Source organism: Marmota monax, unplaced genomic scaffold, assembly GCF_021218885.2.
Source record: "Marmota monax isolate L192 unplaced genomic scaffold, Marmota_monax_Labrador192_F-V1.1 WCK01_AAM20220418_F8-fsc00015, whole genome shotgun sequence".
In the NCBI taxonomy this organism is placed as follows: Eukaryota; Metazoa; Chordata; class Mammalia; order Rodentia; family Sciuridae; genus Marmota; species Marmota monax.
Window position 1 is genome coordinate 3910508 of NW_026692194.1, and position 72089 is coordinate 3982596.

At 42.7% G+C, this 72089-nt stretch overlaps 1 protein-coding gene and 1 pseudogene across 1 annotated transcript; both read right to left on the reverse strand.

The window, feature by feature from the left end:
• Positions 1 to 952: 952 nt before the first annotated feature.
• On the reverse strand, positions 953 to 30433 carry Slc1a4 (solute carrier family 1 member 4). Its single transcript, XM_046422856.2, has 8 exons — positions 29608 to 30433; positions 17844 to 17886; positions 15733 to 15795; positions 11660 to 11826; positions 7675 to 7908; positions 7086 to 7280; positions 6131 to 6265; positions 953 to 3856 (listed from the first exon to the last, which is right to left on the reverse strand). Exons 1-8 carry the CDS (start codon positions 30132 to 30134, stop codon positions 3622 to 3624), a joined length of 1599 nt encoding a protein of 532 aa, XP_046278812.1. The 5' UTR covers positions 30135 to 30433; the 3' UTR covers positions 953 to 3621.
• A 16858-nt stretch (positions 30434 to 47291) lies between these two features.
• Positions 47292 to 47978, reverse strand: LOC124077676 (RNA-binding protein with multiple splicing 2-like; annotated as a pseudogene).
• Positions 47979 to 72089: the final 24111 nt, after the last annotated feature.

Consider the following 72089-nt stretch of genomic DNA (forward strand, 5'->3'; position numbering starts at 1 on the left):
AGGCCAGGGTAGGAATGCAAATTAATATTTGTCAAAGGCCACACTAGGCCTTTGATCTGTGCAAAGTCTCTCTCCTCATCCTTTGTGCCTTTCCCAGAAATTAAACTGGTTTCCATATTCTATGACAAGCTGGAAGTATCCAGGTTGGAACAGGCATCTGTTTCTTCAGAGCAGAGGAATGGAGGGCTTCCAGTATGAGCTTGCAGAATAATCCTTTTATTAGAGGCTTCTAGAATTCCTAATTGTGCTGGAATGTGGTGTCACTGAAAACAAGATACGTAAGAATGGGCTGGGTGTGGTGGGGACCATGGTAGAGGCATGGGCAACTAACTGCCCACCCTTAGGGACTGACTCAGTAGTTCTATGGCCTAGGGCATTTTTTTGTTGTTCCTGGCTTGGCACTTGGCTTATTGTAGATGCTCAGTTAAGGCCTGCAACCTAGTTGTTATGACAAGACTTAATTTTATGGAGGTATGCGGCAAACAACACATTTTTTTTTTTTTGGTACCCGGATTGAACTCAGGGGCACTTGACCACTGAGCCACATCCTCAGCCCTATTTTGTATTTTATTTAGAGGCAGGGTCTTACTGAGTTGCTTAATACCTTGTTTTTGCAAAGCTGGCTTTTGAACTGGTGATCCTCCTGCCTCAGCCTCCCAAGCTATTGGAATTATAGGTGTGAGCCACCACACCTGGCTAACAACATACTTTTTTTGCAAGAACCCTGATAGTGTAGATGGGAGGCCCCAGGCAGCTTGATGTTCACCCATGTAAGCTGGTGGCAACAGAAGGATCAGTGGCAACTGTCTCTGAAGCTTTGCCCAGCCGAGCCAGCCTATCCTGCTTCAGGGGCTCATGCTGGCTGAAAGGAGCAGGAAAAAAATTCCACTCAGTCCTCCCAAGCCACCCCTAGAACAAATGCCTTTTCAAATACAAGACAGGAACAAAGGACTCGCAGACACCAGTAGAAATGCTGTATTCATTTTTGAGGACTGTGCTACTTTTAAGGCAAGTGTCACACATACAAAACAGAGATGAACAGTTTTTATGACATGTTAGAAAGAGAATGGTGGGGGAGACATTTCAGACAGGGTGCAGTGGGATTTTCCCTGGTCGGTGACCCCTGCTCCACTGGCGCCTCTGCAGACTGAGAAACAGGAGACATGGCCCCTTCTTTGTTCTCTTCCAGTCTCCAAGGGGAGGGTCGTCTGCCCATCACATGGAAGCAGGCTTCTCCAGGTGGCAGCAGCAGAACTGTCCTTATGGCAGGGCTACGTTGGGACATGAGTGTTCAACCAATGGGCCTCACCGTAACCTGTGCACTTTGTAAGATTCATCTTTAGAAATGGAAAAGCAGGAAGCCAAAGACATATACTTTTAAGTTAGTTCTCTATCCAAATTCAAACTACCTTGGATTGGAGCTAAAACTAACACACAGGTACACATGCATACACAAATGTGCACACACACACACACAGTATATATACATACTAGTATATATACCTGCACACATTTGTACACGGAAGTCTGAAAAGTGGTGGATATTCATTTACAGTATGGAATCCCACAATGCAATTGTTCCCCCCCACCCCCGCCCTTTGAAAACAGAAGGCATTGGCAACCAGCTCTAGCCACAGGCTAGAAGTTTCCAGGTACCTCGTCTCAGTTCCTGGTCACTCCTGGCTTCACAGGATACTGGAGTGGTTTAGCTGGTTTCGAGAGAGCAGGCTTTCCCACTGAGCAGGTCATCTCTGAGACCCATGGCTCCCCCCTACCCCATCCACTCAGGCACAGACCCCCTATTCTAAAATGGAGGGGTATTTGTCTGTCTGTTTTTCTCATGGTCATGGCATGCATCATAAAGATGTTTACCTGTAAGACCTGGTGACACAAACAGGGAAACCAAGAGTGAACGAGACTGAGCGTTTGGGGACGTTAATGGCCTGATGTGTGTGTTGGGGAGATGGCCCAAACAGTGGCTGGGCATGGGGGTCACACAGAAGTCAGGCACCCAGAAATGTGGTGGGAGGTGGGGAGTAAATTCATCACAGCCTAAAGGACCTCAGGAGAGGCTGCACGGGGTGTTACCAAATAACGACTCAGAGAACAGGTCAGAGGCAGGATAGAGGATCTCCTGCTCAGGAGAACTGACTCCACCAGAAGGTGGCCTCCACAGAAGGAAGCTGTCACTTAGGTAGATAAGAAGTACACATGGGTTGGCATTTGCTCTCCAAAAACCAAAAATGATGAAATGGTCATTTTCACGGATTTCATTCGCCTCACCAGATCCCTCTGAGGTAGGTAAGAGGCAGGTGACATTAGCCCCATTTTATAAATGGGGTAAAGTGAGGCCCAGGACTTGTCACACCAACAGCCATGGTAAAGGAGCAGACTTAGGTCTTCCCCGCTACCAGCAACACCCTCTCTTCTAAGAGAACCCTTCCCTGGACTAAAACTGGGGCACAGTATCTGGAGGAATGTGGACCATTTTGCTGGTAATTTTAAACTTTGATGCGCCAGCAGGAAAGGAGTCCTCATCTGTGGAAATCAGCCAAAGCTTGGGGACGGGGGAGTAGGGGCATCCCACCCCAATTAGAGCATGGATTTATTTGTGGGGGGCAGGTGGTTTCTGTAGTTTTGTTTTTTTCTGCCGTGTGGCATTTTAGGGTCTAGTTAAAAATTATAATTAGATTAATAAACCAACATGGATTGTGAATGTGATGACCACATCTCACCTTCCCAGAGAAAGAGGTCCCTCTGGCCCAATGTCAAATCAGAGTGGATGGAGATAAAGCTGAAGTATTGTCAGAGGCTCAGGCCTCAGAAGCAGAAAGGTACCTCAGGTCTGGGATGGGAACAGGGCAGATGTGTTTGCCCTGTCTTTAGCAGGGTCCCCACCCTCACCCCCAGGGTGTACTCCCTTGCCTTTCTTTGACCTCGGAAATTAGAGTTCCTTAGTGATACTGACCAGACACCCCAGCAGTGCTAACACCACCTAGAGTATTTTTCTTTTTTTGTGTGTGTGGTATTGGGAATTGAAATCAGGGTCTTGTGCATGCTACGCAAGCACTGTACCACTGAGCTACCTCCCCAGCCCTGACCTGGAGTATTTTTAACTTGACACTGGGCAGTACCTCGGGTCCCCTAGAAGCCACCCACACTTAGTTGGAGCATAAACTCTTGAAACACCTGAGTTGCAGCTCAGCAAATTCTAGCCAAGGTTAAGAATTTGGGAATTTTTCCAATTACTACTGTCCATAAGGCAATGTGACAGGTGACCACAAAGGCCCTTGGTTTGCCCAGAGAGCATCTGATGACCGCTGACCGGGGGCAATGAAGAATACATCCACATTTTTCCAGGCTTTACCCAGAGGCCCCCGAGAGCCCACGATTTTCCCAAGCCTGGCAGCTTGAGGGGGTGTTTCCAAACAGAGTCCTGGTGCCAAATGTCCGTGTCCTGGTCCTTGGGAACCCATTCTCGCTGGGGAGCCCAACGCCTGTGCTGAGGTAATTCCTCTAACTAGTGACTAGGCCAAAGCATTGCTTGGAAATTAAAAGTCCATGAGGGCCGTGACTGTGTCAAACAGGGTGGAAGCAGGGCGGGGTGCAGGCCCAGCCCCCTCACAGAACCGACTCCTTGGATTCCAGTTCTGGGGCGCTGGCTACAGGGCCTACAGGGTTCTGGTGTGTCACCAGAGGTGATGTCTCCTCCTCAGACTTGGAGTTGGGAACAGCTTCCACTTTCACCTCGCTCAGTTCCTGCTCCCCTTTCTTCATTGCCTTCTGATTCAGGTGGTGGAGGATGCCCGCACCCAGGGCATCCCCTTCCACGTTCACCACGGTGGTGGTCCGGTCCCTGGTAGGAAAAGCAAAGGGCAAGAGTCACATCCAGTACCACCACTGGGAGCTAGCATTACTTCCCCAGGCAGGCTGGACAGCCCTGGGGAAGTAATGAGGAGGGCTGCCTTGTTGTTTCCTGCAGGGCATGCTACTAAGGGTCTTGCTCGAAGTTGATTTTAACAAAATTAAAACAAAATCAACAGACCCTCACTGAAGAAAACCTGGAATAAAGAGAAGTAAGTCAGGCATGATGGCCTATGTCTATCAGCCCAGCAAATCAGGAGGCTAGGTAAGAGTATTGCAAATTTGAGGCCAGCCTCAGAAACTTAGTGAAACCCTGTCTCAAAATAAAAAATAAAAAGGATCAGAGGCTGGGAACGGTGTTGCATGCCTGTAACCCCAGCGACTCAGGAGGCTGAGGCAGGAGGATCGCAAACTCAAAGCCAACCTCAGCAACTAAGTGAGGCCCTAAGCAACCTACTGAGACCCTGTCTCAAAAAATAGAAAGGGCTGGGGCTGGGGCTGGAGCTCAGTAAAGTGCCCCTGGGTTCAATCCCCAGTACCAAAAAAAGAAAAAAGGAAAAGAAAAGAAAAAGAAGTTACCCATATTCCAAACTCTGAATCAGAGTCCAGAGTAACGCTGCGATCTAGCTCCTTCCAGACATCTTTCTATAAATGTCTTTTATATGTAATAGACACCATCGTATAAAATTGCATAAAGCTGGGAGAGTAGAGTAGATATGGCTTTGTGTTCAGCTCTTCGTCCCCTCAGTGTCACACTGAGCTGTTCTCATTTTGGCCCAGCTTCACTAATGGGACCTTCCTGTGCATTCCATGGCTGTTGGCAAACGCCCTCTCACAGAACGACTGCACTATCCTTTCTAGCTTATCTACCACAGGTGAGTCCAATATCTATCTTCGTTCAAAGAAGGAACTGTGTCCATATTGAAGAGAAGGGAGAAAATGTGATCATCTCAGAGGGCACGAGAGGACAAAAGCCACGGGTGCAGGATCATAGGGCTGGGTGGCTGGAGGGCTTGGTGGGTCAAGGGCATAGGCCCTATTTCTTCCCTGGCCAAGTACCTCTTGATGTCCTTTCTCCTTGCACCAGAGGCAGCTGCATGAGCTCTGATATGACTCTGGTTCTATCCAAATTGCCAGCTTGGGGATGGAGTTCCTTTTAATGGAGGATCTGGACAACAGGCTTCTACAGGACATTTTACCCTCATTTCGCTAAGGGTGTTAAGTTGGAAAAACCGATCTCGACCACCCAACCACCATGGGTAGATCTGAGAGCTCAGTGCCAGGTTCCTGTGTTCAGGTTCTCTCATGCCTGGCAGGAATGTCTTCACTGTATCTATCAAATGCTTTCCCATGTTCCCAGTGTTCTGTGTGCTTTGCATGTGTGGATTTATTTAACCCTCACTGCAGCTGCGGTGGAGCTTCTGTTATGACTCCCATTTTACAGATGAGCAGACCAAAGCACAGAGGAGCTCACGTTACTCAACAGCTACACGGTGAAGCCAGGACTTGAACCCAAGTGCCTGGGCTTCTGGATGCTACAAGCAAGTTCTCAGTGTTGGCATCTCATGGTCATTCATTGTTGTTCATGTGCATTTGACTCTAATATTGTTTCACTTTTCTAGTTCAGTTTCTTGCCCATGTGCTCTGCTCTCTCAACATCAGCACCTCAGCTGACCCTCCTTATACAGTGGGATATTATTTACAGCTGCAAAAGGTATCACAAGATTCAAGAAATCAACATCTAGAAACTGTCTTGGCTTTTACAGTAGCTCTGGCTCACCCCCTTTCCTAAGTCCCCCTCTGCTGAACGTGAGCCCCAGCTGCCTGAATTAACAGAGTTCACTTTCTTTCCTCCCACAGAAATTGCTCCTTAGACATTTCCAGCTGAAGGACAACCATTCCTTAAGGATCACTGCTCCGACTACTTATCTCTCATCTGCAGCCAACAACCTCCATGGCCCCTGTGACCCCTGGGCCTGTGCTGGGAGCCTTGGCCTTGAATCCTCACTGTATTGGATGCTACAAGCAAGTTCTCAGTACTGGCATCTCATGGTCGTTCATGATGATCAAGGGCATTGGGTCTCATATTGTTTAACTTTTCCTAGCTCTTAATCTGGACTTGCCAGCTTTACTGTAGGCTACTTCACAAGGCAGGGAGTGTGTTTTAGGTTTCTTTGCATGCCCCAGGCCTAGTGGAGAATCAAGCTCCCAGGGAACTACACAAAAGGCTTTTCTGGTTTTGGTGTCCTTAGGACTTGCTACTTACACGATCCAGTCCACAGCCAGGATCAGAGAGAGGTCATGGGTGGGCAGCCCAATGGCCTCCAGGATAATGGCGATGGTGAGGACCCCTCCAGCTGGCACGCCCGCTGCTCCAACACTGGACGCGGTGGCAGTCACTCTAGGGGATGGCAAAGCAGGGTCAGCCCTTAACACAGATATGCAGAATATGGCAGTCATAGTATAGAAACTGGAAACCACACCACGGTGGATTCTGGGGCCTGAAGAGAAGAGCCATTCTCTGCAAGTGCAGTCAGCTACCTTAGGCCCAGGTTCTGCATCCATGGAGTCAACCAACCACAGATCAAAATGTAAATTCTTAAAGATTCCTTCTTTACTGAACATGGAGACTTTTCCTTGTCATGATTCCCTAAACACTACAGTCTAACAACCAGTTACAGTATTTACATTGTATTAGGGATTGAGAGTATTCTAGATGATTTAAGATATATGGGAAGCTGGGCATGTTGCTGGACACCTGCAATCCCAACAACACAGGAGGCTGAGGCAGGAGGATCATAAATTTGAGACCAGCCTTGGCAACTTGGCAAGATCCTGTCTCAAAAAAAATAAAAATAAAAAGGGCTGTGGCTACTTAGTGGTAGAACACCCCTGAGTTCAACTGAGTACCATAAAAAAAAAAAAAAAAATTGGAAAATGTGCTTAGGTTAGGTGCAAATACTACACCATTTTATGTAAGAGGCTTGAGTTTGATGGAATTTGGTATCTGTGATTGGCAGGGGGTTGTGGGGATTATAGGGGAGTGGTCCTAGAACTAATGCCCCCCAAGATTACTACTGAAGGATGACTCTAATGAATCCAAACTGTCCACACTTCGCAAATGAGATGTTGAGTTGCAATAAACTTTTTTGAAGGAAATCACAAGAAAAACCTCAGGTTTTAATCCAGGCCCCAAATGAGGGAAAGAATACTGAGCTTACAGGATTGTGAAGATCTGTCCTGCATTCAGCTCCACGTTGTTGAGCTGGGCGATGAACACTGCGGCCACACACTGGAAGATGGCAGCTCCGTCCATGTTCACAGTGGCCCCGATGGGGAGAATAAACCTGCTTATCCTCTTGTCTACACCGTTATTTTCTTCGATGCACTTCATCATAGAAGGAAGGGTCGCTGAACTAGAAATGGAAAAACAACCCACGAACGATAAGAACAGTTCCTTCAGACCAGGCTAATACATCACTCATCTCAGATCCTGGAACACAGCAATGAGTACTATCTTAGTTTCTGACTTTCCTCCCTTGAAATAAGAAGAAAAACACAGAATTGTTTCCAAGTTTCTGGCATAACACAGGCTTTCTCACCTCCCGACTCCCAGTTACTTCCTGCATTTACCTGTGGTATTATTTTCTTGGATTCACCTGTTCCAAATTTTCTCAAGGATCACATACTGCCTTGTAGTACAAAATGTGCACAAGAAGAAAAAGAACTGTTTGTGCATCTGTCTCCCTGATCTCACCTGGTTTCATATTGATATGGCTGGAGCAGCCAAAGCCCTCCAAGCCCACTCACCTGGAGCAGGTAGCAAATGCTGTTGCGAAGGGTGTGAGAAGGCCCAGAAGGAATTTGAATGGGTTTTTTCGTGTGAGAACAAAATAAACAAGTGGCAGAACAATTCCTCCATGAATAAAATGGCCTAATATAGATGCGAAGATGTATTTCCCAAGGCTGGTCACCAGCACGATAATGTCCTTCATTTCCACAATCTTGCTTCCGACCAGGAACATGATGCCCAGAGGTACATACCTAGGGGATAAGCACAAGGTACTCATTAGGAAGGCGATAAGGAGGGGCTGAGAGATGACGGCCCTTCCTAATCCTAATACAGAATGCAGGAACTTTCAACCAGGACATCTTCATCTTGCTCTAGGATAACTCTGAGCACAGAAGAGCATGGGGGTAGATCATGATCATCTTACTGGTTGAGACTGAGTAAAACAAAGTTGATCACTTACCATAGGGATTGGAGTCAGCACCAGAGCCCAGACTTCTTTCTCTTGGAGACATATGGGGTGTGTGTGTGTGTGTGTGTGTGTGTGGTGCTGGGGATTGAACCCAGGGCCTTGTGTATATGAAAAGCACTCTACTAACTGAGCTATATCCCCAGGCCAAGACACGTGCTCTTAACAGATGGATACTACTAACCACAGGGGCTCCCAAGCAGAAAGCCAGGGACTCAAGATCAAAGCCCCTGGGACTGTGAGCTTGACTTTCAGCTTTTGTTCCGGCTCCTTCTGAGAACGTAGAAACACGGAAGGCTAACATTTATTTCACAGAATTGCTGTGATACAAAATCGAGCCAGATTTTCCCTTCTGTGAAATTTTACATTCTTTGTGGTTTGGCAAACATGATCCCGTGGGAAAAAGTCAGTAACAATGACACTCTGGGAACACTTCTAGAACGTGAAGATTTTTTTAAAGGCAAAAAGGGAAGGAATGAATTATGGGAGCTGCAAAGAACAAACGTCAGTTTTTAAAATTTTAATAGCAATTCAGGAAGAACTTAATTGTTTGTTTTCTTTTTATTATATATTCTTTTTAGTTATATATGTCAGTAAAATGCACTGTGACATACACACATGGAGTATTCATGGTAGGACTGTTGATTTTTTAAAAATTTTTTAATTATATATGTAATAATGTTTCAGAGTTCAAATTTCAAGGAGTACAAAAGGGTCAACAGTATGAAATCTCTTATTTCTATCCCTTAAGTACCCACTGGGGACAGTCAATGCCCAGATTTCTTTCTAGAGATATTCTAAGTAGTGATATTAATTTTAAATCCTCGTTGTAATACATGAACACATTTTCCCTTCAAAAAACTAAAACATTATAAATTAGACTAAAATCCTCTGTAGATAAAATTGCCAAGCCAGACTCCACCTCAGATAGTCATGCTAACTTCCTATGCATTAAGGTATATAGGAATGGATTTAAATCTGTACATTTATTGATTCTTCACCCTGCATTATGCCTTTGAGATCCTCTCATGTCAGGACTTAGACATCTACCTCATTTCTTTTTTTTTTAGTTCCCTAATTTCTTTTTTTTTTTTTTTAATATGTCTTTTAGTTGTTGATGGACCTTTATCTTATTCATTTATATGTGGTGCTGAGAATTGAACCCAGTGCCTCACATATGGTAGGCAAGTGCTCTACCACTGAGCCACAAACCCAGTCCTTAGTTCCCTGATTTCTAATGAGGTTGGGCCTCCCTTAAAATGTTTACTAGTGGGATGGGGTTGTAGCTTAGTGGTAAGAGCGCTCGCCTAGCATGTGTGAGTCACTGGGTTCGATCCTCAGCACTACATATAAATAAATAAAATAAAGGTATTGTGTTCATCTACAATTAAAACTATTTAAAAAAATGTTTACTGGTCATTCAGCTCTCCTCTGTGATAAACTGCCTGCTTAAATATTTTGTCCATTTTCTAATAGTGTCTTCAGTCTTTTTCTTTTTCAGTAACAGAACTCTTTATTTCTCTATACACGGTATGTAATATGTTATTATTATTTTTTTCCAATAAGTGTCTTGACTTTTAACTTTGTTCAAAGTATCTTTTGCATGCAAACTCTTTGGACTCTGACGTGTTCAAGTTTAGAAGCTTTTAAAAATGCTTTTGTTTTTTGTATGTTGCTTAGGTAGACTTTCCCTATCCATATATTTCCTTCAAATATTTTTAGAGGATTCTTCTTTTTCTTCTTCCTGATTAATTTTATCCAGGAGTTGGCAGCGTAAACGTTTGTAAATAAAGTTTTATTGAAACACATTCACAACCATTTATTATAAGTTACTTTTGGCTTCTTTCACTTTACAATGAAAGAGTTGGGTTATTGCAACAGAAACTGTATAGCTTGCAAAGGTTGCTGACTGTGTGTATGGTTGGTTCATCTAGAAGTTATTTCTGTGAATACATAGGGTGAGTAGGCAGCTGCTGTGGTTTTAGAGTGAGCTTCTACTGAAGATCCCTCTCATGTGTGGTTGAGATCCTTGACCATCTGAGGTCATATGACACTCCAGTGCTATGTGACTTGTGCTTCCTGGGCAGCTGATCTCCCTCTGCAGCTAGATACCCTGCAAGATCTGCCTCACCGAAAACCTACTTACATAACTGGCACATCAAACTGAAGGAATGACTCAATGAGTTTCCAGACTAAAAACAAATGTTCTAAACTGGGAATAATACTTTCTTGCATAGGGTTTTTTTAAGTCCAAACTTTGGAAGAATTTTAGAGTCAAAAAATAAGCCAAGAAAAGAACTTGACATCTGATAAAAGAAAAGTTTCCTTTCTGAAAATACCAGTGTCTCCCCGAGACAACTGCAGTCATAAGAAGTGGAGTGTTTGCAATGAACAGAGGCAGGCTCTGGGGTCCTTGGATGGAGCAAGAGAAACACCACTGTTGGTGTGGGGGAAGGGGGTGCTTTAGATTTGGCCTCTATGTTTCAAACATCTCTGAAAACCAGTCCAGTTATCACCCAGTCCCATTTGATTGAGAAAGAGTTCTGGGATTTTTTAAGGGTTTGACAATAAGGACATTGTGCAAGAAAGGATAAACTAGTTCTTAACAACTAATGGGTTAAAGCTAAAAGCCACAGAGGTCTGGCTTGGGGGAAATTCCAAGTAAAGCTTATGAGGTCTCTCTCTCTCTCATTATTTATTTATTTATTTTGGTACCAGAGCTTCATCCTCATTCCTTTTTATTTTTTATTTTGAGACAGGGTCTCACTTAGTTGCTTAGGGCCTTGTGAAGCTGTGAGGCTGAGGCTGGCCTCAATGGTGCGATCCTTTTGCCTCTGCCTCTGGAGCTGCTGAGATTGCAGGCACGTCCCACCATACCCAGCTAACTTATGAGGTCTGAGCATTGGAATTGACATGATTCCTGAGTTGTTTTGAGTGAGCTGGTCAAACTTTTTACTTTTTTAGCCAGGAATCAATCTATTGTTCTTTTTACTCAATAATCATTCTTCTTTTGATATTCTCACAAAAAGTAATCTATGAAATAAAAACTTATGAACAAAATACCATTCCAAGTTTTACATGTTTTTTCATGCCTGGGGTGAAGTTGGGCTGGTCCTCCATGTTGTGAAATACTATAGTGAAAGGTCTCTTGGAAATTAGAAGTCTATCATTTTGAGATAAATCAGGCTTATTTTATGTGACAGATGACAAATTCAAAGCTCTATAAGATGATATGGACAGAGCACATGGCATGGGTCAATGGTGGAAACTCCTAAATGGATCATAGTGACAAAGTCACCAAGGGTCAGTGGGGGCACTGCAGGGGTGACTGGTAACTATGGTGCACACCTAATTCCCTAGGTCTTGGATAAGAGGAGAAGCCATCTCTACCATGTACCAAGACTGGCCTGAGGTCCACCAACCACAAAAGATCTCTGGGCCAGGTGGCCCTACGGGAAAACTAGAATAGCAAAGTTGGATTCTTTCCTGGATGTCAGGGGAAACGAGATAAGAGGAAGTGGCAGGGTGACACTCACCACATAATCCATGACACCAGCACCATTGTCGCCTCATTGAAGGAATTGAAGAAGCGGATGAGCTCTTCTCCCTCGGAGCCTAGTTTCTTTAGGGCCACCCCTAACACCAGGGCAAAGAGAACCAATCCTAAAATGTTCATTCCTTCAATCTCAGTGGCATAGGGAATCTGCAGGATCAGAGGAGACAGAATGGTCTAAGTTCACATCACAACAGAAGAGAGAGAATTTAGGGCGTATTTGCTTGACATTTCCATCAGACTATCCCGAGTGATAAAAGGCTCATTATTTTCTTTAATGGTTTTTCTTTAGTGGTTTTATGAATAAAAAAACCTGAGGGGAGATAGTATTTGAGGATGCAGAAAATGAACAAGTAAAAATTTTACCTCTTTAACTCTGAAGAGTTCAAATACATATGGCACAGATTCAATTATAAAGTAGTGAGCTTCCTGTCACCGGATGTGTTCAAGGATGGTTGGACAACCACCTTGATGGGTTGCTTTTATTTATTCTCTTTTTCTCTCTTTCCTTTTTTGTGGAACTGGGAAGACAGAACCCAGGGCCTTGTGCATGCTGGGCACGTGCTCTACCACTGAGCTATATCCCCAGCCCTTTTTATTTTGAGGCAAGGTCTCACTAAGTTGCCTAGGCTGGCCTCAAACTTAACAGTCCTCCTGTTTCAGCCTGTCGAGTAGCTGGGATTGCAGGTGTGTGCTAATATGCCTGGCATTCTTCCAAATTTTCATCATAAAACATTTCAAAATTAATAGAAAAGTTGAAATACAGGATGATGATCACCATATCCAGTGCTTTTGTTTATACTGAAATATATCAGTGACATCTATATGACTTATAGAGTAACAGTAGAAATAATAATTACGGAGCATTGGCTTTGGAGCCTGACTTACATTACAATTGCTAGTTGTGAGTGTTAAGTAAGTTAACTCTCTCTGTGTCTCAGTGCCCCATCTATAAAACGGGGACAATCATAGTAGCTAGCATAGAAGGCTGAAGATTCAGTATATTAATAAATGTAAAGCACCTAGACTGTGTTTGGCAAATGAAAACTAACAAGAATTTGCCATTATTATTTTTTTAATGGGATATTTTGTTGGAGATCATTCTAGGTTCATTTTATCTAGACAGGGTTCTCCTTACAAATGGTGTAATGATACCAAAGACAATAAGAATATCTGAATATCTTCTGAATATCACTATTTTCTCCTGGGACTTGGTCTGTTAAAGTTACCAGGCTACAGGTTAAAGAGCTGGGGAGGAAGAAAGCTTGGGTTGTATTACATGCTCTACTGATAACTTGTGTGTGTGTGGGGGTGGGGGGGGCATCTCTAGAGAAGTGAACGCTTCCAGGATTTTATGAGCTGTAGGGCTAACACTTGGTAGTGACCTCGGGGCTATCAACCCACATTTTTTTATCCATGTCCCAAATCTTAACTGGAATCAAGGATCGAGAATCAATGCAACCAGAGAATTCATCTGCTAATCCAAAGTTGGTTTTAGTAGACCTGCCATTCCCAGGTATGGTGTTTGAGGTCAGGTAATTCCAGATAAGGAATTGGATTTCTGAACTTGAGGGCAATAACAACAATTTTTCCAAAGAAATGACTCCCATCTTTAAAGCAGGTGTTTTGCAGCAAGATGTTTGCACACACCTTGGCAAACAGCATTGGGTGGGGATAGGAGAGTAGACATAGGCAGAGATACAGCCAGAGTTGCACCCAGAGCTGTGCCTCTTGCTGGTATGCCTTTGCATATTCTGTTCCTATTGACTATATGACCCTTCCCACCAGCCTCCCTTTATCTCCTCCTTCTCATCAGGTCCCCCTGACCACTCTGGCTAAGATGGCATACCTCACCATCACCTGGTACACATAAACACACTTTCCCTGTATGTTTATGTGCCCTGCTTCATTTTCTAGTGGCCATATGTATTTTTTAAAAATATTTATTTATTTTTTAGTTATCGGCAGACACAACATCTTTGTTGGTATGTGGTGCTGAGGATCGAACCCAGGCCGCACGCATGCCAGACGAGCGCGCTACCACTTGAGCCACATCCCCAGCCCCCCATATGTATTTTTTATATGGTTTCCTCCACTAGAGTGTTAGCTGTGAAAGAGCCCGGCCTTTCCTATGTTGAGCAATGCCTGTGGTCTAGTGCCCACAAATGGCACAGAGTGGCTGCCAAGTAAATCACTGTTTAATGAATTAATGATTATTCAACAAAATCCTAGGAGGTATTTATAGAGAGTTGTTAATATGGGATCAAAGTAGGCAAGGAATATAGGGCATGGGTCAGGGCAGGAGACTTTCCACAAGACCTTGTGTTTCTGAGTCCCCGACTTCTCACTCTGTCACCAACATCTCATCCTTGGGGGACAAAGATGACTTAATCTTTATACAATCTTTAATCACAGGGTTCCTGAAAGCCTTGAACTAGCATGGACACACTGTTCCTGTCTCAAAGAATGACTCTTTTCATTACTGGATTAAATTTATAGTGAAAGTAAGGGTATGTCAGGTGGCAGGGGGTGCTTGAGAGTCACTAGCATTTCCAGGGGGAAATCTGAGCAGCCAGTGAATGCCTTCAAGGTTTGTCAAAATTCGAAGACACTGCAGAGACAATGTTCTGGGATTCACACAGTGCTCTTGTTTATGAATAGTCTTGATCAACCTTAGAAGACCATCCTTTCAAGAATTTATAGTGGGACTAATAAATCCTACCTCACCAGGTTGTCCTAAGACTCAAATGACATGTCAAAGGAGTTTATATACCATGAAGGTGGCATGCAGAGGTAAGCCCACCTAGACAGCCCATATCCTAATGAACCCGGCTGTGGCAATCAGGGATTGGCAGAGAGGTCCAACCACCCTCTCTGGCCTTTTAAATTAAGGACTGCTGATTAAATCAATATTAATGAACAGGGTAGTTTTATGGGGGGGGGGGGGTACTCTGATAGGCATTTGTGATGTCCTACTAGGAAATAGTAGACAAGGATATTAAGAATGATAAATGTCCTGAAAGGCCTTTACATATTTTAAAACAAAGTGCAGACTCTCATACACCCCACAGTTTTCTGAGCATCCCACCAGACATTCACACAGGGGGAGATGGGGAAATCCTATTTATGGATCTGAGCTCTAGCTAACTCCATTTTATACATAAATAGCTTATTTTTTTTTCTGCACAGTTTTAACATACATGGACTTCCAAAGAATATCAAGTTGATATAAACACAGGAAAACTGTTTTGTTGTAATGTTGTTTTTTATTTCAGAAAATTGTATCACCAGTGGTCAAAGTGCTTTTATCCAAGTCACTAGTACAACACAATGTCAATCTGATGTTGTTGCTGTCTATCTATATTCAGGTGAATTTCATACATGGCTACAAAAATTTTTAGCACTTATTTCAAACTGCAACAATGTTTAGTTGAGTTCTGTCTCACTGCTTTTATTTATTTATTTATTTATTTTTTAGAGATGGGATCTCAATATGTTGCCCAGGCTATCCTGGGCAACTTCTGGGCTCAAGAGATTCTCCTGCCTTACCCTCCTGAGTAGTTAGCTGGCACTATAGGAATCTGCTACCAGGCCCAGCTCCATCTCACATTTTAAAGCCAAATTTATTCATTTTGAGTAGATGCAAATATCTGAAAACTTCATTATGTCTTATAATTGTGCATTTACATGGTGAAATATAGATTGCTTTCTCACACATTTTTTAATTTCTTCCTTATATTATGTTATTTTTAAAAAGTTTTATGTGTAGGAATTGGTTGAATCAGCTTTTCATTGTATTTCAGAATAGCAGAGGGGGTGTTATAAAGTACCTCACAGATCCTCCGAGGATTTAGTACCACAGGTACCACAAGTGCAGTTGGCCATGTTCACAAATAACCAAAGAAGCAAACCTAACTTGTTAGCTTTAACTAGTCCATTCAAACCACAAAGTTTTCAACCCTATTGAGAAAAAGACACATCTCAACTGTTCCTTAATTAAGAAACATTATTTGCTTTATGAATATTCTACACAAGTGACTTTGTAGGGAGCTTTACCTTTTCACGGGTCACATTTCCAAAGCTGGTGTTGTGAGTCACCATTTTATAATCAGTCGCGTACTATAAAAAAAAAAAAAAAAGGAACAAAAACTCATGGTTAGTGCCCAGGCTGAGCCCCACCCAGAGGAACCCAGGGAGTGGCCAGGTCTCTCCCTCCTCCAGCATGACTTGCACTGAGCACCGGGGACTTGGTTGGCTTGATGAAAACGCACAGAATTTACATTAAGACCAAGGCAGCATGTCCTTCAAGAGGCCTCTGGGTTACTTAGGGACTCAAGGAAACAGGGAGAATTTCCTTCTGTTCCTTGGGCAATGGGTTGGAGAAGATGTGCTCAATTTCCTGCTGATAGTTTGATATTTCCAACAGCTGAGACTTCATGTTATTTAAAGAATCTTGGCACTAATTCCATAAGGTCAAATTTTACTTTTAAATGTGTCACTTTATTTTCACTAATTTATTTATGCCTCATTTTATTTCAGAACTTATTTGAGTGCGACTGCTCTTTAGCATCTGTTTCTAATCTAGCTTGAGCCTATGCTTTCTAAAGCAAGGGACTTTAGGCCAAATGATGTCTGCTGTTTTGAGTCTTTCAGGAGACTCACAATTTAGAAGTGAGATATCTCTGCAGGGTTGGTCCTATAGTTAGTTGACCTTGCACACCTCTGCATGGTGCCCACAGGAACCTCCCCATGGCAGTCCATACTGCTGAGTAGAATCTGTTAGAGCCTATGCCTTTCTGATCCCTACCAAGGGTTCTTGGCTTCAGAACTGTCTGGAGGAGCCCATTCAGAGGCAAAGACCTGGCAACCTCCGATGAGTTCTGGATTCACCAGCTTTGATTTAACAAGGGCTCAGAGAGGCAGAGGTGTTCAGTTGTCCCATGGTTAAAACTGACCCCACCTACTCTGTGACAGGCACTGAAAGCTCCATAAATTTATTTTTTTTCTGCTACCTCACATTATATATATAAGTTGCTTCTGTGCTTGTATGCAGATTAAAAAAACAACAAAAGAGAGAGGTTGTAAGTGGAAACAGAAAAGTCTTTGCTAAAAAAAGCAAAGGATTAGACCACCTAATCTAACCTTTATGGTCCTTTTCTGTCAAGAAAGGCCACAGGAGTGTATTTTGATGCTTTGCTAAAAACAGGGGAAAAAACGAGTCACAACCTGAATGTCTATCAGCAGGGGACACATGGAGGGAAACTGCACTAACTAACACAGCATATTCTATAGCCATTAGCATTATGCAGGGGGATATTTATCTATATGGGAAAATGCTGATCATGTATTATTTTAAAAAGAGCAAGTTTAAAAGAGCAGGGCTGGGAATGTAGCTCAGAGGTAGAGCGCTTGTCTAGGATGCATGAGGCACTGGGTTCCATCCCCAGCATTAAAAAAAAAGAACAAGTTATGAAGCAGTATGTATAGTATATACATCTACTAACAATAGGTACAGCATACTTAATTTTTTATAATACTCTTTCTGCCAATTTTTAATATATATTTTTAGCTATAGGTGGACATGTACCTTTATTTTATTTTTATGTGGTGCTGAGGATTGAACCCAGTGCCTCATGTGTGCTAGGCGAGGGCTTTACCACTGAGCCACAATCCCAGCCCCTATAGCATACTTATTTTTAAATGTGTACATGCATAGAAAAAACATATCTGAAGGACATATAACAAAATGTTAATAATGGATATTTCTAGTAGTAACTATGGGTGGTTTTTGTTTTCTTCCACATTTAAAAATTTTATTTATTTATTTTTGAAATGAGTACATATTACCTTTCCAATCAGAAAAATTTTTGTATTTTTAAAATTTTAAAATATTTAAGATCTCTCCAACATGTGATTTGGGTTATTTTTTAGCTATAAAATATGTGGGTGTTTTGGGGACATTATAGGGAAAGTTTTTGTTGTTATTATTCTTTATTTTTTTGTTTATTTTTTTATTTCAGGTGCTCATCTATAAACTTGGGTCAATGTTACCAAGATTTGTTAACAACACAATCCCGCCCTGCTCTTACTTTACCTAACTCTAGAGCAGCAATTTATATTTCTCCTCCATCAGAGTTTCATATATTTGGCAAAGGATCAAACCTTACCGTACGGAATGTTGCAACCACAAGATTGGAAGGAAACAGGTTTCTGTAAGAAAAAGAAAGCATTTTGTCAGTATTCTTAAAATTCAGTGTGAAAAGAAAAAGATTCAGTGTTTAAAGTGTCTGCTTTGAGATGGCCATTTCTTTCTTTTGGTACTAGGGATTAAACCCAGGGGTGCTTAACCACTGAGCCATATCCTCAGCCCTTTTTAATATTTTATTTAGAGACAGGGTTTCACTAAGTTACTTAGGGCCTCACTAAGTTGCTTAGGCTGGCTTTGAACTCGTGATCCTCCTGCCTCAGCCTCCCGAACTGCTGGGATTACAGGTGTGTGCCACCTCATCTAGCTTAAGATGGCCATTTCTAACAGCCTCACTTGGTGTTGTTTCTCCTTCCACCCTCAGTAAGTACTTTAGTTCTTTCTAGACCCAAACACTCCAACTATGCCTCAGCTGCTTGACCACAATACTCAAGTGCTCCACCTCTAGGCAAGTGCTCTACCACTGAGCAACATCCACAGCCTGAGTGCAACACTCCTTGATCTTTAGGTTTAACTGAGTCCAAACAAGTCTTGATAATTACATTACTTTGTAGTGGTTTACAATGGCAAGAGATCCTGCCTACTAGCAAAATCCTAGGGGTCTTTTGCTGTTGCAATAACGGACAGCCATTTCTGCAACTTGGGGGGAGGGTGTGTTTGGGGAAATGCCAGGTCCCAGGCATTTATCCTAGGTCCCAGGCATTTATCCTGATAAGTGCAGTGCAGTCCTGTACAATAATTGTCTCAAGGCCCTTATAGTTTTCAATGTCCTGCATGACATACCTGTAGATAAAAACCTTATATATAATTATGTGAGCCTGGACTAGCTCCACAAGAAGAGTTCATTTTTTGCGGGGTGGGGTGGGAGGTTTATTTTTGCACACCTTGAACATACACTGAATTTTCCAGGATTGCAATTTCTGTAGAAATTATGGGATGATTTTTTTTGTTGTTGTTGTTTTGTTCAGAAAGTTCCAAGAAATATCCGTCTTCCTAGAAAATTACACCACTAATGGTAAATTGTAGATCTGAGTCCCTAATACCATGCCCCAGTATTAAATATCCGCTTGCATTCACAACTAACTCATTAGCAGTGATTACTAATCCAGGAGCAATCATCTAGCCCCTTTGTTTTGGAGAATCTACATATTGAAACACATTGTTTTTTTTTTAATCACAATTATTTTTCTTTTATCTTTTATATTAGTTAAGTCATTCTGAAGTTTTGAAATTATTTGGGTAGGTAAATTCTATTTTTGGATTTCATTTTAGGGTTATTATAAAGTATTTGTTACAAAAGAAGATCAATAGAACTGACTGGGTCCAAAGTCTATTCATATAAACACATTTTATTGAGTGCCTCTGTTGGATTAGACTCAGTAAGTTACTGGTCTTGATATACAAGAAATTATATTCCAGCCGACAGTCTATTTGTTCTACCCACTTCCTGCAAGAATAATATGGGATTGTTGTTATTCTTTTTTTTGTTGTTGTTGTTTTTTTTTTTTTTTTAAATTTCTGGTGCTCATCTACAAAAACTTGGATCAATGTTACCAAGATTTGTTAACAACTCAATTCCTTCCTGCTCTTACTTTACCTAATTAAATCTGGACAAGAAGTCTAGAAGAGCAAAAGACTCAGACTTATCCTTTATAATTTGTGTCAGATTTATCCACTGATTCTTACTTCTGTCATTGGAGTGTTTGCTGGGGTGCACTGGGTCTCAGAGGTTGACAGGTTTGGCTGTTACCCAATGGCAGGAAGAATCTAAGCTGGCTTCCTGGTAGTCACACCTTTAAGTAATCCTCTCTCCTTGAGTGTGTAGTAGGGTTGGTGACCTGCTTCTAACCAACAGTATGCAGCCAAGGTGATGGAATGTTCATTCCATGATTTGATTACCTAAAATTTTAGCTTCCATCTTGCTATTGAGTCTCCTGATTGTCTTCTGGGATTGCATATTTCGAGAAAGCAAGCAGCTGTCAGAAAAGCCTACGTGACAAGAAACTGCTGATGGCCTCTAGCCAAAATCCAACTAGGAACCAAGGCAACCAGCCCAAACTTCAACTAACTGAATTCTGCCAACCAGCAGGTGACCTCTGAAATGAATCCTTCAGTTGAGCCTTTGGATGAGACACCAGCACTCGCCCAACCCTTGATTGTAGCCTTGTAAGAGACTGAAACAGAATGACAAGATTCCTGACCACAAATATTCTAGGATAATAAATGTGTGGGATTTTAAGCTGCTACATTTATGATAATTTGTTCTGCAGTAATAGATAACTAATACACCAGCCCACAAGATTAATGAGATGCAAAACTACTTCATTAGAATACTCAGGGCCCTCTTACAGGATGGCCAGCATTTAGAGGCTACAACATAGCATTTCCCAAACTTACCTATAAAACTTGAATTGCTTTTAACATACTTAGAGAAGACGAGCAAGTACATGCCTGCATTTAAGCTGAAAAAAGGTGATCTTTGGCTGAATTAACGGTTGCAAAATTGTGATCAGAAATTTGATTCTTATCATATGTATAAAAAAAGGTGTGTGGGGGGGAGACTAGCAACTTGCATTGGCTAGTCTTTGGTATATAGGTGAAGAGCAACATTTGCCTATTATTGCCATTATAAAACAACTCTCTAACCTATCTCAATCTTGTGGGCTAGGTTTGGTGTAACATTTTTGTTTGCTCCTCTATTCAGAAGCATAAAGTGCTCCATGCCAAAGTTTCCTTGTTCTACATCCAACTCTCAGTAGTTCCCAGACTGAGCTGGTGACAGGGTTCTCTCTCTATGAGGACAGGTAAATTAAGGAAACAGCTAAGTTCAAAAACATCTACCTTTCCAAGGAGAACACTTTCCCCTGCAAATTCCTCACGTCCTTCAGGGATTGAGATGTTTCCTCAATCCCTGTGAGAGGGCCCTGAGTATTCTAATGAAGTAGTTTTGCATCTCATTAACTGTGTGGGATAGTGTATTAGTTGTCTATTGTTACAAAACAAATTACCATTAGTAGCTTAAAATCCCACACATTTATTATCCTAGAGTACAGTCTTTCTCACAGCCTGGTAATGTACTCTTTTCCAAAAAGCACACTATTTGCTTAAATCCTTCTCTGTCCTGACTGGTCCTTTTATTGTGTACCCTAACCCTGAACTTGTTTTCAGACCAAGACAAGATCTAATGGAAACAGAGGGGTACAGGCAATACTTTAGGCAAAACAGCAGCTCGTGCCAAAAAAAATTAAATTCTTAAGAAGAATACAATGCATTTTGGCAGTTACTGATAAAGTTAAACATACGTTTACCATATGACCCAGTAATTCTACTCCTGGAATATTTACCCAAGAGAAATGAAAATAAATGTCTGCACAGAGAGTGCATACACATGATAGCATTATTCTTAAGAGCTCCAAATCCAAGTGTCCATCACAGATGACTGGATAAACAGACTAAGATAAATCCATACAATAGAATACCACTTGGCAATAAAAAGGAACCAACTATTGATATGCATGGTAACATGGATAACTGCAACAGCATTGTGCCAAAGAGAGGCGTCATACTGAATGATCCCACTGATATGAAACTCTAGAAAAAGAAAACCTAGGGGCTGGGGATGTGGCTCAAGCGGTAGCGCGCTCGCCTGGCATGCGTGCGGCCCGGGTTCGATCCTCAGCACCACATACAAACAAAGATGTTGTGTCCGCCGAGAAATAAAAACAAACAAACAAACAAACAAAAAAAAACCTAATTGACAGTGATAAAAAGCCCATTAGTAACTCCAGGCTAGGGAAAAATTGAACTCAGGGGTGCTGTACCATTGAGCTACATCACCAGTCTGGTTTTTTTTTTTTAAGTTCCCAGGCTGGCCTCAAACTTTTGATCCTCCTGTCTTAGCCTCCTATAGTGATAGGCATGGGCTACCGCTCCCAGCTCATTCAATATCTTGATTGTGGTATGGTTACGTGGGTTAACTATTTCTCAAAACCCACTGTACCTTGCATGGATGCCTTTTACAGTATACAAATCATACCTCAAAACTGCTTAAAAAGTGAAGAGAGTGAAAACTGAGGAGATTCCGCAACTTAAAAACACACTCCATGAGACAGCTGAACTGTTTTCAGATATCAATTTCTAGGAAGGACTTTCCTAGGGGCAGTGAGCCAAAGCCCAAACACCCACCAAAAAAGCATATTCCATTCACCTGACACCCGGGTTTATCAGGGATCAGGAGCAGCAGATAGGAGCCAGGGCGGCAGGAGGAAAGCACATCCTCTGATTTCTTCTTAGCCTCATCTTTCCAACACAGACGCGGCTGTGACCTCTGGCTCTTCCTTCCCTTGAACTCTCCTGTATGAAATGATTAGCTGCTCGCCAGCCAAGCGTTCTGTTCCCCAGCGCTCTGTCTCCAGGGACTCCTCCCAACTGCTCATATTCACACAGTAACTTTATGGACTTTCAAAATTAGAGATATGGAGCTAGAAACGATTCTGGAGGCGATCCCTCATTCAGCACATGGGGACCCCCAAGGTTGGAGTCATGAAGTTGATCCATCTCCCATGATGCTCCATATAGACCAGCATGGCCAATACAGATGTTTGTAGTTGTGCTCTACAAATGGCAACTGAGCACTTCGAATGGGGCTATTGAGGAACTGAATTATTTTTATTTACATTTGAATTAATTAAATGTAAATAGCTTTGTGTGGCTAGTGTCTGTCCTGTGGGATGGCACAGACGTGCAGGAGACCCAGAGCCTGGAAGGTAGGAACAAACTGTCTTCCTAAGTTCCACTTTGCACATGGCTCCCTCTTCCTGGGTGTTAGGGGATTTCTAACTCTGGATATCTTTGTCTTCAAGTTGGCAAATACTTCCTCTTTCTGTTGTTTGATCCTGAGGGATTTAATTGAATCATGTAATACTACATATGTGTTAGACCAAGGTTTCTCAAGCATGAGTAGATCACAAAATCAATCTATTGGCTTTAACAGGTATTTTATTTTGGTACTAGGATTGAACCCAGGGGTGCTTAACCACTGAGCCACATCCCCACACCTTTTTTTATATTTTATTTAGAGACAGGGTCTCACTGAGTTGTTTAGGGGCTCACTAAGCTGCTGACGCTGGCTTTGAATTGGTAATCCTCCTGCCTCAGCCTCCTGAGCTGCTGGGATTACAGGCGTGTGCCACTGTGCCCAGCTAACCAGTATTTTATATAAGATGAAACATGTTAGACAGGATGGAAGTTAGTGGCATGTATCACACTGAAAATGTTGTTTGGTGAACCTGTTTCAGCTGCTGTATGTCAGGGTGGGGAATGTTATTATGTACGTGGATACAATGTAAAATATACTTTTTAAAAAAAATGCATCTGTTCTTCTGTATTTTTTTCATAACTTTTTTATTCTATTTATTTATTTTTATGTGGTGCGAAGGATGGATCACAGTGCCTCATCACTGTGCCCCACCCCCTGCTCCTAAAATGTACTTTTTACTGTGGGTCAAAGTGAAAAAATGTGTATAAAGGCCAAGATGGTACTACTAAAGCCAGAGATCCAAGTCAGAATGAATGGACAACTTTCTAGTGCTATAAGAATCACGGGATACATTACTTAAAACAAATAGGAAAACAGGTGGGAGGCGGGGCTGAATTAGCAAATGCAGAGCTGCTATGGGGCTGCTGTACAGGCTCAGGCAGCTCAGCGTGAAAAACTTCAAAAATGTTCCTTCTTTATACATCTGGTGCCGTTTGTTCTTCTGGTCCTATTGTCAGGGGTGGTATGTGTTTTCCTGTTCTATATGAGAAGAATGTAAAATAGTTAACTTTTGCTTAGGTAAAAGTTTTTTGTTCCAGAAGTATTTCCTTTTATTTAAGTTCAAAAATTCTTTAAATCTATAAAAATTTCAAAGACTCCAGAACAGGATATGGCATGGTATGTATATTTGGTAAATATTTATTAGCCATAGTGTTTATTATTTCAGAACCAGTTAACAGGATTGTCCCCCTTCAGATCTTGGTACCCCCTACCAGTCTGGAAGCCAAGGGAAGGCTGGGAGAGTGGAATCACACTCTGATGGTGGCTGTATGTGTTTATGTGTGTGTCGATCTACCTTCTCTTTCAGGCCCACATACAGTTTTAGATACTAGCCAGAAAGGCTAGGGCTGGACTCCTGGGGAGACTTTTGGGAAATAAGGCTGAGAACAGCATTCACTCTCTGTATCAAATAGCCCTGTCCCCAGAGTCTGGGATACATTAGAATACTAGCAAGGCACTCAAGTATTAACTCGTAGAATCCTCCAAGTAATTCTGGGGAGGAGGGATTACTATTAGCCTCATTTTGCAGGGAAGGAAACTGAGTCACTGGAGGCTAAATGGCTTGTCTGGGATTTAAACCCAGGTGGCTGGCTTTAGTGCCAGCTCTTAATCACAACCCAGACCATCTCCCTGGGTGTATGTTATTTTCATTCTTATTCAAGTATTCTCCTGTGTTGATAGAAGAAATGGTCAAATTAAAACTTTTTTTTTCTTTTAAATTATGAGCTTCTAGTTTTATTTCCTCTCAGTATCTAGTTAGGCTGAGAAATCTGTTAATTTGGATCCTTGTTTCATTCTGTCTATAGGAAAAAAGTCAAAGGCATAGTTAAAGCAACCTGTGGGGTCAATACTTCAAAGAATTTATTCACAATTCACTCCCTTGTCTGTGTAATTCCATGTGTGCGTGTGTGTGTGTGTGTGTGTGTGTGTGTGTGTGTGTATTTTGGTATTGGAGATTGAACCCAGGGGCACTCAACCACTGAGCCACATCCCCAGCCCTTTTTTTGTATTTTATTTAGAGACAGGGTGTCACTGAGTTGCTCAGGGGCTCACTAAGCTGCTGAGGCTGGCTTTGAACTCGCAATCCTCCTGCATCAGCTTCCCCCATACACTGGGATTATGGGTGTGTGTCACTGTGTGCCCCGTTCCAACCTAATATTGAATCCCAATCTCCAATAGGTTTCTCTGCACCTACTCAAGAGATGTCTTCTTGGCAGCTTGAGAGGCATCATAAATATCTGTGCCAATCCTTGGGAAGGCAAGTAAGTCGATCCTGCCTATCTGTGAAGGGAAAGGCCTAAGCACTGTCCACTATTGGGAAAATGAGCACTAGGGGAAAAAAACTTAGAAAACCAGGTAACAGAAAAAATTCTTACTGACTACGAGGTACATGGCAGTATCCTTGCTGCCCAGGGCCTTTCTTCTGGCTACCAGTTCAGACAGAAGCCCTGGCTCAGTCCCTGTCACTACCTGCCTCCTTTGCAGTTTAACCTCTGGAACTCCTTTTAAAAATTATGAACTTTAGAGCCCAAAGGAATGTTTGAAGCCAGTTGCCTCAATCGCTTCAATTTATAGCTCAAGAAAACTAAGGCCAGACTGGGGATGTAGCTCAGTGGTAGAGCACCTCCCTGGCATGTGCAAAACATGCTGGAAAAAAAAAACAAAAACAAAACAAAACACTGAAAACCCAGGTTGATTTGGGAGAGCACACATGTAAGGCAGAGAAAAGAGAAACTGGAAGGTCAGTGAGGATCTGTGAGGATGTGCCCCATTTCAGAATGGAAGGCTCTTCTGTGTTTAGTTTTACTTTTCTCCATTTTCCAAATTTCCCATAGTTCTCCTCTAGATGCCACGTGGTTCCCAAAATGCCTAAGGACTCCTTAGCTTCAAGTCATCTGGAACTCCCCTAAAAAGTTCTTTTCTTCCCATTTATCTCAGGCTATGGAAAGAAGGCCAACACCATTAGCCCATGTCAACTGGAAACACCCAACTCTCTATTGTATTGATCCAGTTGTAGCAAGTGCAAGCAGCCTTGTTGTAAGAGCTGTACAAACATAACTCATTTAACTCTCAAAACAATCCTATGAGGTAGGTAGTATCATGATTCCTCTTATAAAGATGAGGAAACCAAGGAATGGAGGAGTTACGGACATGACCCACAACTAGTAACCACTGCAGGGGATCAAGAAGTTCTACAATAACTAGTCTCTTGGCGATCTGTTTGTCTTTGGTGCCTAAACCACGTTGTTTTGGATGAGAAGTCACAAGTCAATTACTCGGGTCACACACAATTTTGAAAGTCCTGTACTCCAGGCAGTGGAGCTCTGGGCTGTTCAGAAGGAAACTGTCATTCTCCCACCTGCCAGTAGTTAACTGCCATCACTTCTCTGCGCTTCTAGCACCAGACTCCTCACTCCAACTTCTCATTTTACTTTGTTATCTCAAATCCATTGCATTGGGAAAACCAAACCAGTTACTCAAGAATCACATTCTGAATTAAAATGTTAAATCCTGCCTTTTAATATGATTATAATGTACTGATTAAATAAATAAATAGAAGGGAGATCAGTAGAGTAGAGCAAGCTGATGAGGGAGAAAGGGCAGGGAAAGGAGGGTAATAGGAATGAGGTTGATCAGATTATACTATGTGCATGTATGACTATGGAATAATGAATCCCAACAGTAAGCAAAATAGGATGTACCCACAAAAAATATGTAGTAAGTATAACGATCATCCCTCAAAAGGGCTTAAGCATTTGGCGATGTGCTTACTGCACAAGATTGAAGCAAGATTCTCAACTAGGCCTGTCTGACTTCAAATCTTTTGTTCTCTGTACCACCTCCAAATGACCAGAAAAGTCCATTCTTATATCAATTCATTCATTAATGAAAAACGTAAGAGATTTGCACATTCAATTCATATTATATATCCAGCTCCTGGGTCTACATTATGTAAAAAACCAAACAGGAGTTTGCAGTTTTCCATAAAGCCTTATTTCTGAAGATGGAAAGCTTCCATTCATCTATTGATTCATGTACAGCCAGAGCAAACAAATATTGGGCCAGCCCTGTTCCAAGAGCTTTACAGACAACTCATTTAACTCTCAAAACAATCCTGTGAGGTAGGTACTCTCACGATTCCCCTTTGTTAAAAACTGTGTAGTCAGTCTCCTGGTCACTAGACAATGAAAACTGTTCTTTGCATGGTACAGTTCCTGATCCCACACCTGATGCTTCAGACTTGGTTGTCTGACTACAGTTTATGTGTGTGTGTGTGTGTGTGTCTGTATGATGTTATTGTTTGCTTAAATAAATCGATATCACTCAAAAAAAAAAAAAAAAAACCTCCAAACCCCTCAAAATTGTGTATTTTCTTAGTATATAGGATAACTATAGATAAGAAATATAAATCGTAATAAAATTAAATGAAAATATGGTGAAACACATACACACGCACGCATACGCACGCACGCTCACACATAAGAATACCTATTTGCTTCATCCCTGACTTGTAGATCCATCTTTAAAATATAAGTTAAGAAATCACGACAGACCCCTTAGGAGTTCTGGGCACTCCACCATCAGGACAGGCAATGAACTGGAGCACAAGACCTTGGTGGCAACTGTACCAACTCACCAGGGAATTTTCCTAGTCTTCCAGGTGTTTGAGTTCTGGACAGTTGCCAGGCAAGGGTATGCAGGATAACTGAGGTATTCCCTGGCAGTCTTGTTTCATTCACCTGCCCACAGGCAGAAAGGACTGGGTCCTGCCTCTCTCTGCCAAAGAATAAGCCCAGAGTCATATCAAATCGGCATCCATGTGGTTTGTGGAAGGAAGCAAATTTTAAAAATTGACCCAAGGAATCTCTAGGCCCAGGAAGCATTTCTAGGTGGCTCAGGCCTAGTGTCCTCCCCGGAGGCACTCAGCATGAAACCAAAACTGAGCATACCTTCCTTCAGTTTTTGCATATCTTCCTCCATTTAAGGGACTCATCCTTAACTCCTGGTTGGAGGAAGTGGGTATCTGACCTGGCCCACTCAGAACTGACCTGGTTCCTCTTTTGGTCCAAAGCAGATCTTTCTGGGACGGTGACATTAAACTACAAATGTGAAACATTACTATAACATGTTGACTTGGGGGAAGAGAGAGTATGATAAATACAGAGCCCTGCACTGTAGGACCGGAGACCCATAGGTTTCCTAATTCATCTTTTGATAAACCACTACATGACCTTGAACACAATTGCTTCATCTCTCTCTGTCTCAGGTTCCTCACCTGTAAAACAGGACCATACCATCTGCCCTTTCTTCATCCATGAGCTGCTGGATTAAATGAAATTGGCCTTTGGAAGTGCTATAAAACACTACCTATTCTAACAAGCCAGGACAAAGCCTCCCTTAGCCCTCCCAGGCAGGTGTGGCCCAAGTTGTTGAGAAGTTGAACCTATACTGATTGCTAAGCTATGACTCTGGGTTAATATTCACTTCAGAAGCACGAGCTAAAGGGGCTTAGATGGAAAACCATGACCAGGAAATAATAAGTCCTTTCTGAGGCTAGTAGGAATGAGGTACCCTCCTTTACCTTGGCTCTTGCCCCCATTTTATGACCACCATTTATATTTTGGAGTTAGAACACTATTGAGGCACCCTCTGAGTTACCACCAGCCCAGCAGAGCTGAACACCATACTTTCTCCCTGGGTCACAGACCTCTGCAACCAAGAATACCTGAACCCCTCCCTGCAAAAGCTGACTGATGGTCTTCCTCCTCATTTTTTTTTCTTTCCCCAGTAGAAATGTCCTGAATTTTGGGTTGTTTTTGATGTTTTAGATGAACATTTTCTTTCTTAAGTAGCAGACAGTGATCACATTTTCCAGACAGAAAAATAGAAAAGCAAGTCACTTTGCCCAGAGTTTGCTGCTTTTTAGTTTCAGCAATGAGGTTTGTCTCAATGACTCAAGACCAAACATACTTCCAACCCTCAGAATCTAGAATTAGCAGAAACTGGGAGGTCCCCAGCTGGATACCTCACTCAACCAAACCTGGTTAAATTAGTAAATGCTTGCCTGCTGCTGCTTCCCCATCTGTGAACTTTGGGTTATTGGAGAAACCAAAAGAAGTGAGGTTTTGGAAACTACATCATCTCAAGGGATGAAATATAACTTCTATGAGTCACCAAAAGGATGCAAAATTAAGTGAAGATGCATCTTTGTTCCAACCCATTAGAACACACACCTTCTCACAAATAAAGTCATTTGAAACTCACTATACTCTTCAGTTGTCCTGACTGGGTGGGCAGCAACTAGTCCCAACTTCCCAGGGAGGCATGCTTCTGGGCAAGGGCCCCACACAGCTCCAGTCCTGTTATCCTAGGGTCCACTGACAACTCTTCAGAAAACTGCCGGCTTCCTTCACAGCCCAAGGGCTTAATCAGAGAAGGCCCTAAAGAGCATGTAGGATGGCCCAACAGGCACTTTACCCATAGCTCCCAGAAGCTTTTGGGCACTTTGGGGACAATATGGGGTGAAGATATTTGTCGTGGTGGAAACACTTTTTAAACAGTGAGGGCAGTCTGAGTGTAAGGAGTGAAGTACAGATGAAATGGCATACTCTTCCCTAACACATACACTCATCTAATGGTGATACTGGCTCTTGATAAAAGATGTGTTCCTGCTCCTTGATATTGGCCGGTGTATTCCAGCTGTTTTGCACAGGTGTGGTGAGCATGCAAAGGCTCCTCACACTATTTTTATATATATATATATATATATATATATATATATATATATATATATATATATATATATAAGTTATAGGCCACCAACAGCCAATTAACTTAGAATATATGTGTACGTGTACCATCTGGATGGAGACACCCACTTCGCCTCTGGCTAAATGAGCAGTATTACCTGACCAGGTCAAGGAAAGAGTCCACCGTCTCTTTGGGGACCGGAGGAGGCCCAGCGTCTTCCAATCCCAGGTCACTGGACTGAAGGGTCTGCGCGCCGGATCCTGGCTTGATGATGAACGCCAAAGCGACAGCAAGCGCAGAGGCACTAAGCGTTGTGAGGCCAAAGTAGGCAACAGCTATGCCGCCCAGACGCCCCAGGGAGCTGGCGTCCAGAGAAGCAGCGCCGGACACCAGGCTGCAGACCACCAGCGGCAGGATGATCATGCGCAGCATGCGGAGCAGCATGTCTCCCGGGAAGGCCAGGTAGGTGATCTGTGTGCGGGTGAGATTTAACTCGCGTAGCGCAGCACCCAGGCCGGCGCCCGCCACCACCCCCGACACTGTCAGCAACACTTGCGCGTGGCGCCGCAGGAAGCCAGAGCAACGCCGCGAGCGTCCCACCGCGGTAACGGGTGCGCCAGGCCCCGCTGCAGGCCCTGTCTGGGCGCCGTCGAGGTAGCCGTTAGTCTCGCTGCTTTTCTCCATGGCGCGGCCGTGTGCTCCAAGCTGGAGGAGACAGGGAACTGGAGCTCTGTAAAGACGGGCTCCCAAATGAATGGATCGGGCGGAGCTAGCGGCGTCTGCCAGCTACACCGGGCAGAGTCAGGAAGGCAGCCCCAGGGTCTTCGGTCTCGGCGGAGTAGCAGGTGCGGGAAGGGCGAACAGAGGCGTGGGTTGCGGGTTGCAGTCCCGAACAGAGCGGACCGCACCGCGCCCAGCCTTTTCACAGCAGCCACGAGCTGGAGATGATGCAACGCTGGTGCTGAGCGGGAGGACGCAGAAGGAGGAGGGAGTGAGCGGGGAGTGGCCAGAGCCCGCCCCGCCCCGCCCTCTGCCCCGCCCTTCGCGGAGACGGCCAATCGGAACCCGGGCGCCACCGCCGCCGCCAGCTCTGGGCCACCTTAGGGTTGTCGGGCGCGGGGTTGAAGGATCGGCTGGGCCCCCGCGCGGGCCAATCCTGGATTCCGCCGCTGCCTCCCGGCCCAGCTAACGGAAGCTGGTCCCGGACAAGCGCGGGAGGCGCGGCCTGGGGGATGGCCCGGGCTCGTTGGCACCCGCCGGGCCGCTCCGGGCCAGCCGGGGTCTGGACCCTCGGGATCAGAGGGCCAGGAGAACATGGAACGTCGCAGCGTTCTTTAACCAGGGGATGGCGGTGGGGAAGGCTTCTTGTCAGGGTCGAGAGCGCTCGTCTGCGTCCTCCGAGCGGGGACGTGAGCGCAGAAGAGGATCCAGGGCGATCATTCCACTGCCTCCTCTTCTGGCGTAAAATCTTTTTTTTTTTTTCTTGAGTCTTGTGGGGTTTGGGGCTGTAAAGCACATTATGGTGCCCAGCACAGTCCCCCGCCCAGAGACTAAAGAGGGGTGGGTGGGTGGATGGGTGCGTGGATGGATGAAAGAAGCCTTACCACTTGCTCACTAAGGGCTCTAGCCAAGCTTTACCCATAAATGAAAGGGTACTTGCGGTGGCGCCAAATCGAGCGCCCGGGGCGCCTGGCTGTGTGACTTGGGACCGCCCGGAGGTCCCCTGAATTGCTCGGCCGTTTTCTGCGGTATGCGGGCTGAAGGCGTAAAATTCTTCTAGAAGAAAGAGCTCTCGCGCCACCACTTGTGCGTTTCTGCCACGTAACCGCAGCTGAAACACCAGCCCCGTTAACCTCTTCATCCCGGAGCCCGCCGTGGCGCCTAAGCATTGCAGACAGCAGTTTGGCCATCCTGAAATGTGGTTCCTTATTGCTCACGTCCAGTTGATTTCCTTTTTATTTGATCCTTTATTTAACATCTGCTCTGGCCACCGCAGATATAAGGGAAATTTCTGCAGAGTCTGTTTACTGTGCTACGTTTTTATTTATATTTTCTCATTCTACTTTTGAAAAGAGTTATTCTTTTATGATGTCTGTGAAAGTTTTAATATGTACCTCACTTGGGGAGGAAGGCTACTTACTCTCGATTTCTTGTGGAAAAGGAGTCATCTTAAAACATATCATGACATACTTGTGCAAATTAAGATGCCTTCATAAGGAACTTTTGGAGCTGTCCAAATTTTGGGACAGTTCCTGGTTCATTACTTGAAGCCGGTAAGCTGTTGGCTAGAACTAGTAGGGGGTTTTGGTGGAAGGGAAGGGATGCGTCTGGTAAAGAGCCTACATATTTTTCATCTGGTTTACCAGAACCAATTTATTTTTCTGTGCCCTGAAAAAAGAGTAATTTCTACAGACACCCGCTTTATTTTGCCCATCATCTTCTTCCTTTGACTACCCCCTTTATGCAAAAGTTCTCAAATTGTGCTCTAGAAATAACTTTCCAACTGCCTATTGTAACATCTCCACCTGGATAGCCTATGTATCTCAACTGAACACACTCAAAACCAAATTGATGGTTGCTTTCCTCAACCCTGCTTACTAATCTGATTTCCCTGTTTCGGTTACCAGTATCATTGATGACCCAGTCACCTGTGTGTGAAATTTCAAAGACCTTTGATTTTCCCCCTCTGGTGTCTTCTCTCCTCTGATCTGTTGCCAAGTCCCACAGACATTCCTTTCGCAATATTTATCACATTCCTCCCTCCCATCCATTCCCTTTACTATCATACTGGCTTAGTTCTTACTTCCTCACTTCTTATCTAGGCTATTGAGTTCTTCTAATCAGCCTTCCTTCCTCCAATGTTTCTCTTGTTTCAGCCATTCTGTAATTTGCCTTGCCCAAGGGTAATCTTCTAGGGAAAAAAAAAAATGGACCAATGAGGGCATTCATTCTCCCTTTAAGAACACCTGTAATCCCAGCTACTCAGGAGGCTGAGGCAGGAGGATTCCGAGTTCCAGGCCAGCCAGGGCAACTTATCGAGACACTGTCTCAAAATAAAAATAAATAAATAAAAGCAGGGTATGTAGCCCAGTGGCAGAGCACTTGCCTAGAACCTAGAATGTGTGAGGCCATGTGTTCTATTCCCCAAAAACCAAGGTAGTGGGGAGGCATGGTGACATGATACTTCCTAAAACTTGTACACATTATTTCTCTCATATTTCTTAATGAAAATTTAATAAAAATGACCATACCTAGCTGCAAGAGAAGATAGGAGATGTAATCATTATTTGCATAGGCTTGCACTCAGTTAAAAGATGGGCTGATGTTATTGAAGAAGCATAAAAGAATGCTACTGGAGGGCGGGGGCTGTAGCTCAGTGGCAGAGTGCTTGCCTAGCATGTGTGAGGCACTGGATTTGATCATCAGTACCACATAAAAATAAATAAAATAAGTGTATCCTGTCCATTTAAAACTACAAAAAAAAAAAAAAAAAGAACAATACTGGAGGACAACTCCTTCCTATCACTTTTTGTTCAAAAGCTTTTATTGGCTCCCAAATAATTAAGAATGTGTTCTGGGCACAGTGGATTACCTCTGTAATCTCAGTAATGCGGGAGGCTGAGACAGGAGGGTTCCAAGTTAAAAGCCAGCCTCAGCAACTTACTGAGAACTTGTCTCAATAAAAAAAAGAAAGAAAGAAATAAAGAAAAGAAAGAGGGGTGAGGATGTGGCTCTGTGATTAAGTGCCCCTGGTTCAATCCCTAGTACCAAAAAAAAAAAAATGAAGAAGAAGAAGAAGAATGTGTTCCTCACCCTGTCATTCAAGCATTCAAGGTCTGCCATGATCTGGCTTCAGCTTACTGTCTAGACCTGTGTCCTCTACTTGTGAAACAAAAATAGGATTGTGTGCTGCTCCCACATTTTGGGGGAGGGGCACTTTCTTACCAGTCCCAGTTCAAACACAATATCCTTCCCATAGACTTTCTGATTTCCCCTTTCTTCAGCTCTGCTTGCTGCCTATATATATATATATTGTACTTGGGATTGAACCCAAGGGCGCTTAACCACAGAACCACATCCCCAGCCCTTTTATATATATTATTAGAGACAGGTTCTCACTGAATTGTTTAATGCCTCACTAAATTGCTGAGGCTGGCTTTGGACTTGTGATCCTCCTGCCTCATCCTTCCTAGCCACTGTGATTACAGGCATGTGCTACCATGCTCAGCTCCATAACTTTGTGTGTGTCAGCATAAAACAACCACCATCCCTAAATAGAATGACATAAAATGACAATCCTTTTCTTATGCTCCTGACTTTGTAGGCCAGAAATTCAACAGGGCATGGCAGTGGATCTCATCTCTGCTCCCTGATGACTGAAACCTCAGCTGGGGTGCTTAATGGCTGGAGATAGCTGGGAACACATTAAGAATGTGTTCTGGGCACAGTGGATTACCTCTGTAATCTCAGTAATGCGGGAGGCTGAGACAGGAGGGTTCCAAGTTCTGGTTATCCACTAGGATCTTTGGTTCTTTCCCATTGTCACATCTACTGAAGCTGGAATCTTCAAGATGGCTCTTGCATTTACTCAAATGGCACCTGGGCTAGCTGTGGCTAGCTAGGCATTTTTCTCTGTCAGTGTGGCTAGCTTGGGCTTCCTTGTGGTCTGGTCATCTTAGACAGTCAAACCTGAGTAGTTGGCCTCTCTCAGAACGAGTAGTCTAAGAAACTAGGTAGAATCTGCAAGACTTTTGACCTAGCCGTAGAGTCCTAGAATATCATTTCTTTCCCATTCTGTTGTCAAGCAAGTCACTAAAGCCTCTAAGAAGAAGAATTAAACACCACTCTAGGGGCAGAGTAGCAAAACATTTTCAGCCATCTTTGATCCCCAGTAACATTCCTACTAAAGTGTTTATATTTTGTAGGCCAGAGTAACATATATAAATCAATATTTCCAAAAGTTTGTCAGCTCTGGAATCTCTTTGGACAAGACTATTGGAAAGTTCATTTGGCAGTCTTTTCAATTAATGATGCTGGGGAAATTACATATCCACTTGCAGAAGAATGAAATCACCCATGCCCCAGACCATATACAGAAATCTATTCAGCCTGTAATCCCAGCGGCTCAGGAACCTGAGGCAGGAGGATCGCAAGTTCAAAGCCAGCCTCAGCAACATCGAGGCGCTAAGCAATTCAGTGAGACCCTGTCTCTAAATAAAATACAAAATAGGGACAGGGATGTGGCTCAGTGGTTGAGTGCCCCTGAGTTCAATCCCCAGTACCCACAAAAGAAAACAGAAAGAAAGAAACTGCTCAAAATGGATTAATGATTTAAATGCAAAACCTGGAACCACAGAACTACTAGAAAAAAAAATGGGGGAGCCAGGCTCAATGATGCACACCTGTAATCCCAGTGACTTGCGAGACTGAGGCAGGAGGATCATGAGTTCAAAGCCAGCCTCAGCACTTTGGCAAGAAGGCTCTGAGCAACTCAGGGAGATGCTGTCTCTAATAAAATATAAAAAAGGGTTGGGGATGTGGTTCAGCTGTTAAGTGACCATGAGTTCAATCCCCAATGCAAAAGGAAAAAAAAAAAAGAAAATATGCTGGAAAGCTGAGTGACATTGGTCTGGGTAATGATTTTTGAATATGATTCCAAAAACACTGTCAACAAAAACAAATGAGATTTCTTTTAGACCAAAAAGCTTCTACATATCAAAGGAAACAATCAACTGAGTGAAGAAACTAACCTAGAGAATGGGAGGGTATATTTTCAAACTATAATACGATAAGAGGTTAATTTCCAAAATACATAAAAAATTTGAACAACTCAAGAGGAAGTCAAAAGCATAACTAAAAAATGGGCAAAGGGTGGGGGGGGGCTGGGGACATAGCTCCATTGGTAGAGTGCTTGCCTGGCATGCACAATGCCCTGAGTTTAATCCCCATCACTGCAAAAAAAGAAAAAAACAAAAAAGGCAAAGGGCTTGAATAGACATTTCTCAAAGACATACATGGCCAATGGGTATGGGAAAAATGCTCAAGATCACTAATAGTCTGGAAATGTGAATTAAAGCCACAATAAAATATAATCCCATGCCTGTCAGAATGACTACCATCAAAAAGAAGAAAAATAACAAGTATTGTGAGGAGGTGAAGAAAAAAGTACTTGTATATCATTGATGTGAAAATAAATTAGTACAGTCATTACAGAAAACAGTATGGAGGGTCCTCAAAAAATTAAAAATGGAACTACCATATGATCCAACAATCCTAAATACTGGGTATATATTCAAAGGAAATGAACTCAGTATATGTGTTCACGGAGAGAGAAGAGATATCTGCACTCTTGGGTTATTGCAGCACTATATATAATAGACAAAATATGGAATCAATCTAATTGTCCCTCAGTGGGTCAGTGAATAAGGAAAATGTGGTGTATATACATGATAGAATACTATTTAGTTTTTAAAAAGAAGGAAATCTTGTCATTTGCAACAACCTGGATGTACTTGGATGATATTATATTAAGTAAAACAGGCCAGACATAGAAAGACAAATGCTGCATGATTTCACCTGTATGTGCTCTGTAAAAAAGGTCTAACTCAGGTGCTGGGATTGTAGCTCAGTGGTAGAGTGCTTGCCTAGCATATGGGGGGCACTGGGTTTGAGTCTCAGCACCACAAATAAATAAAGTTCTATCAACAACTAAAAAAAAAAAAAAGAGGGGGTGGTGGTGGTGTGTGTGTGTGTGTGTCTAACTTATTGAAACAGAGTTGAATGGTAGCCAGACACAAGGAGTGATGGTGGGATTAGGGAGATGTTGATCCAAGGACACAAAAGTTTAGTTAGATAGGAGGACAAGTTCCAGAGATTTATTATACATCATGGCAACTAAAACTAAAAACAATATATTACTGCTAAGAGAGTAAATATAAATTGTTCTCACCATATGCAAAATGGATTTGAGGTAATGCATATATTAAATAGCTCCATCTAACCTTCCACAATATACACATATATTAAAATTTGTTGTATACCATAAATATACTTAATTTTTACTTGTCCATTAAAAATTTAAAAATAGGTCTCTTTGGCACATTTAGTCATGCACTTGAAACCATCACTACATCATCCATCATGAAAATCAATTTTCCCTAATTTAAGCAATGGTATAGGTTTTACTTGGTGTTATTCCTACCTTGTCAAAGTGACTGGTTGTCACTGTCAATTACTTATGTATCTGAGAATAGCTTGTGTGACACACCCACATGCTGGCTTCTGCTAGTAAGAGATTATCTCAGTTCTATTTTCATATGTGATAACCAGTTCAGTTATTTTTTTTGTTCAGTACTGGGGATCGAACCCAGGACCTTGTGCATGCTGGGCAAGTACTCTACCATTGAGCTGTGTACACGGCCTTTTTGTTTTTATTTTGAGACAGGGTCTTGCTAAGTTGCCCAGGCTGGCCTTAAACTTGTGATTCTCCTTCCTCTGTGTTCCAAGTAGCTGGGATTACAGATGTGCATCACCACACTGGCTTGTTGTGTTTTTCCTACATTATTCACTAGAGTCACTAGAGGAATCAGTGGCATCACATAGTAGGAATTATATTTTTTTGTCATTATAGAAAAAAAGAAAATTATATTCTGTATCTTGGGCAAATTTGGATTCTAGAGTACTTCTTTACTGAAAGACATCAGATAGTTTAACAATTAAATTTAAAAGTTAAATGTCAGTTTATGTTTTTGTATTTTTTCTATAAATATAGCTTTATAGAAATTACAATTCTATCTATATGTAATTTTTTATTTTGGTTTTGGGGATTGAACCTAAGGACATGTAACACTAAGCCACATTCCCAACCCTTTTTTGTATTTTATTGAGAGACAGTCTCACTGAGTTGCTTAGCACTTCCCTAAATTGCTGAGGCTGGCTTTGATCCTCCTGCCTCAGCCTCCCAAGCCTCTGGGATTACAGGCATGTACCACTATGCCTGGCAGAATATTTGTTTTCAAAATACATTAGATTACTTAGCATTCAGAGTAAGCAAAGAGAAAATCCAAAATAATAAATAAGTGAGTTTTTTTTTTTTCCCAGTAAGGACAACTTAGTATACATTGGCATCAAAGTACTGGTGACTGTGTAATCTGTAGTCCTTCCTTTAGGGTCCTTCAGTGTCATCTCTACCCCCAATTTTTTTTTTTTTAAAAAAAGGAAGAGAGAGAAAAGTGAGGGGGGTTGTAAAGATTCTCCTAGAACCAAAAGGTCAGGCTCAGACTCAGATAAATAATTTGAATCAACACTAAACAGGGAATTTTGTTCGAGTAGTAGCAAAAAGCAGGATGAACCAGAAGTAATGGTTTGTTCCTATGGTTTAGAGATTGGCTAAAATATGTCAACTAATGCTTTCTTCTTAGAGAAGCCAAGTGAAATAGGAATGCCCCAAAACACGACTTCAATATGGAAATATAAATTAGTTGGGCTAGCATTTTCTGAGTAGGGATTTAATTCAACAATACAACCAAATGTTCACAGAGTTGTTTACTAAGAAGACAAATCATTCTTCAAGGCTCACGGAGTTAATACAAAAAAAAAAAAGAGATAAGCATTACTTTGATAGGGGGTTAAAATGCATATTCCTGAGCTTAGAGCAGAGCTGTCCATAAAACCTAGACACAAACTAATTTATATTTCCATTATTGAAGGGGCATTGGGGCTAAGTATCATGGAGTCCGCATATGGCTCTCAAGAGGACTACAAAGGGGAATGTGTAAATATGAAGAGGGTGATGTTAGTAGCAGAGGCCAGATGTTAGTAGCTGGTGAAACTGGATGAGGAGTGTATGGTTGTTCACTGTTTTGCTCTGGAAACTTTTCGGTGGGTTAAAATTTTTTGAAATTATAAAACATTGTTTTTTGTTACAAGAACATATAAGTGGTGAGGAAAAGACTTTGTTTGATTTTGTGGCATGCACAGTTGAGTAACTTTGGCAAAGGTATAATTATAGAAGTTTGAAGCAGAGAGGTCACTACGGCCTCTGGCTTTGGTTCTCCACTTATTTTCACATGACAAATGATGCTTATACACAGTGCCCACAGCCACGGGCATTGGATATAATCTTGGCTAACCAGGATTAGATATAATTCTTAGCTACTGACCTAGAACACAACAGATTTTCCTCCTACTTAAGAAAGAATGTTGTCTTATGAGTAAGTGATGTTATCGAGGGACAACTTTGAATCTGATTGAACTTATATAAAAAAAATTAATGTCCTAACTTTCTGCACTTTTGTGTGGAAGAAGTTTCAAGATTCTGATCATTCTTTGCTATTTGTGACTGATCTAATCTTTGTCACAGGCAGTCACGCACTGGGTCATTGCATGGAGGAGAAATTGACTTTAACTCGCAAGTAACTACAACATAGTCTTTCCCAGTTTAAAGAATGAATACTCAGAATTTCAGACTACCTTTCTTATAAAAAAAAGTGATGGTATAATGATGTGATTGTAGAGAATTGTAAGGGGGGTTATAATGTTTGTAAAAATTGAAAAAGAATGGCCCTTTGGCGGGGGATACTGGGGATTCAACTCAGGGGCACTCAACCACTAAGCCATATCCCCAGCCCTATTTCGTATTTTATTTGGAGACAGGGTCTCGGTGAGTTTCTTAGTGCCTTATTAAGTTGCTGAGGCTGGCTTTGAACTTGTGATCCTCCTGCCTCAGCCTCCTGAGCAGCTGGGATTACAGGTGTGCGCCACCGTGCCCAGGCAAGAATGGTACTTTACTTAAAAAGAAAAGTGTACAGACATTGCGGGGATTACAAAAGAGTCCAGTTCTTCAATATGCCCTGCATCCTGACCTTCTGTCATGTATGTGTCGGGGATCTCCAGCTCCGAATCTGAGCTTAGCCATGTGATTTTTCTCTGTAACTGACCTGAGAGGAGTGGAGGTTTGACATGGGCTTATAGGGACATTAGGCTGCTCCCTTGTGCCTGTGCTGTCACCATGAGACCATGCCTGGCCCCACCTTCTGGAGCGTGAGGCACAGAGCACAGGTGCATCCCCAGTCATCACAGTGGAGGTTGTCCTAGTTCAAATACCAACCAGTCCACTCCCAGCACTGTCTAGTTTCCACTCCCTCACCTCCAAAACAGGACATAAACATAAACACTGCTGTATGCCTGGAAGATTTTGTGGTCCTTTGTTACTGTGTTGTTCGGTCTTCCAGGATGCCAAGATGGAATAAAATGTGTAAGGATTTTCCTGGGGCAGATGACTTACTCAAGAGAATGGGGAGGGAGCTGTGGGTTGGGAGAGCCATCAGAGGCAATGCCCCTGAAGGAAGTGTCCCTGAGTGAAGTTCCCCTATGGGAGTTCCCCCTGAGGGAAGGAAGTTTGGGAGCAAACATCCTGGGTATCTTGCAGTCAAAGGAAGATGCAGCCCAGCTGTTGAGGAACCTCTAGGCAAAGTCAGCTGCCCGCTGATAAGTCTGCAAGGTGCTTTCTTATGGCCCCTGAAATTCCACAGCATTTTTGTGGTTAAGACTTAACTGACAGAAACATGGAGACTACACCTGTAGAAGGGTCGTTCTTAATATAGGCAGTACTGCCTCCTAGGGGGCATTTTGGGAATGCCCAAGAGCATCTCTTGGCTGTCAATGATTGAAGAAGGCTACTGGCCTTTAGAGGGCATGAGTCAGGAACGCTAGAGATCCTGCAATGCCCAAGCCATCTTCCTGTGTCTTCCATGAGTTCCAATGCCATAGTTCCAAGGGGAATTATCTGTTTAAAGTTATCTGAGCCAAGAACCTAATTCTGCTTTACCCAGAAACTTTAAATATTTTTTCCCAATGTAAATGGGCATAAAATTTCTAAGATTGCAATTGTCATGGACATTGAAGAAAGACTGCTTTGCTTCAGACTTTATTAAGTGTTGGTTACCCATTTGGGAAGCTCATGCCACCAAGCATAGCTGCTTGTGGTATTTGAACAGTAATATAATACTTCTGAGATTGTTGACCTTTGTGGGCACGGTCACCATGGGCAATAGGCAAATATCTGGTTATTTTGTTATAATTCCCCTGTGTGATCATGCCCAGGCACTTACAATGAAACACATATCATTTGGTTACATTAATCTTCTTTAAATTATGTGGTGAGTAGGCAATATTACCTGTGAATTTTATTTTGGGATGAAAGAAGATGATAGGTCTGACATGACAAAGGATGTCACCTATAGAAGGAGGGACAAAAGTGATTATAAAAGAGAAGAAAATATATATACTCATTGGTCTTAGTCCATTTTGCTGCTATAACAAAATACTCAAGACCAGGTAATTTATAAAGAATAGAGCTTTATTTATCTCATGGTTCTGGAGGTTGGGAAGTCTAAGAGCTTGATGCCAGCATCAGGTTGGCCTTTATCCAGTATCACATCATGGCACAAAGCAACACATGGTGAGACAGAGAAAACATGTTAGCTCAGGTCACTCTTCCTTTACTTGTGAAGATACTAATGTCATTATGGGGACCCCACCTTCATGATCTCATGTAATCCTAATTACCTCCCAAAGGCCCATCGCCAAATAATATTAATATATACATTTGGGAAGTAAGTTTGCAACATGAACTTTTGGAGGAGACAGTCAATCCATAGCACCCATATTGATAGCAGCATTACTCCCAATAGCCAAAATGTAGAAGCAACTCAGGTGTTCATTTATGGATGGATTAAAGAAAATTTGGTGTATTCATACACCTTCCCAACAGTTCAAACTCACATCCAGCTCCACCCCCTCATCAGAGGGCAGAGCACCATCTGTGCAGGGAGATGTCTGAGCATCAGCCCTGCAGAACTCTGTCCTCTGAAGTCCTGGTTCTACTTATACTGCCTCCTCCCTTTTCCTCCCCAGTCCTGGATGTGGTAGCTGCTGTCCTCAGTAACCTCTGGCTGGCTGCAGCATTTCCTTTTTTTGTTTTTCCTCCCAGTTGCTTGACACCTTTGCAATCAATTACTTGTATTATATTTCTTCCATTGGAAATTCCTAGTGTGATTTCTATTTTCCCTGGCTAATGAAATCTCTGAAAAATATACATTTCTGCATGCTGGTAATCTTAGTTACATGAAAGGCAGGAAGAGCAAAAATATGAGAACAGCCTAGGCAACTTAGCAAGACCCTGTCTCAAAACACAAAAATAAAAAAGGCTGGGGATGTAGCTCAGTGGTAGAGTGCCCCTGGGTTCAATCCCCAGCACTACCACGAAAAAAAAAATGGGTTTGATATGGCAATTATTTCTCTTTAGTGCCCTCTGAAACTTCATTTCTAGATGTCTGAGTGGAGATGTTGAATCAGCATTTGTGATCTTTTTCTAGAGTTGAGAAGTCTGGGCAGATAAGTGTGATGTCCAAGGCTGCAGGAACAATTGCAAAATCTCATTGGATTAACACAAATGTTTGTCATATGTAGAATTCTGTTTCATGTTATTTTCCCTCTGGGTCGCTGAATAAGAGAAGCTCAAATATCTGGACTACTACTATGGCCAGAGGAAGAAAAAAATGGGAGTCTCATGCCAGCAATGAAATACATACATTCACTTTGAAATGACCCATTGCTTTTCCTTGGCTCAAGTCAATCACGTGGCCTTCAAGGGGGTGAGGAAGCATGATTCTACTTAATGTCTGGAAAAGGAAGATCAGGAATATGGGCGCTCAACATGCCTTCTGGATCTGGAGGTATGCAAAGGAAGCATTCATCAGCACATAGATGGCATTTAAAGCCATAGGACTAAATGAGACGGCCAGGAAGTTCAAGGACTGAGCCCTGGGGACCTTCAGTATCTGGAGTTCATAAATTCAATTAATATGCTTAATATGGCAATTCTGTTCCCCTTGATTACATGAGTCATTTATAACTCCTAGATTAAGTAAAGAATTAACAGCATTGACAACTTGGTGTAAATTGTGTTTATATAAGTATAGTTACAAATTTTGAATTTTTATACTGCTCATATGGTTTTTTTCTTTTATGATGCTCTTGGTGATTAAGATAATCTGGCTTATTTATTAAATTTGTAAATCTGCTTTCCAAGGTTTATGAATCACTTGAATAATTAGGAAGATTTTACTTGCTAGATTTATAAGTCTGTTTTTGATATTTGAAGCTCTTAGGAGAATTCAGATATGCTGTGTTTGTGAACGAGGTTTGAAATCTCTAAAGGAATTTAATTAATTGAGTTTGTAAATGTGTTAAATGTTTAGGGAGCAATTCATCTATAAAATGTATAAGCTTATTGAGAATAAATTAAAAAGAAAGCAAAAGTGAGTACTTTTTATTTTAATACAAGGAATTACTAGATCTATAAATATATAAAATTTATATATTGAGCTTAAAGCCTTTTGAAAAAATTTAGGTTGATAGATTTATAAGCTAGTTCAGTGTTAATGGAAACATGAATAACATCTTGTGTTCTTTTCCACACATATTAGCATCCCATGGATGCTGAAACCCAAGCGGTCCTCCTCCTCCTAGTCCTTCTCATGATGGTGTAGGAAGGGTGCCTAAGTGACCTTGTGATGGTACAGGGGTCCCTTGGGCACTTGCTCCTCTATCTTTGGGGGCCATCTCAGGACTAATGCTCAGCCCACTCCTAGTTGTGTACAGCTGTCACTATCCTGATTAGCCTGTCCATCTGATGGATGGATATTTTTTTGTGATGGGTTGAGACTGAGTTAATTATTCAACATTCTGAATATTGTTGGCTATTTTGGATCATGGTTATGTTCCATGCCATTTCCTTTGGTCTCAAAGTCACTGCAGGCTGAATCCCATCCCCCACTCCCAGTATTGGGGATTGAACCCAGAGTTGCTTTACCTGAGCTATATCCCCAATCCTTTTTATTTTTTAAATAGGATATCTTGCTGAATTGCCCAGGCTGGACTCAAAGTTATGATCCTCCTGCCTCAGTCTCCCAAGTTACTGAGATTCTAGACATACACCACTACACTTGGCAATACTTCCAGATTTTAAGGCACAGTTTGATGTATATGCTCAGCCATTCCTCTCTCAGAGGCATTCAAGTTTGTACCACCTGTAGGCCAGGGCTAAGTGAACCAGGGAAGGCCACCAGACTCAGGACATGCTAGTCAGTGTTCTTTCTTTGGGACTGTAGAATTGGGCTGAGACAGTATGAACTACTATTAACATGGGAGTGTAACATCTCCAGAAGCCGCAGAGAGAAGAAGGCAGCAAGCCTGGTCCATCCAGTGGACCAGAGGGTCAGAGAAACCAGACTGCAGGGGTAATGAGGATGCAACAGAATCACAGAGGAAAGCAGAGACAGGGCAGAACTCAGATGGCCCTTCAGTTCTTGATTCTAGTCCTTCTCAAGACCTCTTAGCATTCCTGCCCTTGGGTTCTGAGATACACTCCAGTCCCTTAATATATTCCCTATTTACTCCAAGTAGCTTCATTGCTTCTGTAATTTACAACCACAAAGTCGTAACTAACTCACCAGTAAAAACACATGTCAAACTAACGAAGCGGGTGATTCACCACATTCCTTTTCTTATATTGTAGTTAACTACACACAACACAACATATTACTATTTTAACAATTTTATCTCTATTGCTCTCTCTCTATTGATCCTATTGGTCCTCTGCAGAACCTGATTAATATGCCATGTTCTACTGATCCTTTCCATTTTGCCCATTTTTCTTCACAAACACAGTCAAATGAAATATTCAAATAGGGGCGTAATATCCCTAGCATTCAGTGTGCCTCACGATTTACAACTTTACCTAATCAGCATCAAGTTTATGAGATCTTCATTTTTTTAATCATCAGGTTGAACGTTTTTATTTTTCTACTTAACATTTATTTTATAAATCACTGAAAATGTAATAAAATATTAAATAATTGATTGGCATCCTAATAAAAGTGATGAAACTACAGACCAGCCATTGGCTGGCGAGCAACTCTGCTGTGAGATCCCTGGGAATATTCATTTTGCCAGCTGATGCATGAGAGTCTGCATTTGGCAAATAACATGAGTGCAGGACAGTAAAAGGAAGTTTGGTTGTTTCAAAGCCCAGTTATCACAGCTGAAGACGAGTTATGCCAGGTAGTAATGAGGGATGAGAAGTGCACAGATGACTTTAAAGCCAGATATTACAAGTACCTAAAAAGGAACCCAGGAAAAACAACAGTGAGAGGTCAGGTCATGCCTACCTGGGAAGGAGGGGCATCTGGGCTGGCATTTGCTCCAGGTCTTAAAGAACAAGGAGAAGATTTGAAGGATAGGCAGGAAATGTTGATGTCAAAGAAATTACATACCCTTCTCCTTCCCTTTTGAATTTTAAATTATTTGAGATGCAGACACGGAAGTCTGGCAGCTGGAAATTTAATTTTCACTTTTATTATCTATAAAGCTGCTAAGGGAACAGGGCTAACTAAGGCCTACTGCCAAGAGGGCTGAAGTGACATTCCTCGGTCAGGGGATCCACTAGGCGAATGATTCATTTTTGTATGGCAGAGATGTCAACCAGGACTCAGGCCATCCCAAAAGCAGAGCAGAAAGGACTGGGATCAGCATGCCCAGATCTTTCTCTCAGATGCCACTTCTGAAAGGAATATTGAGAAAGGAGAGGGAGAGAGGCCAAGAGTGGGGCTCAGGTGGATGTTTCCACTGGAAATGTGAGGAGGGGGATGGGACAGGGTATCCAGCTATTTGTTCTTTCATTGCTTAGAGTTTATCAAGTGTGCCATCACCTGCCCAGGGTAGTGGCTCATGTCTGTAATCCCAGTGTCTTGGGAGGCTGAGGCAGGAGGATTGCAAGTTCAAAGCCAGCCTCACCAATTTAGTGAGGTCCTAATAAAATATAAAAAGGGCTGAGATGTGACTCAGTGGTTAACAGCCTAGAGGGTGTTATTCCCACCTTCTGATATTGGAATGGATCTCTGAATGTCCTCTTAGGACCATTGCTGGCCAGTGTATATTTTATCTCAAAAGGGACGAAGACAACCCAGAGAATGAAAGAGTCAGATAAAAAATATTAGTTAAATCATTTTTGTTCCAGTTATAATTGCTGCATCATAGACTCTTACAAATTTAGTGTTAGAAAACAACAATCCATTGTTATTCTTAACCATTCTTTAGTGTACCCTTCAGTGGCATTAAGTGCATTCACATTGGTGGGCAGACGTCACCACCATCCGACTCCAGAGCTTTTTCACATGCCCATACTCAACCTCTCTACCCTTTAAACGCCAAATTCCTGTTCCCTCCTGTCCCCAGCCCCTGGCAATCCCATTCTACTTCCTGTCTCTGTGAGTTTGACTACTTAGATAGACCTCATAAAAAGCCAGTCATACAGCACCTGTCCTTTCGTGTCTGGCTCATTTCACTACAGGGCCTATTTTACGTTTTAGTTTGTTTTGCCTGGGGCTGGGGACAGAACCCCGTGCTTCACCACATGCTAGGCAAGCACCCTACCACTGAGTTACAGAGCTGGTGGGATCTATTTTATAAAATAAAATCTGCCACATGTTCTCAGATCAGGTTGGGACAAAGCTAATTCTATTTTTCTTTTTATTTATTTATTTTAGTTATAGGTGGACACAATATCTTTATTTTATCTTTATATGGTGCTGAGGATCTAACCCAGGGTCTCCCACAAGCAAGGTGAGTGCTCTCCCTCTGAGCCACAATCCCAGCCCCTAATTCTATTTTTCTATCTAAAACTACATCCAGCCACACTACTACTGTGCTTAACTGGTTTTGCAATGAGTTAAATAGTAAAAAGATGCTCTGATAATACAATTCTAACAGAGAGGACCCAAATTTGAACATAAACATCTCTATAATTATCAAATTCTCATGGGAGTAGAGTCCTAGAATTAATTCATTTAATTCAGTCTATTGAACTCAAATTCTAAAAGTTTTGAACTAAAGTCTAAAAGGAATTAAGGTTTAAAATAAAATGATCTTGTCCTATGAATTAAAGTTCAAATAAAACTTTTTTTCTTTATTTTTCTTAAACCAATGCCTGACACAAAGGCTCGCTGCTGAAGAATGGAAACCCTTTTCTTTTTTATGCCTCAAACCAAACATTAAACTTATCTGACAAGGCAAACAAGGTCTCTTTAATAATTAATAGTACACACATGAAAATCCTTTATGATGCATAAATATTTTGTTACACAGAGTACAAAAACACTTTTCACGTCTTGTTTGATTTTTTAAGGTTTGGAAAAAACAAGGAGCAGTGTTGGGGGCAGGGCGTCCTGTGGAGAGGTCAGCAAGATGGGCAGAGGAGAGGACTTTCTTACAGTTATTGGCCCATCTGAGAAGGAAGCAGAGGACTGATTCCAAATGACAAGGCAAATGTTGTGTGGTGGTTGCTGAGCCTGGAAGTGTGTGTGGCGCACGGGTCCTTGGGGGAGAAGTAGCCACAGGGCTCAGGCCTCTATGAAGCCTGGTGGGTGTAGGGGCGGGGTGTGGAGAGAGGGACCAAGCACCATAAGCTAGGACCTGTTGCTATGGAGACAGTGTGAGAACAAACTGTACACTCACATATACACAAATTGAAGTGTCTTAATTCATGCCAGAAAACATGCAAAATTAAATGCCTCTTTTCCTTGAGGGAGAGCTTAAGAAGCATGTTTGAGTAGGAGGTCAGGTCAGGTCTTGCTGGGTCACAGTGAGGCCTCCTAGCTGGGGCTGGGTGTTCCAGCAAGAAGGCCCTCAAATCCTCCAGGGAGGCCTGGGAGAAGGGTTTGGGGTGGAACAAGCCTGAGGAAGAGGGAAAGGAACAGGAACCCATTCACTGAGTCAGGCTTAAGATTCACAGTCTCCAGAGAAGCAGCAGCTCTGCACAGGCCGCAGGGGGCGGTGGAAGCTCAGGGCCCTATTCTGGCCCCACCACATAGTTCTAGAACCAACAGAACTGGGATACTTCCATCCTTGCTGGGTGCCGTGGGAGGAGGGGTACCAGTGCACCTGAGCATGTAGGCCAGCAGCAGCAGCTGCAGTGGCATCTGGGTAGGTGAACACAGCATGTGAGATGGCTGGGGTCAGCTCTGTGGTATACAGAGGATAAGGGGCCCAGGCCTCTGGGGATGCAGGAATCAGAGCAGCCCCCATCAGGTCATAGGGATTCCGGGAGATGAAATGTGCTCCCAGGGCAGGGTGAACACTGGTGGGATTTGGTGTTGCAATAAGCTTGCTCTTGGCCATCTTGGTGTTGGCTTTGGCAAACTCTAGCCTCAATGGTTTGTGGGTTCTCAGGATCAAAGTGAATATGCTTCAGTGCATTCTTGGAGGCTTCTGCTCCTGCCTGGCTGTCAAAGATGACAAAACCAACAGGCTGTCTCCAGGTGAGCTTGATCAGGGACCCTTCATGTGTCTTGATGGCTGGAAGAGCAGGTAGAGTTCTCTGGGTTTAATGTCCACAGGGAGGCCACTGACAATGTCTGAACCTCCTCCTCCAGGATTGTGCTGGCTGTCAGGCTTCAAGTTGCTCATGGTGAAGGGGGAGGGGGTGGCTAGGGGAAGGGAACAAGGAGGGCGAGCCTGGCACCTGGCCCGGCTGGGATGTATAAAGTTCAAAACTTTTAAAGTCTGGCCGGCATGGTGGTGCATGCCTGTAAATCCCAGTGGCTCTGGAGGCTGAAGCAGGAGAATTACAAGTTCAAGGCCAGCCTAGCAAATCAGTGAGGCCCTAAGCAACTTAGTGAGACCCTTTCCCAAAATAAAAATAAAAAGAGCTGGGGATGTAGCACAGGGTAAAGCATCTGTGGGTTCAATCCCCAGTACCTCCTCCCCCACAAAAAAGGTACATTTGGCAGCCACTTTTTGGAATGAACTTTAAATCAATAAATGCCTCTAAGTCATTAGACATTTTCTAACTTGCCATTTTTACCCAACTTGGTGCAGTTTAGGAAACGAGATAATTTATCTTGGAATTGTATCAAAAACTGGCATAACAAGTATTTACACATGCTCACTAAGTGCCAGGAACTGTTCCAAGTGACTCTGTGTGTCATTTCCAGTTTATTAGACCCATTTTACATACAAAGAAACTGAGGCTTAGAGAGGTGCTGCTGTAGATGTTGTTTTTAAATCAACAACAGAGCCAAAATAATTTTTAAAAATAACCTCCTAGTAATCCTATTTAAACCAAAACCAGGAACCATTATATAACTGGAATACCACTTGAGAGAACCATTTTATAACTGGAATACCACTTGAGAGAATCCTCAGTTCCCCAAAGTATATATAACCTGATAAAATTCTGGAAGCTGTCCTATCTTTTTTTTACCTCCCCAGTTTGGGTGATTTTTGAGTCCTGGCTTAGTCCCTTATGCATGCTAGGCAAGTGCTCTACCGCTGTACTACATACCTAGTCCTATTAAAAAAAATTAAATTTTGAAACAGGGTGTGGCTGAATTATTGCCCAATCTGACCTTGAACTTGAGAGATCCTCTTACCTTAGCCTCCAAACGAGCAGGGATTTACATGTGTGCCCCACAGCGTCTTATCTATCAGGCCATCCAATAGTGGCTTCTTACTCCCCTCACCTGACAGTTTTCTCCCTGTTGCTTGGCTCTGTTCCCTTCCTCCAGTGGCCATATTGTGATGTTCTTTAAGGGAAGCAGGAGATGGCTCTTGATTCGCCTGAGCTTATAATGACTGACACATTCATGGGTTTCTGAGTGATTGTTTAGATAAAGATACAGATATGATGGGGCAAATAAGATTGGAGAATATCTGCAACACTTCTGGGAAGATTTTCCTCACTTTCAAAAAAGTAATAGATGATAAGGACATTTCCTTTTTCTGTCTTGAGATGCCATTCTTTGAGTGTGTGATGTTGCAGCTATTTTGTAGTCAAGAGGGAACAAGCTTGGAAACAAAGCCCAATCACTGAACATGGAAAAACAGAAAGATGGAGAGAATCGATGTCCTGGATGACGTCAACCAACTTCTGAGCTGAGCCCAGGATTTCCCTCACGTCTGGACTTCTTGTTTTGAGAAACAATAATAAAAATCCTTATCTTAAAGTCACTTGCAATGAGTGTTCTTTTCTTATGTTAAAATAATCCTAAAGGATACACATTCCCCTTTCCAGAAGAAATATGTCTTTCAAGGAACAGAACAAAATGTTCTTGATCTAATTGTTCCTGAGAAAATTGGTTCATTCTTTTACTTTATTCTTCAAAATTTGGTACAACTTGGATTCCAGCAAATTCATGTCAAGTTCGAAAGTCTGGAAACATCACTTGGATGAGATGCAGGGCAGGCAACGCTTTTGTGGTGATGTCAGGAAATTCTGCTTTCAAATCCAAAGTTCATGAGGATAGAACAAATGAAGGGGAAATGGATGGGCAGGATTAAGACGGAAAGTATGAGACAGTTCTATTAAGAGAGGTTGATGAGTAAGCAGCGTGTTAAAACATGAGGCGATGTCTCCAGGAGGTTTTTTTTGTTTACTTATGGATTTATTTGCCTACTCAAAGATTATCATATTATAAAATCTTATAAGCAAAGGAAAAAAAAAAGGAGTTGCAAACCAAGTGTATGTAATGCTTCTTTTAAGACCAGGAGGGAGGGCTGGGGTGGTGGCTCAGTGGTAGCGCATTTGCCTGGTGTGTGTGAGGCACTGGGTTTGATCCTCAGCACCACATAAAAATAAATAAATAAAAATAAAGGTATTGTGTTCGTTGTGGGTGGGGGGAATACCCAGGAGGAACAATGTAATTATCAAAACAAATAGGCTAAGTTTATTTAAAACATTTATTAGTGGAACGATCCATCTAAAGGAATTCTACATAGCATCCAAATTAATAAAATGGAAGTGTTGTGTAAGGGTTCATATGTGAATATGGAAAGACATGCAAGATATATTAAGTGAAAAAAATTGCCGAAGTATCTGTGACGTAGGGATAAACAATGGTCCAGGTTTTCAGGGACTGAGGCGATTCCTGGGATATGAGCCTTTTAGTCTTAAGGGGACAAAATGATCCACCTAGATAATGAGATTCTATTTTTGAAACAATATATTCTATCAATTTAGATGTCTTCTGCTGCAAAATAATGGAATCCCTGGCTTATTTGACTTAAGCCATGAGGATATTTGCCCTTATAAGAAGTTCACATTCAAAGTGTTAGTTTGATTTTCCAGTTCAGTCCCTCAGAGACAATTTGGGTTTTCTTTTCTTTTCTTTTTTTTTTTTTTGGTGGTGGGTACTGGGGATTTTTTCCAGTACCCACTATGTGAGCCACGTCCCCAGCCCTATTTTTTATAGAGTCTCACTGAGTTGCTTAGGGCCTTGCTAAGCTGCTGAGGCTGGCTTTGAACTCACGATCCTCCTGCATCAGCCTCCCAAGTCGCTGGGATTACAGGCTCGAAACTGGCTCATTTTTTTTTTTAAGTTATGCATGGACACAATATATTTTTTATGTTTATTTATTTTTATGTGGTGCTGAGGATCCAACCCAGTGCCTCACATGTGCGAGGCAAGCGTTCTGGCACTGAGCCGCAGCCCCAGCCCTCAGTTTGGGTTTTCTTAATGTTAAATATATCCATCATTCAGAAGAGATTATCTTGGTATCCAATTAAAATAAAGCAACATTAAGCAAAAAAGAGGGGCTGCCTCTTCCTGGGATATGAGGTGTCTTTCCAAGAAGCCCCCATCAGTTTAAAAGTAGTTGACAAATTCTGCTCCTGCCCCAAAGTTTGGAGCAAATATCCTTGAGGTATTGCCTCAGCGCTTTCTGTTTCAGACAGATTATTACATAACAAGATGATAGTTGTTGAGTCTGTTGTGTTGTCATTTAAAAAAAAAACATTTCTGCTTTTCCATAATGAAATTAGTAGTCCTAAGTAGGATATGATAGGTTTGGAACTGAGATCTATAAAGTCTTTTAAATCTAAAATTAAATTTAAAGTTGTTTAAATATAAGAGTGTTATTTTTTTAAAAACACCTGTGTTTCCTGGAAGTCCCAGGTGACTTGTTCTCAAGTCTCATTGGCCAGAATCGCAGCCTGTGCCCTTTAAACCAATCTGTGCACAAGAAATAGCTTGGATTTCCTGATAAAAATGGGTTATTTAGAAAAGAACAAGGGTAAATGTTGCATAGAGAGTCAACAATGTCTTCTGTGTATAAATTTTTACATATTAAAAATATATGTACTTGGAACTGCAAGAATGTAAATAAGGGGCTGGGGTTGTGGTAGAGCGATCACCTACATGTGCGAGGCCCTGGGTTTGATCTTCAGCACCGCATAAAAATACATTTATAAATAAAGGTATTGTGTTCAACTACAACTAAAAAATAAATTCAAAAGAAGAATATAAATATAATAAATATAAATATAAATCAAGGCAGCTGTTTTTGTTTGTTTGTTTTTGGTACTGAGGATTGAACCCAGGTGTGCTTAACCACTGAGCCATATCCCCAGTACCCCAACCCCTCTTTTAATATTTTATTTAGAGACAGGGCCTCACTGAGTGGCTTAGGGCCTCGCTAAATTGATGGGGCTGGCTTTGAACACACAATCCTCCTGCCTCAGCCTCCTGAGCTGCTGGGCTTGCAGGTGTGTACCACCAGGCACTAGCGGGTCAACTGTTTTTTATGAGAGTGGATTTGTGCTAAGAAATAAATGTTGGGGCTGGGGATGTGGCTCAAGCAGTAGAGCCTTGCCTGGCATGCGTGGGGCGCTGGGTTCAATCCTCGGCACCACATAAAAAAAATAAAGATGTTGTGTCCACCAACAACTAAAAAAATAAATGTTAAAAAGTCTCTCTCTCTCTCTCTCTTAAAAAAAAAAAAGAAAGAAATTCTCTCTCTCTCTCTCTTTAAAAAAAAAAGAAAGAAATGTTTCTGATTTTTGTTTTGTTTTATTTTTATAATAGTTTTTTTTTTCAGTAACGAGCATTATTTTTACATTTAAAAATGGAATCATTTAGAAATGAGTGCAGGAAAAGAGGATTAATTTCACCCAGGATATGGACCCATGCAGATAAAAAGAATAAAAACGTTCATGATTGTGGAAGGAGAGACCTTCAGCTATAAACCCAATTCCATCCTGAGGGGAAGAATGATTTCCCCAGAGGCCTTTATTTGTTGTTCTCAGGACAGATTCTGTGCTTTTTAAAACACCTGAGAATGTCAAGGTAGATGCAGGCAGTACAACTCAAATTAACAAGTTTCATCATTATTTTTGGAAGAGTGGGGGTGGGGGTGCTGGGGTTGTGACTCAAAGGTAGAGCGCTTGCCTAGCATGGGTGGGAAGCTGGGTTTGATCCTCAGCACCACAAATAAGGATATTGTGTACACCTATAACTGAAAAATTAATAATTTTTTTTTAAAAAAGGAATTACCCAGGAATTATACAATGGGTTACTATTTATTCATTTCAAACTTGGAAGTAAAAATTAGTTGTCCTAAATAGGGCATGGTAGGTTTGGAACTGAGATATATAAGTAGATTTTATATATATATATATATATATATATATATATATATATATATATATATATATATATATTGTCAATGGACCTTTATTTTATTTATTTGTATGTGGTGCTGAGAATCGAACCCAGTGCCTCACACATGCTAGGCAATTTCTCTACCACTGAACCCCTACTGTAGCCCATAAGTAGATTCTTATGTAAAATTAGAAAAAAAAAATTCTAGTTCAAGGGTGCATTAAAACAAAACAAAGCAAAACAGACAAACAAACAAACAAAAAACACCTTCAAGGAAGTGTGGAGTTTTTGTTTTTTTCTTTCTCTGAGCTATACCCCCAGCCTTTTTTGTTTTGAGACTGGGTCTGGCTAAGTTGCCCAGGCTGGCCTTGAACTTGGGATCTTCCTGCCTCAGCTTGCTGAGTCACTGTGATTACAGATGTGGGTCACCATGCCTGGCATTGATCCATATTTATAATTAACCAGAGTCTATACTTTATTCAGATTTTCTTAGTTTTTACTTACTATCCTTTTATGTTCAAGGGTCCCAGGATACTGCAGAATATCTGTTCATTTTGTTCTCAAGGCTCCTAGGTTCCCCTTAGCTGTGACAGTTCCTTGTTTTTGATGACCTTGACAGTTTGGGGTCTGAATGTATGTTTTATAGGCTGCCTCTCCATTGGGATTTTTCTGCAGTTTCATTCATGACTAAGCAGGAATTATAGGTGTGGCAGAGGAAAACCATTGAATCGTCATTCTTATCACATTGTGTCAGAGGTGCACCGCATCATCATGACTCATCACTATCGATGTTGATGTAGATTTAGCCATTCTTCATATACTGCTTTTCATGTTGAGATAAGAACCTGGGGGCTGGAAGTGCAGAGCATATGGTTAGCATGCACAAGACCCTGGGTTCAATCCCCAGCACCAAAAAAAAAAAAAAAAAAAAAAAAGCTCAATAAACAAATATAAGTACCTGGTCCTAGTTCATAACTGCCAGTGTCTCCAGTTAGCAAGGACTTAGAGACTCTAAACACAGGTATTATGATTTAAGAGGGACAGATGACCTTCCCGTTGGCCCCAGGTATGGGAGAAGGGTGTGGGGTAGAGAGGAGTCAGGAGGACCTGCCCACTTTTGCCACATGCCAAACCCACAAGGGATGCTTGCCAAAGGCCAAGGTCAGCTGCCAAGCAGGGCCGAATGCCCAGTCCTCTTCCTGTTGACTAGTAATGACCTTTCATGGTGCAGCTTCAAGTGTTCAACTCCCTCTCTTCTGTAAGTGCCTTCCTGTGGATGATGACTCACTCTCCAGGGCAGATCAGCAATAGTAAGGATCCAGGCAAGCTGGCCTCGAGTCAAGGGAGGGAAAAGGGAAACTAGGAATTAGATCTGAAAAATGCACCAGAAAAATGTCTAACTTCCTCCCCATCGCACAGCAATTTTGCTTGGATTGTTCCTTGCGTTATTTGAACATGAACAAGTATTCAAATTCTTTGTCCTTGGAAGGATTTTTTTTTCTTTCTTCTGACACATTAACCAGTTCATGCAACTGAAGTAGATCACACAAAAATAATATAATTATAATTATTTTAGTTAACATATATTAAGCATTTTATAATGTATCAGGAAATGTGATAATTATTATATGTTCCAAGCTCATTTGATTTTCAGCAATACTGCAAGGTTGCTAGCCATGTTTTAGAGAGGATACAATGAGGCACAGAAAGGTTAAGGAGCTTGTCCAACTGAGAACACATAGCTAATATGTGGCAGAGGAGGGTTTAAATATGTCTGATTCTTCACTCCACACCCCTGCACTGTTCTACCAACCACTCTGCTAAGTTCTTCAATAAACCGCTAAGCCACCCGGCTGCACCAATCACGCTCCATACTGCTGGGTCATTCCACAAACCACTACTTTTTCCGCTACCTCCTTCAAAAAACAACTATGTCACTACTGCACTATTCAACAAACCACCACCACCACATAAGCTACACTCAGCAACAGACCAGTATGATCAGTACAATATCCATATCCAGGATGGTGTGGAGGGTTAGTACAGTTAACCATGACATCATAGCACTACACCGTCCAACGTGCCTCTACATCAGTCAGCAGTGTCACAATGCTCCCAGCAACATGCAAAGTTCTGATAGTAAGAGGATGAATGAACTGGGTCCCAGTACAAAGGGTATTACTGTTGGTTCACTTAACCCTAGAAGTGCAGGGGATCCAGAAGTTCCCATGTGACAGTGTGAGACTCAGGGCTGCAGGAGAGCTGGCTGTGTAGAAGAGACCTTCAGACAGGATAAAGAACTAGCAGGGTATGATGGTGCACGCCTATAATCCCAGCAACTCAGTAGGCTAAGGCAGGAGGATCACAAGCTCGAGGCCAGCCTAGGCAATTTAATAAGACCCTACGCACCTTAGTGAGACCCTGTCACAAAAGAAAAACAAAATACACTGAAAGGGGGCTGGGGAAGTGTCACAAGCAGTAGCGCTCTCGCCTGGCATGCGTGAGGAGCTGGATTCGATCCTCAGCACCACATAAAAATAAAATAAAGATGTTGTGTCCACTGAAAACTAAAATAAATAAATAAATAAATATTTAAAAAATCTCTCTCTCTCTCTCTCTCTCTCTCTCTCTCTCTCTCTCTCAAAATACACTGAAAGGGCTGGGGATGTAGCTAGACTACATGCACCTCTGGGTTCTGTCCCCAATACTGCAAAGATAGATAAATAGATAGATAGATAGATGGATGGATGATAGATAGAGCTCCTTGGTGGATCATTATGTAAGTATTTGAGTGTTTCACTGATTGAGAGGGTATTGGCTGAGGCTTTTTGGATAGGTTGGGACTGCATTAATATTTTCCCCATTTTAACTCATGAAATTTGTTATCCAGCATTTTTTAAAGAAAGCAATTTGATTCAGATGATTCATTATGCCTGGGATGCCAATTCAAGGCCATCTGGGGAGACTTTTTGGGGATCTTCTAAATTACCGTGGAAGCCACCTCCTGGCTCAGCAGGCCCACTCACAGGATCTGAATACCTTCTGATGGATGGGTAGTGCTGGGTGGATACAGCAGCCTGAAAGGGACTTCACAGCTCTGCAAGGAAAGGAGCAAAAAGGTCCTGCATTTGACCGCAACACTAAACAGCCCTTTCATTACTGATGAAGAGGGTTTGGGGAAGGTTGGCCAGGATCCTGGACTGGGAGTTAAGGGCAAGTTATTAAAGACCTATAAAGAACCTCACTGGGAAGTTTAAGGGATTTCTGGCTCTGATATTAGATGGCATTGAAAGAAAGGACCAAATGGCCCTCCAGCCTCAAGAGGGGTCCTCCTGGATTGGAGGCTGCAGGTTGCTGCCATCAGGTTCAACACCAAGCCAGGGAAAAGGAGAGGAAGGAAAAAGAAATAATCCAAGAAAGATCAATATTCAGCTTTAACGATGCTGAAGGGGTAGGAAAGGGGGTGATCACTTCCTGCCCATCATACAGGGTCATGGCTGACACCTCTATAACAAAGGACAAGTTAAAAGAGAAAAGCATTAACAAATATATTTGTTCATGGTTTTACCTGACATAGGAGCCTTCAGAATGAAGACTCAAGACCCAGGGTGAATGCTCCATCTTTATACTTAGCTTAGCTAAAGCACACACAGTTATATAGAAATGTGATTGGATTAAAAAGGGGGTGACCTGATAGTGAGAGGTTGAGTGGGGAAACCCAGCAAGGTGTGTCTGTGTGACCTTCCCTCCTTCTGGGTCTGGGGCAGGACCCTTTTTGGATTGAGGGTCTTAGGATCTACCTTAATTTTTTTATGGCCAGCTCATATGCAGAAAGTTAGGAAAAAGAAAGAGTAGCATTTTTAGGTTTCATGGCTGACTTTGGGGAAAAGGAAGTCTAGTTTCTTTGACCTGGGTGGGGGAAGCAGAATTCTAATTTCTGTGGCTTATGTCGAGGAGAATGGGCGGGGGGGGGCGGCGGGGTGAGAGATAGGAGGGAGAGGAAGATCAAAGAGAAAATTCGCTCACTAGGACTTCACTTTGGGGTATTGCTTTTCTGAGTCCCAACAATACTAAGTGGGTATTCACGCTCTTTGGAAAAATGAAGCCAGGTAGGGAGCATTTGTTTGCTCAAGGAATCAAGACTCCTTGCCTCTCTTACCTCGGTAACCTTTACCAGACTTCATCACGTGCTTCTTGAGTTAGGTCTGGAGACTCAGTTTTCTTTCTGTTATTAAATATGAAGACAAGTTTTCCCATCCCATGAGATGGGCTAGACAGAGGTTCAACAAAGAAAGAGTTGTCCCTTTCCACCTTTTTCTGTCTCCTTAAAGACTCGTTATTTATTCCAATGTTCCTTTCTCACATTTATCCATTCTTGGTCTGCCCATTAGGAGAACAGGGCCGGAAACACCTGTTCTATCCATCAGCATGAGGATATCATGGGGCTCCATACACTTTGAAAGATGCATGGATGATCATTGAAATATTGACAAAGAGTAGAAGTCTTTGGGTTTTTAAAAAATTTTGTATATATGTGTGTGTGTGTGTGTATGTGTGTGTGTGTGTGTGTGTATTGTTGATGGGCCTTTATTTTATTCATTTATTTTATATGTGGTGCTCAGAATCAAACCCAGTGCCTCATACATGGGAGGCAAGCGCTTTACTACTGATCCACAACCTCAGTCCCAGTCTTTGTGTTTTAATATTGTTTGTTAAAAGTTCTTAATTCCATGAGGGTGGTGGGGGTTTGTCTGGTTTTTCACTGATTTCCCCAGATCTTAGGACAGTGACAGACACATAGTTAGTGTGATGGCAAAACCAGACCTGGTTGTAAAATGAAATTATAAAAATGTTATGATAAGAAACAATGCCTAGAAAAAGGGTCAGTTCCCCTCCCCTTCTAATCAGCCTTTCTTCAGGAAAACTAATTAGCCATGGGTCTCTACTTTTGGATTGTACATAACTGTCTCTAGGAGTCTGAGTTCCCTGTGCCAAGCTTTCCAGGTTAGAGATTTAACAGATGCGGGGGGGGGGGGGTGGAACCATTTCTTCTTATCTGTTTCTGTAAGTGCTTTATGTTAGAGACCCTGCACAAGGCCTCCAGTCACTTTTTAAAGAAAAAAAAATGATGGATGGGTCTAAGATGATGCCAAATAACCTATAAATGTTAAAACATATACAATATGGATCAGGGCTCAGAATTTGGAGTTTCTTCTCTGGGCCTGCCTGCATAAAATGAAGTTTGGCATTCTCTTCCTCTCCGAGTGCTGCTTGCTGCTTCTCGACCAGTCTGATTCCCTCAATAATCAGCTCTCAAATAAAGTTGTTAAATGCATGGGAAAAGAGAAAAAAAGAATCATAGAATTTAACATCTGGAGGTTCCTTAGAGATCATCTCAACTCTCAATGGAGAAATCCTAGCAAGCTTTAGACCTCTCAAGATATCATGGCCTCAAGGGTTGAAAAATTGAACACGTCTCCCAGATGACGTGGGGCCAAGTTTCACATTCAGTTTCTCTTCCCACTTTGCAATAACCTGAAAGCAATTTTGAAAAGCAAAAAACAAAACAAAACAAAACTTTAGGTCTATATTGACTCTTTTTTTTGTGTGTGTGGGGGGGGGGCAAGGAAAAAGGAAACCATTTCCACCCAGCTTGGAACACTACATGTCTAGTCTTATTCCACTTTTTAAAAGTAGACAGAATACCAAAACTGGGAGATTTTCTTGGCATTCCATGTTCTCATTCCTGGGTCACAGCACAGTCAGCATACGCATATCACCACGAACTTCTTCTCACACCAAAGTCACACTGTGGGCTATGTCAATGTGGCCTCCCAAGAGCATCCCCCACACTTGGACCCACCAGCAGATTTTTCTGTTGGAACAATTGGGTTGATAATGGTCAAAAGGACTTCAGAAGTCTGGAGTCTTTTTGCCATGGTTACCTGGCTAGCCAGTGGCACATCTTCCCCAGTGGCCCAGCTTAGAGACATTTAATGAAGGAATGCTGCTTGTCAACTGATGCTGGTCCCTCTTCAGACCACAAGACCTGTTATTGTGAGTGGGGAAACCCACATTCTGTGGGTTAACGACAGGGGAAGTTGCACATCTGCCATGCGGCCTCTTGTTGCACTATAGCACGAGAGAGTCCATGTTTATGCATGTTGCTATCCCTGGATTCTTCAGCCTTTCCTGAACTTTCCCTGGATCTTTCCTCAGCATTGAGGCCCTATGTCTGTTTATGCAAGCAAAAGAAAAGGTGCAGAAAGATGTTTGTCAAACTGTTACCAGTGGTTATGTTGGGTGGTAGGATTGGAGTCAGGCAGAAGGAGATTAATTAACTTTTGCCTTCTCCACCTTTGCTCATTACAACCAGCATGTATCGCACCTACAGTTTTACAATCCCAATAAAATTAAAAAGCAAGTTGCAAAAGGATGCATACGGTATGATATCATGCACATAAAATCCAAAATGTTTCTGACTTCTCCCTACAGGCTGATTCTCCACACAGGTCTTGTTGAACAACAGGATGTATTGTCATGGGGTTCGTACCTAGGGATCTAGTAACAGCCTAAACCCTGTTGGAAGACTACACACCCCCTGGGAAGGGCTGATAGAGAAGGGAGGTGGAATGAGGTTGAGGGAGGCAACTTCACCTGGACCCGTGACCTTCTGTTTCCTAAAAAAAAACAAAACCCTCAAAGCAAATATGGCAAAAAGGTCAATGTTCATCCCAGCAAGTGATGTGCCCTTGGGTGACTGTAACAGTATTCTCCATACTTTCCCATATGTTTGAAATCCTTATAAGCTAAAAAATCAACTATAATAAAAGGGAGAAAATAATTGAGTTTATCTCCTGTGTAGTTCATCATCTTTAAGGAACACTCTATTAAGTACTCCAGGCAGAAGAAAGGAGAGGAGAGAGGAAGGAAGAAAGAATGAAAGTAGAAGCTGGTTTGCTTTTCTGACTCCCCCTCCCCCCAGGTCCTATTCAGCAGCAAACATGAGAAAGAGGCAAAGTTAATGTCATCTGATGGACGGACAGAGGGATGGATAGATGGACAGGTTAATGGACAAACAGTTTCTGGTTCTCAGTGTGGGTAGGAAGTGGCCTTCCCCAGGAAGGCTCATGGGGGCTGCCCCTGTGGCCACGGAACTGGCTGCTGTTCTGTGGATGTAATAAACTCTCTCATAAAATCAGGATCCGTGCCTGTCTGACTGCAAGTACCTACATGTAGGAATGAGTAGTTATGACAGAAATAGCAGCTCCTGCCCATCATTCCCCTGAGCCCTGCGGCAAACATTCCTGAAGTCCTGCCCCTGCCCTGAGTTCAGACCTGCAGCTGTGGTTGTGGGGATTCAAAGGGAGATAGTGGCTCCCTTCCTCTCCAGCCAGGAAATAATGATGAACTATATGGCTGTTTCTCTGCATTACTGTAATTTTTTTTCTTAAAAACAAACAAACTGAAAACTATTGAGCAGGGCAGGTGATCTGCATTTTACTCCTTCTCTTGGAATGTGTAACCTCCATCTGGGTGGTAAGGGTCTAGCCCAGGGTCATAGCTAAAGGCATGTGTCCTAGCTCGGACAGCAGAGCTGAGCTTGTGTATTAAAAAGCATAGAGGGGCTCTGGAAGGGAGCCTACTGGGGAAGTGCCCATCCCATCCAGGTGACAGCCAATATTTTCTGGACTCTCATGCTCCAGATGCTACACACTTTCAGACGTTATTTAATTCTCTCAACAGCCAGTAAGTTAGGTGAGTCATGTAGCTGGAATGTCAGGGATGCATAGGATGAATCTACAGAAGCCTGCCAGGGCCAGGCAGGGAGAACCGCCACCTGTGCTAAGGCTTCATCAGCAGGACAAGGAGGAGCCATCAGTGACTTTTAATAGGGGAGTGATGTGACCTGACCTGCTATCTGGAAAGGGCACTTTGGCTCCCTGGTGGAGAAAGGATTGAAGGGACAATAGCGGAGGCTGAGCAGGGAGGTCACTGCTGGGATTAGGATGGTCAGTAGGACCAATGCTGGGGCCTTGGGCAAGGACAGGAGAGATGGCTCTTGGATCTAAGAGGAGAACAATATGGAAGATCATTGGAGTGGGAAGTGGATGGTCAGCAGTTTAAGGAGGGAAAACATTTCCAAGGAGAGTCTTATTTAGGCTCTGCCACTCAGGAGCCTTGAGACCTGTCTGGGATTTGGCTTCCACTTCTGAACACTAATGGGGCTGGATGCAGCCTTTCCCACTGCAGTGACTATGGTCTTGCGCATTTCCATTGTTCCAGGGGTGGGGAGAGCCTGAACTGTGGCATAGCGCCTGGGACTGCCAGTAGCACCAGAGGAACTGCCAAAGTGTCAGAGAGTGGCGGACACATGGGAGCCAGTTGGCATTGCGGCCAGCAAAATGGCAATGCCAAGGCCATTGGCAAGCTAACACCACCAAGGCTCACTGTTTGGCCAGGATGCTGAAGTCACCATGGCAGGGCTCCCGCTGAGCATGAACTGCGTCCCTCCTTTACATAACCCTCGTTGCAGCAACTTGTTTTTTCAGGTGGGCAGTGCCAGGCCTCTGACCAAATGGTTTTTGCAGTTGTTATTGTCAAGTTTAAGTGTTGGCTGCAGGAAAGAGTAAATAGTAAGACAGCTTCAAAATTACCCCAGTGTTGGGGACAGTGACACATGCCTGTAATTCCAGTGGCTCTTGAGGCCGAGGCAGGAGAATGGCAAGTTTGAGACCAGTCTGGGCAATTTAGCAAGATCTGCCTCGAATTAAAGTACAATAGGAAGGGCCAGGGATGTGGCTCAGTACTTGCCTGCATGTGTCAGGATCTGGGTTCAATCTTGGTCCTGGGCAAAGCAACTCTGAAGACTGAGGCAGGAGGAACAAGGATTGAAAATTCAAAGCTAGCTTCAGCAACTTAGTGAGGCCCCAAGCAACTTGCTGGGGTTCAGTAGTTGGAACGACCATGGATTCACCCCCTGGATTGAATTAAAAAAAAAAAATCTTGGTACTGGGGTGGGGGGTGGGGAATGAGAAGACATCAGTGCTGTGGCTGTGGACCTGGACTGGCTTTTGGCATTTTCACCTGCCGAGCCATGAAGAGGGACTTAAACTCTCAGTGTCTCAGTTTCCTTACTTGACAGAAAACCACGAGCCTGCAGTGACCTTGTACGCTCCCAATTTTGCTCTTAAGAATGATACTGAGAGGGCTGGGGTTGTGGCTCAGTGGCAGGGCGCTTGCCCGGTACATGTGAGGCACTGGGTTCGATCCTCAGCACCACATAAAAATGAATAAACAAAATAAAAATATTGTGTCCATGTATAACTAAAAATGTTCTTAAAAATGAATGATACTGAGAAAGTAAAACTTTTAGCACATCATTAGTGAATTAACAGGGATTCTCACAAACACGCAGCAACCCTCAGTACTCACTGAGTGCTAGACTTAGTGCAAAGCTCAGGGGACACGGTCCTAACCAGCTAGCCTGACAGTTACTGTCTGGGGGAAGGTGGATGAGTTCCCTGGGGCTGCATTAAGTAGTGGCATGCAAGAGCCCCCCTGTTGCGGAAACAAGAGGGGCTGCTGAGGCTCACAGGAGGGTACCTGCCCCAAAGCTGTGAGGGCAAACCTCGGCAACTTCTCTCCTGCTCTCTCTTCTTACTCTCCTCAGTACACAGAACAGTGCCTGGAATCTAGCAGGCATTCAACAAGTCTTTTTTTTTCTTTTTTCCATCAACAAGTCTTGTTTAATTTAAAAAAAAATTTTTTTGAGAAATTTTACATTTTGGTTCTGGGGATTGAACCCAGAAATGCTTTACCTCTAAGTCACATCCCCTTTTTATTTTTATTTATTTAGAGACAGGGTCTCACCAAGTTGTTGAAGCTGTCCTTAGATTAGATCAGCCTCAGCCTCCCAGCTAAGGATTACAGACATGCACCACCCTGCCCTCAACAAGTCTTTATTTGAATGAATGAACTAATTAAAAGGAAAAAAAAAAAAAAGCGGGGCAAGGTGGCGGATGCTTGTAATCCCAGCAACTCGGGAAGCTGAGGCAGGAGGATCACAAGTTCAAAGCCAGCTTCAGCAACTTAGTGAGGCCCTAAGCAACTTAGTGAGACTCTCTAAATAAAATACAGAAAAGGGCTGGGGATGTGGCTCAGTGGTTGAGTGCCCCTGGGTTCAATCTCCAGTACCAAACAAATAAAAAACCAAACCAGGGCTCTTAGTGTTAATATTGAGTCCCTGAACTCAATATGAACTGGGACCCTGGAGCTACCCAGATCCAGATTTCTTGTCATGGGAGTCTCCAGCTGTAGGGATGTTGGGAAGGTGTTTGAACTGAGACAGAAGGAGCAGGGCACTGGGTACCAGGATGCCCATCACTGGCCATAGCTTGTCCATTCTAACATAGCCTGACCCTCAGGGAAACTAAAACCAGAAATCCAGCTCTTAACCTTGGCCCTTCACCTATGTGACAGCCTCTGTGCTTGGTTTCAGCAAGAGAGGAGTCCTACATTTTTTCTCCAACCAGGGTGAATTTGATGTTTGCAGACATTCCTGTCCCTACACGGAGGTTGGGTTCAGTTGCAAATAACAGGAAATTGAAAATAGTGGCATAAGCAAATTAGAGTTTTAAGTTGCCCCACTTCACAAGTCTAGACTAGAGCACTAGGGTCAGGGCAGATGTGGCAGCCTCCTTATGTTCCCGTGTCCCCAGCTCCTTCTGTCTTTTTGTTCCCCTATCCTGAGCATGTGGCTGCCACACACATGCTGGAAGGATGACTGTGTGCTCTCCAGCATTTTGTCTGCAATCTCAGGAAGAAAGGGGAAAAGGCAATAGATAAAAGCCACATGGCAGGGGGGGATTCCCAGAAACCCCACTCAATGACTAATTTCTATTTTTCTAGATAGAACTGGTATCTTCAGCTGCAAGTCCCTTCGTGCACCTGTTACCCCAAAGAAAGCCAGTGTTCTGTTAAAAAAATGGTACCTTCTTTAGATCAATATAAAAATCTTCAGGGTCATCCTGTCCCAAGGTCCTGATACACAGAGACACATCCCTCTGTGTTTCTCCCTTTGCCAAGAATGTTTGGTTGAATTTTATTCTTTTGTTATAGAATTTTGTTAAATAGAATTTTGTTAAAATTCTATTATTTTGTTATAAAAAATTCCAAATATAACATTGTTAGGAAATAGAATCTTTTAAAAACACCCATGTTCGCTGGCAGGGGTGGGATGGGGGCGGGGGGTGGCAGGATGGTGCATATCTGTAATCCCAGTGGCTTGGGAGGCTGAGTCAGGAGGATTGAGAGTTCAAAACCAGCCTCAGCAAAAACAAGGCATTAAGCAACTCGGTGAGACTGTGTCTCTAAATAAAATACAAATTAGGGCTGGGGATGTGGCTCAGTGGTCAAGTGTCCCTGAGTTCAATCCCCAGTACTTGCTTCCCCCCCACACAAAAAAACAAAACACCTGTGTTCTTATGCACCAGCAAATGTGTTCTTCCCTCAGGACGGGAGCCTCAGTTGAGACTGTGAGCTCCAGATAGACTGAGAAAGGCGTGATGAAGCATATTGATTCAAAGCAAAAATGTGGAGCCCAGCAAACATAGGTTCGAGTCCTGATGTCACCATTCCATAAACATGCTCTTTAGGCAACCTCCACAACTATACCTGGCCTTATTTTTTGTGTATCTTTAAAATGGAAACAAGTACCGTACTATCTCTTCCATGGGGCTCACTAGGAAAAGCTAGATGAGACAGTGTACACGAAACAGCTCCAAGCACAAAGCAAATGCTCAACAGTGGCCATAGAATACTTTGTTGACTTGAATAGAATGTAACCAGTGGCTGCATGGAATGAGAATTTTCACAATGTGTATTATTTTTACCTCCCAATTTCTTGGGGGCTTCTCTCTGTCCTCTTTTGAAAAAGGCCTCCCATCCACTTGTTTTTCTAGAAGGGGTTGACCAAAAAGAATTTAAGCCTCTTCACCAAAAAGTAGCCAAACCATTAAAATACTATTTTAGTGGAGGGTGATGCAGAAGGGTGGAATGGAGTCGGAAGGGACCTAGAGAGTCACCACTCTCATCTGACTCATGAAGCAACTGAGACCCAGGGAGGTGAAGGGAGGTCTTCATTCCCAGCGCTGGGGCTGCAGTCTATGTGGTGGCACCTCTGCATGCTGTGCAGTACACAGTGACCACCTGTGCATGGCCCTGCATGTCCTCCTGGCTTTGGTGATGGGATACAGTGGTCCAATCAGAAGACATCTCAAGACTTCTGGGATGTTGGGACAATGACTTCCACTCTTTACCCACTCTCTGAAATAACATAGCCCAGGAAGCTGCTGACATTGCCTTAAAGCCACAAGGGAGAGCCTACCAAGGTGGGAGGCAACCTGAGATGAGGGATGGAAGGAGAAATACACCCTCTAGCTGGCTGGGCTCAGTTCCCAACCATGCCTGAGCATATTGATGTCAGAAATTCTGCCACCTCCTAATTGTAACTAATCTAGGAGCTCAAAGCTATACATATCTAATAAGGAAGGCTTTGGATTTTTAAAAAAGCCTTCCTGGATGAGGTTGCCTCAAAGGAGACTCAAAAAGGAAGACCAGGAAGCAGGCAGGCTGGGAAGGAAGAGAGAATTCAGGGAAAGACCCTAAACAAAGATCTGAGATAGGAAAACCTGGAGCTATGGACTGAATGCTTCTGTCTCTTTCCCATACGAGAGGCATATGTTAGCCCAATTCCCAATGTGGTGGTATAAGATGTGGGGCCTTTGGAAAGTAATTAGGTCATGAGATGGAGCCCTTATCAATGGGATTAGTGCCCTTCTAAAAAAAAATGAGAAAGCTTGCTTCTTCTCTGCACTCTTGGCCATGTGCAAACTAAGAAGTCCCTCAGCAGAACCAACCATGCTAGTGCTCTGATCTCAGATTTTCCAGCCGCCAGAACTGTGAGAAATAAATGTCTGTTGTTTAAGCCACCTAGTGTGTGGGATTATGTTATAGCAGCCCAGACCAATGGAGACACCTGGATGGGGAAGGGAATTTGGGGAATCATATTTAAGTCGATTTGGCTAGAATCTTGGATGCCTGAAGGGGTAATGGGAATTAGGGTTGAAGATGTAGGTTCCTACCAGCCTGTGAGTTTTTTCTTTTGTGTTGTAGGTAGGCAATAAAGAGCTGGGCTTCAGGATGAAATCAGCAGGAGAGAAGGGAGATGAGAACAAAAAAGAGGCTACTAGTAATTGTCAAAGAGAGAAAGAGTCCACAGCTTCTAGAGTGATCAACTGTCCTGGTTTGCCCAGGACAAAGGCATTTCCCAGATGTGTGATTTCCAGTGCTAACACTGGGACAGTCCCAGGCAAGCTAATGACTGATCCCTCTAAAACACCACCCAGAACTATACAGGAAGAGAATGATGGATTTCATTGTGTAAAAACAACATGAATTAAAAATAGAAACTAGTCTGGATAACATGGAAACTTCTGTGTTTTTCCATAGGAAACAAAAATGAAATAAGTGAGTATCTCTTTTGAGATGCAAGCCATCCAGTGATGTTTGACTCCACTTAACTGATTGCTAACATCCAGCCCTGGATCCCATCAGTACCAAGAGCCCAGTCATCATTGAATTTGTAAGTTCCTACATCTTACTTTCTGGTACTCTTTTGTCCTTTCTGAGCCTCAAATCTCTTGGAGATGTCTTCTTTCTTCCTTGTTCTCCATTACCCCTTTTGTCTTCACTTTCTATCTAGCCAAGACCACCTAATCTGGTTTAATCTGGCATTTCACAATCTACTTGGTCAATATCATGACTTTTGGTTCTTTGAATGTGGCAAAACTTTGGACACTGAATCAATTCCATTCCTGTTCTGCACAGTGGTTGCAGAGAAAGCTGGACGAGCTCTCAATCTGCCCACCAATGCTTCTTTATGTATTTCTTTTTTGCTTCTCCATGTGGCTGTTTGAGTCTCAGCTCTGCCGCTGAACTAGCTTGTGCAAACTTGGGCAAGTCTGTGTCATGGTTTTCTCACCCCCAAAATGAAATGTTGTATGGATCAACTGAGCTAACATGCATAAGACATTTAGCACATGACTTGTCATGCAATGTTAGTTTTTACTGATGCTAGGATTTTGACTGCACACTTACAGGGTTTGAATTAGTGTCTCAAGTGGGAGGTCACTGCACGGGCTGGGGGGGTTGACAAATCAATCACATGGAGTTCCAAGTCATGCAAATTTTTATTTTTGCAAAAATTTAAATGGACATATCACTGAAGAAGATATACAGAGAGAAAATAAGCTCATAAGATGTTCAACTTCATGAGTCATTAGAGAAATGCAATTAAAGCCATAGTGACATACCATTGCACACAAATTAGAATGTCAGTCCTCAGTAACAAAAAGGAATGAGCAATTGATACAACAGACTAACAAGAATGAATCACAAAATTATTAGGCTGAGTCAAGGAAGATGGATAGAAAGAGGAGAGACTCTATAATTCTACTTACATGAAAATCTAGAAAACACTCCTCTGTTATGATAGTAGGCAGATCAGTTATTGCCCAGGAAATGAGGATGAGGAAGGTAAAAAGAGACAACAGTAAGAAACTTCAAGAGTTGAGAGAAATTTGGGGGCAATGGAAATATCTCAATTGGGGCAATGATTTCAGAGATGTGTGCATATGGTAAAAATGAATCATACGGTACACTTTCAATATATGTAATCTATGTATGCCAATCATACCTTAACAAAGCGATTCAAAATTACTTTTGTAGATTGAGTCCCAGCGTTTAGAAACAGCAGTTGTAAAAAAGGAACCCAGTTACCTCAGATGTGAAATGCATGTCACTGTATTGCTTAAAACCCCCAAAACTGGCCAAGTGACTCAAAGGCTTGAATCAAAATCAATAAGAAGATGGATAAGAGTACAATTACTGTTTGGAAGCTTTTGTGGTAATTTATTATTTTATAGTTGCATCTAGACTAGTAAATCATGGAAGCACTTATCAATATTTTCTAGTGCCAAAAGGTACAGTCTTGCAGCTTGGGAGGCTGAGGCAGGAGGATGGAGAGTTCAAAGTCAGACTCAGCAATGGCAAGAGGCTAAGCAACTCAGTGAGACCCTGTCTCTAAATAAAATACAAAATAGGGCTGGGGATATGACTCCGTGGTCAAGTGCTCCTGAGTTCAATCCCAGGTACCCCTCCCCCCTCAAAAAGGAAAAAAAAAAGAAAGAAACAAGCAAATGTCCACCATAGCAATTAGCACCAATTTAGTAAAATAAAGACTAGTTCAGTCTATGATTCCTAAGGAAGCTGGCTCCCGGGGCCTTCTCCCCCACTTGGATCAGAGCAGCAGGGGAGGGTCTGTGGCTAAGGCAACTCTTGCTTTGGTTTAATCTGGCATTTCACAAAGAGCAGCAGCCTCTTAAAAAGCTCCTGTCCATGTGAGAAAAATAATAAGTAGGTGGCTACTGAGAGGTTGTTTCCCCCATAGGAGAAAACTGCCAATCAAACCAGAGTGGGAGCAGGCAGCCAGGGGAGGCATGCTGACCATGAAGTAATACAGCAAGAAGGGGAAGTTCCTGGTCATAGTGCCCACGTGTTTTCAGAAAGCCCCTTGGAATCAACGTGTCCTACAGAAGAAGGAAGGCCAGGGGAGGTTCACAGGGTTGCTAACTAGCCCTGGGACCTTGGGTGAGCTGCCTGGTCTGTCTGTGCCTCTGTTCCTGGCCTGTCAGATGGGAATACTGAGGCCCACCTCATAGGGCTGCTGAGATGCTGAGAGTTGATAAGAGCCCCGGAAGTGTGTTTTGAAAAAGCAAAAACATCCTACCAACATATGATATGCTGGGAAAATTAGCACCATCCAGGGGCCTATGAGAAATCCAAGAGAGCTTGGAGCAATTAAGTCTAGGTCAGTTTTCTTGATACTGATATATCAGGTTTAAAAACAATATTCCACCTACCAAGAAGAGTATGCTACGCTTTAATTTCTGACTGTTGTGCTCTGAAAACAAACAGATATTTGTCTTATTTCCCAATTATACAAACTCCTGCCTCCCAGGAGAGCTTGATTCTGATTCGTTCTCCTAGCCCCACCCCCCCATATGTGTTTATGGCGATCACAGTCTAACTAGGGAGACAGGGCTCAGGAGTAAATTGTAGGGATGGAGGGGAGTGGGTGGGGAGGGCATGGAGATAGGAAAGATGGTGAATGAGAAGGTCATCATTACCCTAGGTGTATGATTGCACAAATGGTGCAACTCTCCATCGTGTTCAACCAGAGAAATGAAAAGTTGTGCTTCATTTGTGTACAACGGAACAAAGAGCATTCTGCTGTCATGTATGACTGATCAGAACAAATTTAAAAAAAGAGTGAATTGTAATTGGTTTTAAGGGGTGCCTGGAGACTGTCAGTCCTACTTGGGTCCTTACCCCTTCTTCCCCCCTTCCTGAGAGCTGAAAGTCACAAAAGCCTTCTCTGGTCCCAGTCAACACAAGACTCTCTGGCCATACTGCCCGATCCCTGGCAGGAGCCTGTGCTAGCCTCTGAATGTTAGTTGTTAGAAGACAAATTCCTGCAAGGTCCTTGTTCCTATGTCTCTGTCATCCTGGGCTACCCAGAAGCCCCATCCTATAGTCTCAATCTGAATCCTGGCCGAGTGTCCGTGCTGGGCTTTTGTCCTCCGTGGGTAAATGTGCCTGGAGAGCTGACCTGTGAGGACCTCTGCACAAAGCAAGGTTTCTCAATCTCTGCGCTGTTGACATTTCTGTTGGCTCTGGTGGGGGTGTGAGCTGCATCCCTGGCCCCTACCCACTAGATACTGCTTGCACTTCTTCCCCAAGGTGTGACAACCCAAAAATGTCTTTTTCCATTGCCAACACTGTTCCTAGTTGAGAGTCACTGGGATAAACTCTCCCTCTGAGAGCCCCATTGCTGCCTCCAGGAGATCCTGTCACTCAGGGACAGGGCTTTTACTGCCCTTCGCGATAACCTCCACTTCTGAGCAGTCAGCACAGCCACAGAGACTGATGTCTTCGCTCTAAGGAACATTTGTAAAGTTTTGGCAGCCCAGCCTCTGACCCCCTTCCTGAGTTTAGAACAACCTCGTCGAACACGATCAAAAGGCAAAGCCCACTGCTGAGGCTGGGCACTCTCTGTCTCAACGTCTTGTGTCACTAGAGCTTGGCTGATTAGAAGTACCTACCTCAGACTTCACATTCTGCTTTGACAGTGCCAGCGGGGTGACCAGTGCATTCAGACCCAAGTGGTGGCAGAACAAGCTGCTTCCGGGGATACAGCATGGGCTCTTGTCCTATGACATCCTCCTCTTCCATTTTGCAGCCTGGTTCTGTCTTTCTGGTCATTCTGTGAGTATCCAGTATCCTCTCAGTAAGTTCTTTGCCCATATCCAGGGATGGGTTTGACATCCAGGATCAACACTCCAGCTCCAGATCTTGTCTCCCACAGGTCCTCAGTGTATAGAAATACCCCACTGCCTGTGTTCAAATCCTTTGAGAACATAGACAGCTGCCAACTCAGACACCTGACTTATAAGAGCATGTCCAGCTTATCAACACCGGAGTATGGGCTGTCAAAAAAAAAAAAAAAACCTTCTGGAAGAGGTCTGTTAGTCTAGTGTGGAGTTTGAGAACCCATGGCTCCAAAAGAGGAAAAAGAGATCCAGATCTGTTCTATGACACCTGACACCAGGGGAATACTGTTCCCTTGTCCCAACACATTCTAAGCAGTAATGGAATAAAAGAACAGTGTTTTTTTTTTTTTTTTTTTTGTTTTGTTTTGTTCTTTGAGTGTGTGTGTGTGTGTGTGTGTTATAATATAGAAAGAACTGATCATGAATAATGCCTTAAATAAGATAGAACTGTTCATGAACTGAGATAGTTGCAATGAATACAACAGGCAAAGGTTTGCTAGTCTTGATGTGTAAAATGTTGTTCAATTTTCTAAGAGAAACTAAAATCTTAACCGAAAATAAAGACAAATGACAGATCAGATTACTCACTGAGACAAACAAAACAAATGACTAAGCTAAGAAAAAGGTGGAGATGTGCAAGAAATCAAAGAAATGGAAATTAAATCAATAATGAAATCATGTTTTTCACCTATCAGATTATAAAGCATGAACAAACAGAACATTCGATGTGGACAATGCTGGGGCCAATCTGTCCCTCCAACCCAGCAGAAGAGAATGAGAATTGAACCAGTCTTTGGAGAGTGTCTTGAGCTCACATGTCAAGTACCACCAGAGGAAGGTTCATGTTCTTTTTATCTGGAAATCTCCCTTCTAGAAATGGAAGGAAACAACCAGCAACACATTCATAACTTAGCATGCTGGGTGTATGTACAAGTGCTGAGGCCAATGTCTGGTCCAAATCCTGGCTCTGCCTTTCCATCTCTCTGGACCTCAGTCTCCTTATCTATGCACATAAGGCAGTAAAATGTTTTAGGGCTATAATCCAGATGAAGTATTTGTTAATGCTTAGAAAGTACACACAACTGTGTCTGGCATGTAGCTAGGGCTTGGCAAGTATTAGCTATGAATGCAGTATTGTGTATAATAGCAACACACGTGCATGCACAGATACACACACAACCTAAATATCCAGAACTAAACAAGTAAATGAGTCATGGTGCATTTATATACTAGCATGCTGTGCAAGCACTAAGTTAGCATTTTAATATTTCATGACAGTAGTGAGGAAATGAGTGCCCCTGTAGTGAAATGAACGTCGTGTCATAGATTCAAAAACTTCAAAACTGTTACTGAATATCATGACCCCCACTTTAAAATATATTCTATTTTTTTAGAGCAGTTTTAGCTTCACAATAAAATTGAGTGGACAGTATAGAGTTCGCAGGGATCTCTGTCCCCACACTTACACAAAGCCTCTCCCTCTATCAGCATCTCCCAGGGTGGTACCTTTGTTAAAATCCTTATTACCCAGCCAGGTGTGGGGATGAACATCTGTAATCCCAGCATCTTGGGAGGCAGAGGCAGAAGAATCAGAAGTTCAAAACCAGCCTCAGCAACTTATTGAGGCCCTAAGCAACTCAGAGGGACCCTGTCTCAAAATAAAAAATAAAGATGGCTGAGGATGTTGC

Excerpts from the sequence above, each read along its gene's own strand:
- Slc1a4 (XM_046422856.2), bottom strand. The coding sequence starts at position 30,134 with ATGGAGAAAAGCAGCGAGACTAACGGCTACCTCGACGGCGCCCAGACA. Across the intron at positions 15,796-17,843 it reads TGGTTGCAACATTCCGTACG|TACGCGACTGATTATAAAAT; the intron begins GTAAGGTTTGAT and ends TTTTTTTTATAG. Across the intron at positions 7,281-7,674 it reads GCATTTGCTACCTGCTCCAG|TTCAGCGACCCTTCCTTCTA; the intron begins GTGAGTGGGCTT and ends TTCCATTTCTAG.